Source organism: Aquarana catesbeiana, linkage group LG02 (assembly GCF_042186555.1).
Source record: "Aquarana catesbeiana isolate 2022-GZ linkage group LG02, ASM4218655v1, whole genome shotgun sequence".
NCBI lineage: Eukaryota > Metazoa > Chordata > Amphibia > Anura > Ranidae > Aquarana > Aquarana catesbeiana.
The window spans coordinates 781384238-781456326 of NC_133325.1; the positions used below are offsets into that span (position 1 = coordinate 781384238).

At 43.1% G+C, this 72089-nt stretch overlaps 1 non-coding gene across 1 annotated transcript; it reads right to left on the reverse strand.

Moving 5' to 3' along the window:
* Positions 1-20038: 20038 nt before the first annotated feature.
* Positions 20039-20250, reverse strand: LOC141130184 (small nucleolar RNA U3). Its single transcript, XR_012242030.1, has one exon. It is a non-coding gene; the product is annotated as a small nucleolar RNA U3 (small nucleolar RNA).
* Positions 20251-72089: the final 51839 nt, after the last annotated feature.

The following is a 72089-nucleotide window of genomic DNA, read 5'->3' on the forward strand; positions in this document are numbered from 1 at the left end:
CCCTGATGTCTGCCCCATGTCCTGTAGTCTGCCCATACCCTGCTATCTGCCCCATGCCCTGATGTCTGCCCATGCCCTGCTCTGTGCCCCCATGCCTTGCTCTGTGCCCCATGCCCTGCTGTCTGCCCCATGTCCTGCTCTTTAACACCATTCCCTGATGTCTGCCCCATGCTCTGATGTCTACCCCATGCCATGCTTTGTGCCCCCTTGCCCTTCTCCGTGCCCCCATGCCCTGCTGTCTGCCCCCATGCCCCACTCTGTGCCCCCATGCCCTGCTCTGTGCCCCCAAGCCCTGATGTCTTCCCCATGCCCTATAGTCTGCCCATACCCTGCTATCTGCCCCATGCCCTGATGTCTGCCCATGCCCTGCTCTGTTCCCCCATGTCTTGCTGTCTGCCCCCATGCCTTGCTCTTTGCCCCATGCCCTGCTGTCTGCCCCATGCCCTGCTCTGTGGCCTCATTCCCTGATGTCTGCCCCATGCTCTGATGTCTACCCCATGCCATGCTCTGTGCCCCCTTGCCCTGCTGTCTACCCTATGCCCTGCTCTGTGCCCCCATGCCCCGCTGCCTGCCTCCATGCCCCGCTCTGTGCCCCCATGCTGCACTGTGTGCCCCCATGCCCTGCTCTGTGCCCCCATGCCCTGCTCTTTGCCCCATGCCCTGCTCTGTGCCCCCATGCCCCGATGTCTGCCCCATGCTCTGATGTCTACCCCATGCCATGCTCTGTGCCCCCTTGTCCTGTGTCCCCATGCCCTGCTGTCTACCCTATGCCCTGCTCCGTGCCCCCATGCCCTGCTGTCTGCCCCCATGCCCTGCTGTCTGCCCCCATGCCCTGCTCTGTGCCCCCATGCCCTGATGTGTGTGCCCCATGCCCTGATGTGTGTGCCCACATGCCCTGGTCTGTTCCCCAATGCCCTGATGTCTGCTCCACACCATGCTCTGTGCCCCATAGCCTGCTCTCTGCCCCATGCCCATGCTCTGATGTGTGCCCCCATGCTCTGATGTGTGCCCCCATGCACTGCTGCCTGCCCCAATGCCCTGCTGCCTGCCCCCATTCCCAGCCCCCATTCCCTGCCCCATGATGTGCCCTGTGATGTGTCCCATGACCTACTGTGTGCCCTGTGATATGCCCTACTGTGTGCCCCATGATGTGCTCTACTGTGTGCCCTTGTGGTGTGCCCCATGTTGTGTTCTGTGTGCCCCATTCCCTACTATGTGCCCCACTGTGTGCCCAATTCCCTCCTGTGGGCCTTGTGATGTGCCCTGAGCCCTACTGTATGCCCCATGATGTGCCCTGTACCCTGCTGTGTGCCATATGATGCATCATTCAGTGCCCCATAGTGTGCTCTTCTGTGTGCACCATACAGTGCCCTATATGTGCCCTCTTGCTTCATGTAATATACCCTGCTGTACCCCATTATGCCTCCTCTTGCCCCCACTTAATATGCCCTGCTATGCCTCATAATGTGCCCTGCTGTGCCCCATAATATGAGATTGTATCCCTCCTAATGTGCTCTGCTGTGCCCCTTAATGTGCTCTCATGCCCCTATGTAATATGCCCTGCTGTGTCCCATTATGTGCCCTCCTGTGCTACCCCCTGTGCTATGACTTGCTAACTTCTATACTTTGCCATGGTTCCTCCATGCTCTGCCCTGCTGCCCCCTGTGTACTGTGCTTCCTTGACATCCAATGCTCTGCCCTGCTGCCCCCTGTGCACTGTTTATCTTAGGTTCAACCCAGAATTGAGGCGTCCACGCAGTGCAAGATGTGGGGTGGGGCTTTGTGTGGGTTACAATAAATTTATGTAGTTACACTAAAAGGAATGTAACATCATAGAAGGATTAAACATAACACACCACCACCTAGTGGCAGAAGCATTAATCACAGTATATTGCATGAGAATGGTTGTTGCACCTATGTATGTATAAACAGCGTGCTAACAGTGCTAAATGACTCAAAACACATTGTGGGGTGGATTTACTAAAGGCAAAGAGACTGTGCACTCTGCAAGTGCAGTTGCTCTGGAGCTTAGTAAATGATATGGAACTTCTGTTTGCATATAATACTCAATCGCATGCAAGGTCCACATATATTGTCTAGGCCCCCTCCCAGTAGGTCCAAAAAGTACCTGTAAAAAAAAATGATTTCTACTTACCTTCCCCCCATCTTCTGCCTTTGGCACCTAGACGAGCATCGAGGTCCCACTCCATGGCTAGATCCTGGGGAATAATGAGAAGCCAAAATCTTGGGAGATGCTGCAATGGAATGACATGTCTTCTTGCAAGATTTTGCTTACTATGCATTCCCCAGGAATCACTGTGGAAGACTGGTGACATCACACTGGGGTGTATGGTAAGTAAAAAAAAAAAAAAAGTAACTTCTTTCTTCATGGGTATCATTACACCTACTATATCAGAGGATATTTAAAGGTGGAAGGGGCCTGGGCAGTATATGTGGGCCTTGCATTGTGCCAGGCTGTCAAGGATGGAGTCTGTTCCCACTGGGGACTGACTAACAGGGATTTGATAGTAGCAACTAGTGCTGGGTGGTGACATAGACCACAGACAGAGCACTTGAAGAATCACAAAGAGACAGTAGATACTAAGGAGGAAAGATACACACAGGCAGCTACAGGACAGAGCACAGAGGCACTAAAGGGAGCCTCTTGCTGCAAAGGTGGAATGCATGGGGTCACTGGTGACAAAGGATGCAGACTGGAGTGTATGGGGTCACTGGAGACACTGGATACAGACTGGAGTGTATGGGGTCACACGAGACAATGGATGCAGACTGGAGTGTATGGGGTCACTGGAGACACTGGATACAGACTGGAGTGCATGGGGTCACTGGAGACATTGGATGCAGACTGAAGTGTATAGGGGTCACTGGAGACACTGGATACAGACTGGAGTGTATGGGGTCACTGGAGACACTGGATACAGACTGGAGTGTATGGGGTCACTGGAGACACTGGATACAGACTGGAGTGTATGGGGTCACTGGAGACACTGGATACATACTGGAGTGTATGGGGTCACATGAGACAATGGATGAAGTCTGGAGTGTATGGGGTCACTGGAGACACTGAATGCAGACTGGAGTGTATGGGGTCACTGGAGACTCTGGATACAGACTGGAGTGCATGGGGTCACTGGAGACATTGGATGCAGACTGGAGTGTATAGGGGTCACTGGAGACACTGGATACAGACTGGAGTATATGGGGTCACTGGAGACACTGGATGCAGACTGGAGTGTATGGGGTCACTGGAGACATTGGATGCAGACTGGAGTGTATAGGGGTCACTGGAGACACTGGATACAGACTGGAGTATATGGGGTCACTGGAGACACTGGATGCAGACTGGAGTGTATGGGGTCACTGGAGACACTGGATGCAGACTGGAGTGTATGGGGTCACTGGAGACACTGGATACAGACTGGAGTGTATGGGGTCACTGGAGACACTGGATACAGACTGGAGTGCATGGGGTCACTGGAGACATTGGATGCAGACTGAAGTGTATAGGGGTCACTGGAGACACTGGATACAGACTGGAGTGTATGGGGTCACTGGAGACACTGGATACAGACTGGAGTGTATGGGGTCACATGAGACAATGGATGAAGTCTGGAGTGTATGGGGTCATTGGAGACACTGGATACAGGCTGGAGTGTATGGGGTCACTGGAGACACTGGATGCAGACTGGAGTATATGAGGTCACTGGAGACACTGGATGCAGACTGGAGTGTATGGGGTCACTGGAGACACTGGATGCAGACTGGAGTGTATGGAGTCACTGGAGACACTGGATACAGACTGGAGTGTATGGGGTCACTGGAGACACTGGATGCAGACTGGAGTGTATGGGGTCACTGGAGACACTGGATGCAGACTGGAGTGTATGGGGTCACTGGAGACACTGGATGCAGACTGGAGTGTATGGGGTCACTGGAGACACTGGATACAGACTGGAGTATATGGGGTCACTGGAGACACTGGATGCAGACTGGAGTGTATGGGGTCACTGGAGACACTGGATGCAGACTGGAGTGTATGGGGTCACTGGAGACACTGGATGCAGACTGAAGTGTATAGGGGTCACTGGAGACACTGGATACAGACTGGAGTGTATGGGGTCACTGGAGACACTGGATACAGACTGGAGTGTATGGGGTCACTGGAGACACTGGATACAGACTGGAGTGTATGGGGTCACTGGAGACACTGGATACATACTGGAGTGTATGGGGTCACATGAGACAATGGATGAAGTCTGGAGTGTATGGGGTCACTGGAGACACTGAATGCAGACTGGAGTGTATGGGGTCACTGGAGACTCTGGATACAGACTGGAGTGCATGGGGTCACTGGAGACATTGGATGCAGACTGGAGTGTATAGGGGTCACTGGAGACACTGGATACAGACTGGAGTATATGGGGTCACTGGAGACACTGGATGCAGACTGGAGTGTATGGGGTCACTGGAGACACTGGATGCAGACTGGAGTGTATGGGGTCACTGGAGACACTGGATACAGACTGGAGTGTATGGGGTCACTGGAGACACTGGATACAGACTGGAGTGCATGGGGTCACTGGAGACATTGGATGCAGACTGAAGTGTATAGGGGTCACTGGAGACACTGGATACAGACTGGAGTGTATGGGGTCACTGGAGACACTGGATACAGACTGGAGTGTATGGGGTCACATGAGACAATGGATGAAGTCTGGAGTGTATGGGGTCATTGGAGACACTGGATACAGGCTGGAGTGTATGGGGTCACTGGAGACACTGGATGCAGACTGGAGTATATGAGGTCACTGGAGACACTGGATGCAGACTGGAGTGTATGGGGTCACTGGAGACACTGGATGCAGACTGGAGTGTATGGAGTCACTGGAGACACTGGATACAGACTGGAGTGTATGGGGTCACTGGAGACACTGGATGCAGACTGGAGTGTATGGGGTCACTGGAGACACTGGATGCAGACTGGAGTGTATGGGGTCACTGGAGACACTGGATGCAGACTGGAGTGTATGGGGTCACTGGAGACACTGGATACAGACTGGAGTATATGGGGTCACTGGAGACACTGGATGCAGACTGGAGTGTATGGGGTCACTGGAGACACTGGATGCAGACTGGAGTGTATGGGGTCACTGGAGACACTGGATGCAGACTGGAGTGTATGGAGTCACTGGAGACACTGGATGCAGACTGGAGTATAAGGGGTCACTGGAGACACTGGATGCAGACTGGAGTATATGGGGTCACTGGAGACACTGGATGCAGACTGGAGTGTATGGGGTCACTGGAGACACTGGATGCAGACTGGAGTATATGGGGTCACTGGAGACACTGGATGCAGACTGGAGTGTATGGGGTCACTGGAGACACTGGATGCAGACTGGAGTATATGGGGTCACTGGAGATACTGGATGCAGACTGGAGTGTATGGAGTCACTGGAGACACTGGATGCAGACTGGAGTATATGGGGTCACTGGTGAAAAAGGATGCAGACTGGAGTGCATGGGGTCACTGGAGACATTGGATGCAGACTGAAGTGTATAGGGGTCACTGGAGACACTGGATACAGACTGGAGTGTATGGGGTCACATGAGACAATGGATGCAGACTGGAGTGTATGAGGTCACTGGAGACACTGGATGCAGACTGGAGTGAATGGGGTCACTGGAGACACTGGATGCAGACTGGAGTATATGGGATCACTGGAGACACTGGATGCAGACTGGAGTATATGGGGTCACTGGAGACACTGGATGCAGACTGGAGTATATGGGGTCACTGGAGACACTGGATGCAGACTGGAGTATATGGGATCACTGGAGACACTGGATACAGACTGGAGTATATGGGGTCACTGGAGACACTGGATGCAGACTGGAGTATATGGGATCACTGGATACAGACTGGAGTGTATGGGGTCACTGGAGACACTGGATGCAGGTTGGAGTGTATGGGGTCACATGAGACACTGGATGCAGACTGGAGTGTATGGGGTCACTGGAGACACTGGATGCATACTGGAATGTATGGGGTCACTGGAGACACTAGATGCAGGCTGGAGTTTATGGGGTCACTGGAGACACTGGATGCAGACTGGAGTGTATGGGGTCACTGGAGACACTGGATGCAGACTGGAGTGTATGGGGTCACTGGAGACACTGGATGCAGACTGGAGTGTATGGGGTCACTGGAGACACTGGATGCAGACTGGAGTATATGGGATCACTGGAGTCACTGGATACAGACTGGAGTATATGGGGTCACTGGAGACACTGGATACAGACTGGAGTGTTTGGGGTCACTGGAGACACTAGATGCAGACTGGAGTGTATGGGGTCACTGGAGACACTGGATGCAGACTGGAGTGTATGGGGTCACTGGAGACACTGGATGCAGACTGGAGTATATGGGGTCACTGGAGACACTGGATGCAGACTGGAGTGTATGGGGTCACTGGAGACACTGGATGCAGACTGGAGTGTATGGGGTCACTGGAGACACTGGATGCAGACTGGAGTGTATGGGGTCACTGGAGACACTGGATGCAGACTGGAGTGTATGGGGTCACTGGAGACACTGGTTGCAGACTGGGGTGTATGGGGTCACTGGAGACACTGGATGCAGCCTGGAGTGTATGGGGTCACTGGAGACACTGGATGCAGACTGGAGTATATGGGGTCACTGAAGACACTGGATGCAGACTGGAGTATATGGGGTCACTGGAGACACTGGATGCAGACTGGAGTATATGGGGTCACTGAAGACACTGGATGCAGACTGGAGTATATGGGGTCACTGGAGACACTGGATGCAGACTGGAGTATATGGGGTCACTGGAGACACTGGATGCAGACTGGAGTGTATGGAGTCACTGGAGACACTGGATGCAGACTGGAGTGTATGGAGTCACTGGAGACACTGGTTGCAGACTGGGGTGTATGGGGTCACTGGAGACACTGGATGCAGACTGGAGTGTATGGGGTCACTGGAGACACTGGATGCAGACTGGAGTATATGGGGTCACTGGAGACACTGGATGCAGACTGGAATGTATGGGGTCACTGGAGACACTGGATGCAGACTGGAGTGTATGGGGTCACTGGAGACACTGGATGCAGACTGGAGTGTATGGGGTCACTGGAGACACTGGATGCAGACTGGAGTGTATGGGGTCACTGGAGACACTGGATGCAGACTGGAGTGTATGGGGTCACTGGAGACACTGGATGCAGACTGGAGTATATGGGGTCACTGGAGAAACTGGATGCAGACTGGAGTATATGGGGTTACTGGAGACACTGGATGCAGACTGGAGTATTTGGGGTCACTGAAGACACTGGATGCAGACTGGAGTATATGGGGTCACTGGAGACACTGGATGCAGACTGGAGTATATGGGGTCACTGGAGACACTGGATGCAGACTGGAGTGTATGGAATCACTGGAGACACTGGTTGCAGACTGGGGTGTATGGGGTCACTGGAGACACTGGATGCAGACTGGAGTATATGGGGTCACTGAAGACACTGGATGCAGACTGGAGTATATGGGGTCACTGGAGACACTGGATGCAGACTGGAGTATATGGGGTCACTGAAGACACTGGATGCAGACTGGAGTATATGGGGTCACTGGAGACACTGGATGCAGACTGGAGTATATGGGGTCACTGGAGACACTGGATGCAGACTGGAGTGTATGGGGTCACTGGAGACACTGGATGCAGACTGGAGTGTATGGAGTCACTGGAGACACTGGATGCAGACTGGAGTGTATGGGGTCACTGGAGACACTGGATGCAGACTGGAGTGTATGGGGTCACTGGAGACACTGGATGCAGACTGGAGTATATGGGGTCACTGGAGACACTGGATGCAGACTGGAGTATATGGGGTCACTGGAGACACTGGATGCAGACTGGAGTGTATGGGGTCACTGGAGACACTGGATGCAGACTGGAGTGTATGGAGTCACTGGAGACACTGGATGCAGACTGGAGTGTATGGGGTCACTGGAGACACTGGATGCAGACTGGAGTGTATGGGGTCACTGGAGACACTGGATGCAGACTGGAGTGCATGGGGTCACTGGAGAAACTGGATGCAGACTGGAGTATATGGGGTCACTGAAGACACTGGATGCAGACTGGAGTATATGGGGTCACTGGAGACACTGGATGCAGACTGGAGTATATGGGGTCACTGGAGACACTGGATGCAGACTGGAGTGTATGGAGTCACTGGAGACACTGGATGCAGACTGGAGTGTATGGAGTCACTGGAGACACTGGATGCAGACTGGAGTGTATGGGGTCACTGGAGACACTGGATGCAGACTGGAGTGTATGGGGTCACTGGAGACACTGGATGCAGACTGGAGTGTATGGGGTCACTGGAGACACTGGATGCAGACTGGAGTGTATGGGGTCACTGGAGAAACTGGATGCAGACTGGAGTATATGGGGTCACTGGAGACACTGGATGCAGACTGGAGTATATGGGGTCACTGGAGACACTGGATGCAGACTGGCGTACACATGGTCACACATGAACAATGGATGGAGACTGAAGTGCATGGGATCATTGGAGACACTGGATATGGGCTGGAGTGTATGTGGGCCCTGGATGCAGACTGAAATGCATGGGGTCACTGCATCTACCAAAAACGGAAATATCACTTTTTGGTGTGCTGACCTCATATTTCAATGTCATGGGATATACAATCCTGGTGCAGATGATAACAAATGTTTATATTTAATAATGTTGGTGGGCCAATAAGGACAGCAATGCGATATTGTGCTACTTCCTACGTTATACGTCACACTGTTTTGGGACGTGTTGAGCATATGTTTTGACTCCAATAGACAGGCAAACAAGAACAGAAGTGTGCAGATGGTTTATTAATCAATTATTTCAATAAACCAATTAAGCTTAAATCAAACAAAATGACAATAAATTACTGAGGTGGAGATAGCATGTGTTTATTAACCTAATCATATCTCTACATCCTAGGCTTACAAATGTTCTCCAATGTTTAAAATAGAGAATCCAAAGATGAGCAATACGCTGCAGTCTCGGGGAAGTCACTTACAGTATCTCACAAAAGTGAGTACACCCCTCACATTTCTGTAAATATTTTATTCTATCTTTTCATGTGACAACACTGAAGAAATGACACTTTGCTACAATGTAAAGTAGTGAGTGTACAGCTTGTATAACAGTGTAAATTTACTGTCCCCTCAAAATAACTCAACACACAGCCATTAATGTCTAAACTGCTGGCAACAAAAGTGAGTACATTAGTGAAACTGTCCAAATTGGGCCCAATTAGCCATTTTCCCTCCCTGGTGTCATGTGACTCTTTGGTGTTACAAGGTCTCAGGTGTGAATGGGTAGCAGGTGTGTTAAATTTGGTGTTATCGCTCTCACTCTCTCATACTGGTCACTGGAAGTTCAACATGGCACCTCATGGCAAAGAACTCTCTGAGGATCTGAAAAAAAGAATTGTTGCTCTACATAGAGATGGCCCAGGCTATAAGAAGATTGCCAAGACCCTGAAACTGAGCTGCAGCACGGTGGCCAAGACCATACAGCGGTTTAACAGGACAGGTTCCACTCAGAACAGGCCTCGCCATGGTCGACCAAAGAAGTTGAGGTCACGTGCTCAGCGTCATATTCAGAGGTTGTCTTTGGGAAATAGACGTATGAGTGCTGCCAGCATTGCTGCAGAGGTTGAAGGGGTGGGGGGTCAGCCTGTCAGTGCTCAGACCATACGCCACACACTGCATCAAATTGGTCTGCATGGCTGTCGTCCCAGAAGGAAGCCTCTTCTAAAGATGATGCACAAGAAAGCCCGGAAACAGTTTGCTGAAGACAAGCAGACTAAGGACATGGATTACTGGAACCATGTCCTGTGGTCTGATGAGACCAAGATAAACTTATTTGGTTCAGATGGTGTCAAGCGTGTGTGGCGGCAATCAGGTGAGGAGTACAAAGACAAATATGTCTTGCCTACAGTCAGGCATGGTGGTGGGAGTGTCATGGTCTGGGGCTGCATGAGTGCTGCCGGCACTGGGGAGCTACAGTTCATTGAGGGAACCATGAATGCCAACATGTACTGTGATATACTGAAGCAGAGCATGATCCCCTACCTTCGGATGACTGAGCCGCAGGGCAGTATTCCAACATGATAACGACACCAAACACACCTCCAAGATGACCACTGCCTTGCTAAAGAAGCTGAGGGTAAAGGTGATGGACTGGCCAAGTATGTCTCCAGACCTAAACCCTATTGAGCATCTGTGGGGCATCCTCAAACGGAAGGTGGAGGAGCGCAAGGTCTCTAACATCCACCAGCTCTGTGATGTCGTCATGGAGGAGTGGAAGAGGACTCCAGGTTAAGACAGTGCTGGAAAATAATGGTGGCCACACAGAATATTGACACTTTGGGCCCAATTTAGACATTTTCACTTAGGGGTGTACTCACTTTTGTTGCCAGCGGTTTAGACATTAATGGCTGTGTGTTGAGTTATTTTGAGGGGACAGCAAATTTACACTGTTATACAAGCTGTACACTCACTACTTTATATTGTAGCAAAGTATCATTTCTTCAATGTTGTCACATGAAAAGATAGAATAAAATATTTACAAAAATGTGAGGGGTGTACTTACTTTGTGAGATACTGTATTTCTCATGAACAGATAGGCTGTATTGTTAGTGATGTCATATGTTTCTACAAAACTGATCTAGTGCCTTCTTAATGATGTCATCAATCTTTAGGGAATTGACAAGCTACATTGCCAGTAATATCACAGGTTTTCATTATTGGGAGGCTGAAAACGTAGTGATGTCACTGGTCTCTAGTGAATGGATAGGCTGTATTCTCAGTGATGTCACCGGTCTCTAGAGAATGGATAGGCTGCATTCTCAGTGATGTCACCGGTCTCTAGAGAATGGATAGGCTGCATTCTCAGTGATGTCACCGGTCTCTAGTGAATGGATAGGCTGCATTCTCAGTGATGTCACCAGTCTCTAGTGAATGGATAGGCTGCATTCTCAGTGATGTCACCGGTCTCTAGTGAATGGATAGGCTGTATTCTCAGTGATGTCACCGGTCTCTAGTGAATGGATAGGCTGCATTCTCAGTGATGTCACCGGTCTCTAGTGAATGGATAAGCTGTATTCTCAGTGATGTCACCGGTCTCTAGTGAATGTATAGGCTGCATTCTCAGTGATGTCACCAGTCTCTAGTGAATGGATAGGCTGCATTCTCAGTGATATCATCAGTCTCTAGTGAATGGATAGGCCGCATCAGTGATGTCTTAAAAGTTTGTTGCATACACAGTTACTCATCAATAAGTGATAAATATCCTTTAAATTAATAAGACATTTCTATCTCAGTCTTCATCCTGACAACCTAGTCTCAAATCTTCCACAATTAGCCCAACATACGGACATCACACCCGTCTTTGCAACAGATTATTCCACTAGAAACATTTAAGCATTTGGACTTTAATGTGTTTTCAGACATCTGTTTAAATGCCAGCGGACGCAAGTTTAATTCCCCTCATTTATCCTTTTATCAAAAGTTCACGAGAGGCGCATGAGACGAAAACGTGTGAGGCATTCAGTCTTTATTTCTCTTCTTTTTTTTTTTCTTCTTTTATCTGACCTAATCTGGGGGCAGTCAGAGGTAATTTATCTCGCACAATAACTGTCTGGATTTTTTTTGTGGTACAATTACCATTGTCACCTTTCCTGGGCCTGAGGGAGCCGCACCTCTCTTCTAGGTTTAAATGTCAGATTCCCGAGAGGCAAGAGCTGACCTGGTGGGACATTTTATATGGCCTTAGTGTTAGAGGAATGCCACTCAGGGAATTTGCTTATTATTGTTATGAATTTCAGTAGCTGACATAATTATATGCGTATATATAAATATATACATATATATATATATATATATATATATATATATATATATATATATATATATATATATATATATATATATATATATATATATATATATATATATAATATATATATATATATATAAAACATAACACGTGTTATAAAGGAATAAACTTGCACGCTACTATGTGTAATTTTGTCTTTAAAGAATATAAACCATCAACCTACGGTGAATATAGTAGTTGGTATGGATAGGTGACAGTGTCAACAAAAAGGCACCACCATCCCTGAGTAATATATATAGACAGAAGGATGATTTAGTGGGATTTTCAGGGTGCCAGGCAAATAGAATTACTAGTAATACACCAAAATAATTTAAAAGAATGTATTGGCTATACATATATTACGCAGACATCAGTACACATCTAGTTAATTGATGGAAAAGGTCACTCAGCAATAGTATCCCGACATGTCTCGTCCCCTGGGGCTTCCTCAGGGGATATTTTTTTTTGAGAGACAGAGGTAGATGTGTCGCTGCATAAGACAAATTACAAGTTAAAAATAATACTTTTTAGTTTTTTTTTTTAATTATTTTTCAGTATCGTTTTAACTGTACTTTGTCTTATGCAGTTACATATCTACCTCTGTCTCTCAATAAATATCCCCCGAGGAAGCCCTAGGGGACGAAACATGTCTGGATACTATTGCTGAGTGACCTTTTCCATCAATGAACTAGATGTGTACTGATGTCTGCGTAATATATGTATAGCCAATACATTCTTTTAAATTTGTCTTATGTGTAATAAATTTTGATATTTTTTTATACTTTGGTGTATTACTAGTAATTTTATTTGCCTGGCACCCTGAAAATCCCACTAAATCATCCTTCTGTCTATATACAGTGAATATAGTCAAAATAAACTCAGAAAAGGAAAAAATAAAAGTATAGTGACCGTGAATTAGCTGCAACCAGTTGGTAGTGTACCCAAAAAAACTACGTAATCAAATGTAAAAGGAAGAAATAAGAGTGGTACGCTTATTCAATAACGTGCCATGAATTAATATACTTGATACGTATCTAAAAACATACAAATAAATAAATGTGAATAAAATTCCAACTAAAGCCCAATGGTAGGAGTCAGTTCATATAGAGATAACAATCTCATAGGAGTAACTTGATAGAAGAAAAACAGACAACACATCAATCCAAATGTCGACTGTTATATTTATGAATTGGCCGCTCACCTCCAAAAATGACCCGAGGGTCAAACAAGGCTCATCAGATAGTCAGATAAGAAATCCTGCTAATGGATCTGTAAAGACATCCAGGTCCCAAGCGAAGACAAAGAACTACGTCCAGATCTTGGTATCAAAACATCTTAGGAAACTCCATATGTAGAGGAAACAGCTCGCTCCAAGAAATGGCACTTCTTGTATAAATGGCACTCAAAGGAAACAAAGAACAACCATAGCACAATATTGCCAAATAAAAAGTACATTTATTAAGTAAAAGAAGCTGCTTACATCAAGTAAGAATAAAAATCGCAGTAATAAACAATGGGAGTAGTGACACACTCGCCTCCTCACCGCACTTCCGTAAAACACCATCGGAAATGACGTCACAATGCTCCACCCGATGCGTTGCGTCACTGGTCACGTGACTTCCTCAGGGACATCGTCTTTGCTTGGGACTTGGATGTCTCTACAGATCCATCAGCAGGATTTCTTATCTGACTATCTGATGAGCCTTGTTTGACCCATTGGGTCGTTTTTGGAGGTGAGCGGCCAATTCATAAATATAACAGTCGATGTTTGGATTGACGTGTTTTCTGTTTTTTCTTCTATCAAGTTACTCCTATGAGATTCTTATCTCTATATGAACTGACTCCTTCCATTGGGCTTTAGTTGGACTTTTATTCACATTTATTTATTTGTATGTTTTTGGATACTTATCATGTTCATTTTTTTAAGTATAATAATTCATGGCATGTTATTGAATAAGTGCACCACCCTTATTTCTTCTAAAATTTTATTATATAAAATCATATTTAATTTATCATTATTTTATAATATATTTATATATACAGTATATATATAGTATCATATTCTATTGTAAAAAAAAAAAAAAAAGCATCATATAATTTTATATAATAAAATTTGGTTATGTATAATTTGTTATATACTGTATATATATATATATATATATATACATATATATATATATATATATATATATATATATATATATATATATATATATATATATATATATATATATACATATATATATATATATATATATATATATATATATATATATATATATATATATATATATATATATATATATATATATATATATATACATATATATATATATATATATATATATATATATATATATATATATATATATATATATATATATACGTTCAGAAATGTGCAGGCCAGTTAAATTCCTCCACCCCAAACTCGCTCATCCATGTCTTCATGGACCTTGCTTTGTGCACTGGTGTGCAGTCATGTTGGAACAGGAAGGGGCCATCCCCAAACTGTTCCCACAAAGTTGGGAGCATGAAATTGTCCAAAATGTCTTGGTATGCTGACGCCTTAAGAGTTTCCTTCACTGGAACTAAGGGGTCAAGTCCAACCCCTGAAAAACAACCCCACACCATAATCCCCCTCCACCAAATGATTTGCACTAGTGTACAAAGCAAGGTCCATAAAGACATTAATGAGCGAGTTTGGGGTGGAGGAACTTGACCTGTCTGGGGTTGTTCTTGGCCCCTTAGTTCCAGTGAAGGGAACTCTTAAGGCGTCAGCATACCAAGAAATTTTAGACAATTTCATGCTCCCAACTCTTGTGGGAACAGTTTAGGGATGTCCCCATCCTGTTCCAACATGCCAGTGCACAAAGCAAAGCAAGGTCCATAAAGACATGGATGAGCGAGTTTGAGGAGGAGGAACTTGACTGGCTTGACCTCAACCAGATAGAACACTTTTGGGATGAATTAAAGTGGAGATGGCAAGCCAGGCCTCCTCTTCCAACATCAGTGCCTGACCTCACAAATGTCCTTCTGGAAGAATGGTCAAACATCCCCATAGACACACTCCTAAACCTTGTGGACGGCCTTCCCAGAAGAGTTGAAGCTGTTATAGCTGCAAAGGGTGGGCCAACTCAATATTGAACCCTAGGGACGAAGACTGGGATGCCATTAAAGTTCATGTGCGTGTAAAGGCAGGCGTCCCAATACTTTTGACCATATAGTGTATGCCCCTGAATCGGCATTTCGGTCCAGAAAGTAGATGCTAACCCTGGATGATACCTGAACAAAGATGTCTCCAGTCTTCTGGAGAGAAAAGCAGATGACGGAGAAGATGGAAGGCATCGTCAGGGGGAGTGGTGTGACCTCTGGGAGATGTAATACTGGATATACCTGGAACTGTTACGCTAACACATTACTTGGCATGCATGCACTTATCATAACAAAGCTATATCTGATGAAAGGTCCACTTTAAACATGTTTCCTGACGATAAAATGCTGTCATGGATAAGTGTTTCTGAAGTCGTTAGAAATTCAGAGCTTTTCTCAGATGCTGGACCCTGAGCTCTGGTTGCGTTTGATGGATGTGATCGCTCGATGCAGCTCGGGCTCCGCTTTTCCGTCATTTTTTTTTTTTTTTTACATTTTCGGTATAGGAGCCTTAATAAGGTAATCACACCCCGTAAGCTGCTCATGAAGAAAATACCGTAACAGCTCTGTCAGTGCCAGCAAAGCAGATGGACTGTGAATAATACGCGGCTGTTCAGTCGGAGGAGGAGGCGTTTGAATCCATTTACCAAAGTATCTCCGAAGCGCGCCGAGATTTGTCTGTTTTTCCCCTCTAATTGATGCACACGTTCCTTATTTTTTAATTCCATTCGAAATCCTTAAAGGGACCCCGTCGCCAGACAATTCATTCCAACCACAGTCCTCCCATAGGACTATAGGTGCTTTCAGACCGACGCGTTTTTTGTTGCCTTTTTACCTTTCCTGAAAACGCCATCAAACTATTTCCCCTTTAAATCTTATGGGACTCTTCACGTCACTGTGCTGCTGGTGCGGCATGTTTTCAAAAGTCCTGCATGCTGCATCTTTGGCGCGCTTTTCAAAACCGCACCCGAAAACGCAGCTGCCCATTGAAATGAATGGAGAACTAAATCGCACTAAAAAATGTAGCTCCCAATTTCCTTCTCTCTCCCTGATGGCTTGTTAGCCCTATGTTATGATATTTTATATTTCTGATGTGAAAATAAATACAAATATTAAAAAAAAAGGAAAATTAATTAATGGAAAAGGCATCACAGTTGCGTTGCTGGTGCATATTTTTTTTTTAGTCACATATCCATATTTTACAGGTTTACACTGGGATTCAGCCACTCAGAAAATGCATTGAAAACTCATCATTGAAATGCATGGAAACCTTGTCAAAAAATGCATAAAAAAATGCACCGCAGTTGCGTTTTTGGTGCCTTTTTTTTTTTTCAGTCGCATATCCATGTATTACAGGTAGATGCTGGGAGTCAGGAAAACACACCGGGAGTGCATAAAAAAATGTAGCTCCCCATTGAAATGAATGGAAAACTTGTCAAAAATGCGTTATAAAGGCATCAAAGACGCACCGCAGTTGCATTTTTGGTACTTTTTATCAGTCTCCTGTCCATGTTTCACAGGTGCATGCTGGGAGTCAAGTACCCAGAAAACGCTAACCCCAAACTCGCTCATCCATGTCTTTATGGACCTTGCTTTGTGCACTGGTCCAAATCATTTGGTGGAGGGGGGATTATGGTGTGGGGTTGATTTTCCAGGGGTTGTGCTTGGCCCCTTAGTTCTAGTGAAGGGAACTCTTAAGGCCTCAGCATACCAAGACATTTTAAACAAATTCATGCTCCCAACTTTGTGGTAACAATTTGGAGATGGCTCCTTCTTGGTCCAACATGACCGTGCACCAGTGCACAAAGCAAGGTCCATAAAGATATGGATGAGCGAGTTTGTAGCCATCTCTATATAATCACACACATAGGTTGGACTTGATGGACTTGTGTCTTTTTTCAAACTCACCTACTATGTAGCTATGTAAATATGTAACTAAGTTTGGGGTAGATGAACTTAACTGGCCTGCACAAAGTCCTGACCTCAACCCAATAGAACACCTTTGGGATGAATTAGAGCGGAGACTATGAGCCAGGTCTCTCGTCCAACATCAGTGCCTGACCTCACAAATGTGTAGGCCAGTCAAGTTCCTCCACCCCAAACTCGCTCATCCATGTCTTTATGGACCTTGCTTTGTGCACTGGTGAGCAGTCATGTTGGAACAGGAAGGGGCCATCCTCAATTTGTTCCCACAAAGTTGGGAGCATGAAATTGTCCAAAATGTCTTGGTATGCTGACGCCTTAAGAGTTCCTCTCACTGGAACCCAGGGGGCCAAGCCCTGAAAAACAACCCCACACCTTAATCCCCCCTCCATCAAATGATTTGGACCAGTGCACAAAGCAAGGTCCATAAAGACATGGATGAGCAAGTTTTGGGGTGGAGGAACTTGACAAATGCACTTCTGGAAGACTGGTAAAACGTTCCCAGTGCACAAAGCAAGGTCCTTATGTCCATAAAGACATGGATGAGTGAGTTTGGGGTTGAGGAACATGACTGGCCTGACCTCAACCAGATAGAACACCTTTGGGGTGAATTAGAGCGGAGACTGTGAGCCAGGCCTTCTTGTCCTACATCAGTGCCTGACCTCACAAATGCTCTTCTGGAAGAATGGTCAAACATGCCCATAGACACACTCCTAAACCTTGTGGACGGCCTTCCCAGAAGAGTTGAAGCTGTTATAGCTGCAAAGGGTGGGCCAACTCAATATTGAACCCTACGGACTAAGACTGGGACACCATTAAAGTTCATGTGCGTGTAAAGGCAGGCGTCCCAATACTTTTGGTAATATAGTGTATATGGACCCCTGATCAGGATTCCACCTTCAACCAAGCCAAAGATAAGCTGTAGTTTAAAGATTAAAATCTCGCCGCCATAGGACGCCATGGGCTTCGTGATTTCCTCCAGTAAGTCGCTTGTTTTGAGCAGAGAGAATTTCCGAAAACGTGATTTAATGTTTTCTTCCCGCGAAGGTGGAGGGAACAGACGTTGCGGCAATGTGTGCGCCGACTGCATGTAGATTCATACATAACCCGCGGCCCTGCGTGCAAGCTGCATTATGATGGCTTTTCAAAACAAATGACTTGTTTACTTACTGTTTATGGAACAAAGCCGCGCGTACATATGTGTGTGCGGATTGGATCATTATTTCACAGATCCCTTGTAGCTAAATTCCCTCTGATTTTTTTTTTTTGCTTGAAGGAGTTTAAACTGAACCTGTCTCTTTCCATTTTCACTACATACTTTATGTTAGACCCAGTGAAGCCATCAATGGGTCTCTGCGCTTCTTTATGCAATGCAGGCAGATCATGACTGGTGGGAGGGGCTGGCAGGGTGCTGTACATAGCACTGTCTGCATGAGTCACTTCTGACAAGTTTTCCTGACACCAAGAGATAAAAAAAATGGTGACAGGGGAGGGAGCTCCAGCACACAGCCTGTGATTGACAGCCTCAGCTCTGTTTCTGTGTGCTGGGTGAAGGAAGGTGTGTCTCTTCCCTCCAATCAGCTCTCAGAGCTCTCCTTGCTGAGCTCTGCAGAGTGTAACTTCAGCTCTCTGCCCCCTGCTTTTCTGAAAGCTCAAACAAGCTGTGTTAATTCTGAACTTTGAATGGATGTAGAGAAGAGAAGACTGCAGATAAGCAGGTACAACTTGTGTAGGAGGATTTGTTTCATCTCTACGTATCACCTGAGGCCAATCACTTCACTGGGTATATGTAAGGGTTTATAACCACTTTAATATGATACATGAAACTGAGTGCAGGAGATGATGGGAACCCCTTATAATGGGCACAACATATGTACAGACCCGGGAACTCAGCACAGGGATAGTGGGAGCCCCTTATAATGAGCACAACATATGTACAGACCCGGGCACATGGGTGGTGGGAACCCCTTATAATGCTTCGGCAGTGGCAAGTAACAGCAGGAGAAGTCAGATAGGCAGGAGAAGTCAGACTCATAACGGGCACAGCAGGTGTACAGACCCAGGAACTCAGCACAATGATGGTGGGAACCTCTCATAACGGGCACAGGAGGTGTACAGACCTGGGAACTCAGCACAGGGATGGTGAGAACCTCTCATAACGGGCACAGCAGGTGTACAGACCCAGGAACTCAGCACAGGGATGGAGAAGACCCCTCATAATGGGCACAGCAGGGGTACAGACCCAGGAACTCAGCACAGGGATGGTGGGAACCCCTTATAATGGGCACAACAGGTGTAAAGACCTGGGAACTCAGCACATGGATGGCGGGAACCCCTCATAATGGGCACAGCAGGGGCATAATTCCAGGACCTCAGTGCAGAGATATCTCCAAAAGGATTATCCGGGGGGGGGGGGGGGGGGGAGTAGAAGGGGGGTTTGACTCTCCAGCATCCACCTAATACTGATATATGGGTTTTGGGTGGGAAGGCTCTTACGATGCAGACAGGAAGGTGTCAATGTCTACAGTCAGTCCCACCAGTGAGAGAAGCGATAGCATGAAGTCAGTCTGCACTCTCAGATAACTCTATGTGATCACAAATGTCATTCATGACTCGGGGGCCATGGCGGATTCTTCATCACAGCTGGTCCCCAAGCCCAGAGCGTCGCACTAATAGCTGCACATTTAACTGTATTTTGTGTGCCATACCAAATACATGACTCAGATCAGTCTGGGAGGGGATTGTGGAGGAGGAAGAGATACAGACCGATAAATAATCCAGAGATGAGAGAACAAAATCAAGTCCATTCACACCGAGGGGAACTACATGCTTGAGAATAGGTGATGTAACAGATTGTTCAACATCTCAAAAAAAAAAAAAAAGTGCATGAATAAATTCCTGACATGTGTATAACAAAAAAACCTTTGCCTTTTATCATCATTTTTTTATTTTTTATTTATGTATTTTTTTTGTTACTCTGAATGAGCTCCCTCCTGCCATCTTCCCATCTAGAAAGATGACCAAGTCATCAAATGGTGGCAGCACCTGCATAGAGCAGCACTGCCAACAAGAGTCCTAACGAGACAAGAACCCTACAATTCATCATTGTGGAAGGTGAGTTTGGACAGTTTCGAGCACATCTCTCCCTTTGAATCCTACAGAAATGATCCCTGAAAGTATAGGCCTTTTATCATTATAAAGAAGCACTCTAGTGACATTTCCTAGTCTGATATTGGTCTTCTGCAGACAACAGGAAGCATTTCCTCAGTCTCCTCTCCCCCAGCAATCAGACTGCACATTGTAACTTTTTAGCAAGTCACAAAGTGAGAAGTTGCAGCAGGGGCTGATCTGTGTCAGACATTTGTAAACACAGCAATGACATTGAGCTATTATTGGAATATAGTCATGTAGCTCAATGATGTCACAAGCATCTCTGCCCCTAGTAAGCATTTCACATGCTGCTCAAAGTAAGGTAAGACTCTACACTCTATAGTTACATTTCAGGTGCTGGTTGGCTTGTCTCCACTAGGGATGAACTTGGGTTCATTGCAAACCCATATTCAGCCGAACCCAGAAGGAAGCTGTCAGTGCCAGCCCAATTAGCTGCTGCTAGGGCATTGCACAAAGGGGCAGGATGTTCCTGACATCTTTGACCTATATGGCCATATTGGGTCAATGACATTGACATAATATGACCACATGGCCATATTATATAAATTAAATTGAACTAATATAACCACATGGCCATACTGGGTCAATGACATTGACTTAATATGACCACATGGCCATATTATAAAAATTAAATTGAACTAATATAACCACATGGCCATACTGGGTCAATGACATTGACTTAATATGGCCATGTAGCTATATAAAGTCAATTATGTCACAAGCATCCCCATCCCAGCCGGACAGCCCGAGACAGATCTGATTTGGCCAACAATGATAGCTTCCCCCAGGGTTCAGCTGAACATGGTTTGGACTGAACCCATGCTTGTCCCCAGTCTCTGCCAAAGGAAACAATATCAGCATTAGGAACATTGAGCATTGAGGTAGCGATGTGCCTAAGACAAACGTGTTGGAACAGAACTTGTTTCTGCTGGCTATTTCAAAAAAGGAAGGTTTTCCTTTATCCACGTGTGTGATGTTCCAGCCATATAAGATCAATGATGTCATGAGCATTTCCATCCCAGCCGGACTGCCCCAGCCACATCTGATTCATCCAACATTGACAGTTCCTCCAAGGTTCGGTTAAACATGGGATTGGACCAAACCCAAGTTCATCCCCAGTCTCTGCCAATGGAATCAATACCAGCATCAGTAACACCCCATGCCAAAATGCAAAATAATATTTTTTATTGATTGAGGTAGAGCTATGCCTAAGACAAAATGCGTCAAACATTAACTTGTTTCTGCTGGCTATTTTAAAGGAATGTTCCAGACATTTTAAGGTCAATGATGTCACAAGCATCCCCATCCCAGCCGAACTGCACCAGCCACACCTGGCCAACAATGAGAGTTCCTCCAGAGTTTGGTTGCACAAGGGTTTGGACTGAACCCAAGCTCATCCCTAGTCTCTGCCATTGGAATCAATACCAGCATCAGGAACACCCCACGCCAAGATGCACAATAGTATTTTTCCATTTATTGAGGTAGCTCTGTGCCTAAGACGAAACATGTCAGTACAGAACTTGTTTCTGCTGGCTATTTTAATAAAGGAAGGCTGTTATTCTGCATCCAGGTGTGTTATTTTCCAGCTGCTGGTATAATTGATCACACTCCACTTTGCCCTGGCTGACTGCTGATGTGTGAAAAGGTTAGAACACCTTGACATATGATCCAAAATCTCAGGTCCATCTGATTTGTCTTTTATTTACAGGGATTAGCCATAGCATTATGACAACTGACAGGTGAATAACATTGAATATCTTGTTACAATGGCACCTGAAAGTTGGTGGGATATATTGGGCAGCAAGTGAACATGTTGTCCTTGAAGTGTTGAAACAGAAAATGGAGTGTAAGGATTCCAACGACTTTGACAAGGGCCAGATTGTAATGTCTGGAGGACTGGATCAGAGCAACTTCAAAACTGCAGCTCTTGTGGGATGTTCCCAGTCTGCAGTGGCCAGTACCAACCAAAAGTGGTCCAAGGAAAACTGGTCACACTACAACAGGGTTATGAGCGGCCAAGGCTCATTGATGGAGGTGGGGAGAGAAGACTGATTGATGGAGGTGAGGAGGGAAGACTCATTGATGGAAGTGGGGAGCGAAGCCTCATTGATGGAGGTGGGGAGGGAAGGCTGATTGATGGAGATGGGGAGCGAAGGCTCATTGATGGAAGTGGGGAGCGAAGCCTCATTGATGGAGGTGGGGAGGGAAGGCTCATTGATGGAGGTGGGGAGTGAAAGCTCATTGATGGAGGTGGGGAGGAAAGGCTCATTGATCGAGATGGGGAGCGAAGGCTCATTGATGGAGGTGGGGAGGGAAGGCTCATTGATGGCAGTGAGGAGCGAAGGCTCATTGATGGAGGTGGGGAGCGAAGGCTTATTGATGGAGGTGGGAAGTAAGGCTCATTGATGGAGGTGGGGAGGGAAGGCCAATTAATGGAGGTGAGGAGCGAAGGCTCATTGATGGAGGTGGGGAGCGAAGGCTCATTGATGGAGGTGGGGAATGAAGGCTCATTGATGGAGATGGGGAGGGAAGGCTCATTAATGGAGGTGGGGAGTGAAGGCTGGCCTGTGTAGTCCGATCCAATAGAAGACCTACTGTAGCTCAAATTTCTGAAAAAGTGAATGTTGGTTCTGATAGAAAGGTGTCAGAACACACAGATCATCACACTATGTTTTGTATGGGGCAGAGTAGCCCACCGACTATGCTGACCCGTGTGCACAGCCAAAAGAGTCTACAATGGGCACATGGGCCTCAGAACTGGAGCACAGAACAATGGAAGAGGGTGGCCTGGTCTGATGAATTCAAGAATGGTTTGAGGAACACAACCACAACTTTGAGGTGTTGACTTGTCCTGAAAAATGCTCTAGATCTCAATCCAGTCCAGCATCTGTGGGATGTGCTGGAAAAACAAATCCAATCCATGGAGGTCCAACCTTACAGCTTGCAGTAATTGAAGGGTCTGCTATGGAGGGCTTGGTGCCAGATAGCACAGCATACCTTCAAAGGTCTAGAGGAGTGCATGCCTTAACAGGTTATGGTGGGTGGTCATAGTGTCATGGCTAATCGGTGTATATTAGTGCCATCAGATGTTGGTGGGTTAAATTGGAAAGGAAGTGGACTATTTTGTCTTTTATGTAGCGGACTGCAAAGAAAATATGCTTCATTTTTCTTTCTTTAATGTACTTCCGAAAGCGGGAGAGCACTTTTTATTGGACATTTAAACTTTTACTACTGAATCTGGAGCCAGGAAATATGTGTCTAGGAACAAGAGGTTCTTAAAACCATTGCAGGGACTTCTCTAGGAGATCAATCTCAGCTCTCAGTGCCGCAGAGTCACAGAAAGAGAGGGGCAGGGAGAGAGAATAGGTGAGCTTTAAAGTTGAAGTTTATTCTGCCTATATTTTGCCTGCTTTGGTACCTCCTTTCCCCTCTCCTCAACATGCTAACAAAATTTTGAAATAAAACCTTTCCATTTTTTATTACTTACACTATTTTTACCCAATGTTGTCATCACTGGTTCTCTGGTCTTCTCTACGCAGATCATGACTGGAAGAAGGGGCCAGTAGGGGCCTCTATTATTTGATGGAGCCATAAGGCAAAGAATTGTGGGCATATCATCTTTACAGTCCTGGGCGTATGCATGCCCTAGTTTGGGTGGGCAGTCATCTCAACCACCTGCTTTTAACCTTTTTTTCATATATATATATATATATATATATATATATATATATATATATGTGTGTGTGTGTGTGTGTGTGTGTTTTTTTTTTCTTTGTTCTTTGCATTTGTTCTTCCTTTCCCTTAAAGAAAGCTTTTCCAGTGGACCAACCATAATTAGCTTTGCTACTTGTTATATCACTGCTCTAATAGGGAGGTACTTTTTATACTCATTAGGGCAGCATCTCATTAGAAAGTATAAGACTTATCAGGCCACCAATGTAGCAGTAGTATGGGTTCTTGCAACCCTCCTTCCCCCCTCCGAAAGCAAATGAAATCCCCATTAGAGATCTGGGTGACCACAGGTTAGGAGTCTTTTTTCAGGAAGAACACTATTCCCGCATAGGCGAGAAAGCTGTAAGTGTGTGTTCAGGTCCCGAAGAAAACATTTACCCTATAAAACAGAAAAAAATAATATCGAATGGTGTAATGTGAGTGGTGAGGAGGAAAAGGATAGCAAGTCATAGAAGAGGGTGAAGGTCCCAGGAGTCTTTTTTCAGGAAGAACACCATTCCTGCATGGGCGAGAAAGCTGTAAGTGAGGGTCCAGGTCCCGAAGAAAACATTTACCCTATAAAAGAGAAAAAAATATTGTCCAATTGTGTAAGGTGGATGGGAGAAGGAAAATTATAGCAAGTCATAGAAGAGGGTGAAGGTCCCAGGAGTCTTTTTTTCAGGAAGAACACCATTCCCGCATGGGCGAGAAAGCTGTAAGTGAGGGTTCAGATCCTGAAGAAAACATTTACCCTGTAAAACAGAAAAAATATTGTCCAATTGTGTAATGTAAGTGGGAGGAAGAAAATGATAGCATGTCATAGAAGAGGGTGAAGGTCCCAGGAGTTATTTTTCAAGAAGAATACCATTCCCACATAGGCGAGAAAGCTGTAAGTGAGGGTCAAGGTCCCCAAAAAAAAAAAAAAAATTACCCTATAAGACAGAAAAAAAAAAATGATCCAATTGTGTAAGGAGAGCGGGAGGAGGAAAATTATGGCAAGTCATAGAAGAGGGTGAAGGTCCTCCTTAAATGAATCATTTGGAGAGGTGAAGAGGTGTCCACATAATTTGGGGCTTTTAGTATATCTGCAGATTCTGTGCTATCTTACCATTGTTGCCGTGATTCTTCTGTTAAATCCTGACCCACATTCCCCTGAATGCCATGGATTGAATTATGGCCTGCCAGGATAATTAGAGAGTCACTTTTAAATTTCTCCTGTAAAACATACCTATTAAAAAGTTATATCTCGGAATTCCTGATCATACGAATGAACATTCTCGTGCCTATTATGGTGTAAGACCATTTAAATCTCCGAGAGCTCAAAATTGATGTATTTTATTGCATATAATTATATCGCAGATGATTTGTGGGGAAGAAAGCCTTTCATGAGGGCTACCAGCAGACCTGAGCTCATTGTTCTACTAAAACAATAAGTGTGAAAACCGCTGCAGGTCTTCCATGGTCATTTGCAGAAATAGTCATTTATTTGATTAAATGATTGGTCCCACCATGGGTATAACTTTACTTCTACAAACATTCATCTATTTTTACTCTTCTTTTTTTTTATTGCTTTTTTATTACCTTTTAAATAGAGCGGGGGATCAGTTATTGTCACAGTGTTTGGATCCCTTTACAGCCAATCACCAAGCACTAGAGATGTCACTGAGAGGAATGGGAGTGGGACATATGCCCACCCAGAGGTAAAGGGTATTGTTTGTTGGGCTCCTGACAGGAAAGTGACTATATGCTACTAGGTTGTCCCTCATGAAAGTACATCAAATCTGTCACTTCCCGACGTAGTCCTTACCCTGCCACTCACATACACCCCCAAATGCCTCACCCATTGCTGACATTTATTCCTCCCCAAAAAGACATATCCAAGAGGCGTTGGGAATTAAACATTTATTTAGGAAGCGTGAGGAGAACACGATCATTCAAAGGGCTAACTGGCTTTGGTAAGACTACTCACCCCAAGCAAGTCTCCTTTTTGGTTTGTAATGGTTTCTAATATGATAAAAAAAAGCCACCATGTTTCGGGGCAAAACCACTCACCCTTCATCAGGGCTCAGAAACTTTAGCAGAACTTAAATGGACTCAATAACATACATTAAAATCTATCTTGCTGTATTGTGGAACATCAGTGAGGAGATGTAACTGCCAGTGGCGGCTGGTGCTTTAATATTTTGGGAGGGGCGGCAAACAATCCTGCCCCCCCACCCACAGCAGACAGACGATGGTGTACAGTGCCCCCCGTGGGAGATGGGTGGTGGTGATCAGTAACCCCCCCCACGAGAGAGAGACGGACGGTGGCGATCAGTGGCCAGTACTGTAAGCTGGAGCAACAGAAAACTTTCTACTGTCTGGAGATCTGGCGAAAGCGTTGTTTATTACAGTGAAAAGTAAAAATGATTTTGAGCAGATGAATGTCCAGATAAACAAAAAAACTGGAGACAAGGCTGCCTCAAAGGTGCAGAGAAAGTGAATGACTTTAAAGATGTGGCAGACATCAAAGATGTAACTGTCAATAACCTGTGCCCCAGAGGAATACGCCCTTGAGTGGATCCCCAGGCCTGCAAAAAAGTCACGTGACAAGGGACGCAACGCTTTTGGTGGAGTCAGTGATATACTTTACGGGGTCTCGTACACCAGGAAGGATGGTGAGGAGGAGAGTAGCTGTCAAAGGTTTTAAAAACATTTGCGGTGTTTAAAGAGTCTCGAATGTGAGTGTGCAATATTTTTTTTAAAAGCAAAAACTATTTTAAAACCATATTGCGCAATGAAATATTTTTATATACTCTGAGCAATTGGGAGACATAAAGGATTGCTTGCTGATCAAAACGGAGAATGCGGGAGATCCGGATCACTTTGAGTGGATGCCTGCAGACACTAAAGATCGTGGGATCATACAAAGGCTCTGTTTGACCATAACCGGTCATACCCTGAAGGTGAGCGGCCAATTCACATGGGGTTGATGGTGAAGGTGCACTTTTCATGGATTAATTATTATTATTAGCACGCACCGGAGCAGCAGTGAATTTTGGGTGGACTTTATACCTATTCCAAAAACAGAACTTTTATCTTTGATGAACTTCAAAATAATCTTTATATAAATATTTTTTTGGATTGATTTTACCAGGTTTATGTACTGTATATGGCAGGTATATGGTTAGAAACCAGTATATATCATATTTAGTTTACTGGTCACATTATTTTTGTTAGAGAATAAGTGCACCATTATTTTGATTATAAGATCAGTGGCCTTACCTTAGGAGGCAGATGCCGATGCTGCTCCTTGCTCCAGGGAAGAGCCGGGCCTGTTGCTTCTGCTCCTGGCGGAATAGGAAGTAGGTCCTCCTGAGACCCAATTGGCCAGGAGTCCTAAGACTCAGGACCCGCTTTCTGATTGAGCGGTAGGAGAATCAGTAAGACAATAGCAAATATTAATTCTCTGCGCCCCGAGCCCACCCTTTTTTGAAGCCAATTAAAGCCTCAAGCTCTAATCATGTGCGTCAAAAAAAAGAAAAAAGAAACATATTGAAATCCATGCATCCGGCACCCAGCATGTAGATTAGGGGCCGGACGGGTGCATGGATTAGGGGGGTAGAGCCCTTAATGGACGGGCCACCACTGGTAACTGTGTTGACAGTATCTTCCATCCATCTTGCAAGATGGGTTTTATGGATCTATCTGGTATTTTATGCTAATGAGTCCATTTAAGTTCTGAACCCTGAGAAAGAGGTAATGGTTTTGTCTCCAAAAGGTGTTCATTGCTTTATGTGATCATACTATGAACCATTAAAACGATTTGGACTTTTTTACCATTTGGTTTGGTGCTTCTGATGTATTTCCCCCATTCGCCTCAATCATCATTGACATCCATCCCTAACTAGATGCTTCACTTGTTGATGGTATCTATTTCTTCCTAGGTGGATGTTTCACTCCCTATAGACTTCCATCTCTCCCCAATTCAATGACCCCCCCTCTGACCTCCCTCCCTTCTCATCTGGATGCATCACCTACTGCTGACATCCCTCTCATTCCTCCTTCTCTCCTTATACAGATACGCACCCCTTGCTGACATCCCTTTCTTTCCATCAAGACCCCAAACTCTCTCATCCATGTCTTTATGGACCTTGCTTTGTGCACTGGTCCAAATCATTTGGTGGAGGGGGGATTATGGTGCGGGGTTGTTTTTCAGGGGTTGGGCTTGGCCCTTTAGTTCCAGTGAAAGGAACTCTTAAGGCTGGAAGTCATTTTTGACAATTTCATGCTCCAAACTTTATGGGAACAGTTTAGGGATGGCCCCGTCCTGTTCTAACATGACTGGGCCCTAGTGCACAATAAAGACATGGATGAGTGAGTTTGGGGTCGAGGAACTTGACTGCCCTGCAAGAGTCCTGACCTCAATCAGGTAGAACACCTTTGGGATGAATTAGAGCGGATACTGCGATCCAGGCCTTTTTGTCCAACATCAGTGCCTGACCTCACAAATGCGTTTTTTGGAAGAATAGTCAAACATTCCCATAAACACACACTTAAAGCTTGTGAACAGCCTTCCCAGAAGATTTGAAGCTGTTATAGCTGCAAAGCAAGGTACCTAAAGACATGGATGAGCGAGTTTGGACTGGCCTAGACAGAGTCCTGACCTCTAGTGAAGGGAAGTCTTAAGGAGTCAGCATACCAAGACTTTGTGGGAACAGTTTGGGGCAGGCTCCTTCCTTTTCCAACATGACTGAGCACCAGTGCACAAAGTAAGTTCCATAAAGACATGGATGAGCGAGTTTGGGGTCGAGGAACTTGACTGACCTGCAAAAGTCCTGACCTCAACCAGATAGAACACCTTTGGGATGAATTAGAGCGGAGACAGTGTGCCAGGCCTTCTCGTCCAACATCAGTGCCTGACCTCACAAATGCGCTTCAGGAAGAATGGTCAAACATTCCCATAACCACACTCCTAAACCTTGTGGACAGCCTTCCCAGAAGAGTTGAAGCTGTTATAGCTGCAAAAGGGTGGGCCAACTCAATATTGAACCCTACGGACTAAGACTGGGATGCCATTAAAATTCATGTGTGTGTAAAGGCAGGCGTCCCAATACTTTTGACAATATAGTGTAAATGTGATTCTAAAAACAAAAAGTACATAGAAATCATGAAGCTTAAATATATAAATATATATGTTGTGAGAGGTCAACGTATTTCGCTGAAAAAAACTGCTTCCTCAGGACCTCATATTTTATGTACAAGCACAACTGGAACTGGACATAGATGTGAAGTATAATTGACAACAATCATTTACCTAGGTATATAACTAAATGAAATGCTATCTCCTGAAATGGGAGAGAAAGATAGTAGAGGGGAACTCCCCCCATTCATTCCCCATTTCAGGGGATAGCATTTAATTTAGTTATGTACCTAGGTAAATGATTGTTGTCAATTATACTTTATTATAAGATGTGTTATTTCTATGTACTTTTTGTTGTTAGAATCACATCTATGTCCAGTTCCAGTTGTGCTTGTACATAAAATATGAGGTCCTGAGGAAGCAGTTTTTTCAGCGGAATACGTTGACCTCTCACAACACACGTTTTAAGGACTGCCATACTGTACATTTCTTACTTCCTCAAGTGATTTTAAGCAGATTTTAATATGATGTCATAAAGATCTGTATACATTTTAACAGAGTTTGTTGTATGTCTATTTACAACATGAGGACAGTCTCAGACAGTACAATTACAACACAATTCAATACAGGGGGAATCGGAGGGCCATCATGAAAGTCCCGTCATGGTTCTTTGTGATTTGTCTGGACATATTGAGCCTATAAAGTCCATTATTTTTTTCCGGCTGTGGTTGAGTTAGTCAACCCGCAATTCTTTTTTGGTGACTTACTGACTCTGTTCCCTTCACTGTTTTAAACTCATTGATTGAGTGGAGTTGCGTCGTGAAGGTCTCACATATTTTGTTTCAAATGTCAGAGTGACTTTATTTCCAGGGGCCAAAAGAGTGTTTTTTTTTTAATTTCTCACTCCCGTATACAGTACATCAGCTAATTTATGTGACGATAGGAGTTTAAGAGCTTTCAGTTTTGATTCCCTCGAGCTGAATGACCCCGCGCCAGCCATGTCCCCTCTGTGTAATTAGCATTCTAATTAATTTCCAGTCACGGTGAGAAATGGAAGGGACAGATCAATTGAGGAATTGAAATGTCACCTCGCCACTCCACAGCTGAGTCTTGCAGCCCTACCTCTGCCTGCCTGCCTTCGGGGGATTTGTCTTTGTGCCGCCGTCGTGTTTTTTTTTTTTTTTTTTTCGTTCTGTGTGTGTTTTTGCTCCATTCTCTTCCGATTTGTGTTTTGATCAAGCTATTAAAAAACCACGGCGTAATTTAAACTGACATTGGAATCAAAACATATGACCTCAGTCAATTCTCCCCCTCTGCCTCTCCGCTGGATACTCTACGGGTTTGTGCTTTTCGAGGTGACTGTTGTATGCCGCCTCCGCCACCTGACACGCGAGAAAAGCAATACGCCGCCGCCAGTGTAAGCTGCTCCCTGGGGGTGGTTAAAGGATGTTAAGATGGCTGCTCATTTTGTTAAGGTTTAGACCGTTCAACCAGAACTGTCATATGAAATTGTTCAACCTGCTTTATGGAATTTTTCAGGTTTGGCGAAGACAATTTAACCGGTTCTTAGCCAAGTATTTTATTGTTTAGCTATTGAGCATTATAACTAAATGTCATTCAGTTAGTCATTCCATAACTTTTCTCTTTCTTTTTTACTATGCTACAAAATAATAATATATATATATCTCTAGATATAAATAAATATATATATATATATATATATATATATATATATATATATATATATATATATATATCTAGCTATAAATATATATATATATATATATATATATATATATATATATATATATATATGTCTGTGTGTGTGTATATATACATATATATATATATATCTAGCTATCTATCTATATATATAGATAATGTAGTTTTTGTCAAGGTGAAGGTGATTTAACCGCCTCACGCCCACGCTATAGCCGAATGACAGCTACAGTGCTCAATAGACGTCCTCCCGTGCATGAGCTGCCTGCGCACCCCCTGTGGGATGCGCCCCCGGTGGGACACGCGCCGCGGCGCCCTCTGTGGTCATCGAGTCTATGAGACTCGGCTGATCACAGATTGGAGTAAGGGGTCGATCCTGGCCCCTTACCACGTGATCAGCTGTCAGCCAATGACGGCTGATCACGTGATGCAAACAGAAGATCGGTAATCGTTTTTTTTTCCCTCATGCTGTCAGTGTGAGGGGAAAAAAAAAGCCGATCACTGGCTTCTGTCAGAGGGACACCTGTCCCTCACACAGAGAGTCAGCTGCCTCATCTATGCCCACCAGTGCCACCTACCAGTGCCCACAGTGCCACCTATCAATGCCCACCAGTGCTGCCAACCAATGCCCATCAGTGCCTCATCATCAGTGCCACCAATGATGGCGTCCTATTCCTCCCACTGATGCCAGCGATGGGTCACCATTTCTCTGTCTGACACCAACAATGGGGCACTATTCCCCCCACTGATAGTAATGATGGGGCACAATTCCTCCCACTGACACCAATGATGGGGCCCTATTTCTCCCACTGATGTCAACAACGAGACACTATTTTTCTGACTGACACCAACAATGGGCACTGTTCTCTCCACTGACACCAACAATGGGGCACTATTCCTCCCACTGACACCAATGTGATGGGGTCCTATTCCTCCCACTGATGCCAGCGATGGGTCACTATTTTCTCTGACTGACACCAACAATGGGCACTGTTCTCTCCACTGACGCTAAAGATGGGGCACAATTTCTACCACAGATAATGATGAGGAGGCACAATAGCTCCTACTAACACAACAATGGGGCACTATTTATTTTACTGAAGCCAACAATGGTACACTACGCTCTTCTTGTACAGAGAACCAAGGAAGGGGCACTGTTCCTTGCACTGATGTCAACAATGGGGCACTGTTCTCTCCACTGGTACCAGCGAATGGCATTGTTCCTCCTCCCATTGATCACAGGCACTAGGTCATTTTTTTTTATTTTTATTCTCACTGATCACTAACCCTGGGGCATTTTTTTCCCCCACTGACCACTGAGCCCAAGGCATTGTTACTCCAACTAACCATCGATGCCGGAGCTTTTCTACACCCATTCTCCACAGTCTGGCCAGCTAAAGTCTGAAGAACAGTGAAGTGGACCATTGTCTAAAAAGTGTGGGGAGCCCTGGTCTAAAGGGGTTATGGGGGCATCAGGTGGGTTCGTGTTTACTCAACTGGATAACTTTTCGTCTTTGCTGTAAACTCTGTGAAGAAAAAGCCAAAACCAAGAGGCACAATTATAATATGGGCCTCTATATCTTCACATCAATCATTTTTAGACAGTCCCTAGCAGGGGTTAGTACATACTGTATGATTACCTTTTCAGGAATAATCACTAAGTAAAACCCTGCGGAAAACATTGATTTTGCACTTTATTATTATTATTATTTTTTTTTTTTTTTTACGTTACAGCTTTTTGGTAAATATTTCTTTCTCTCCTCGTTTTCCTTTTCTCTGCTATTCTCGGTTCTGTAACTCACAACTTTGATTTTTCACTCAATTTGGCAAACAGTAAAGTCACTTGCATATTTGATTCCCATTAAGCCCACATGGATTTATAAGTAAAACTGACAACTTTTATTTGACTTTCCTGGCCATTAAAAAAATGGCAATTTAAAAAAAAGTAATTTAAAAAATGCGCCGAAACCTGAAACAAGGTACCCAGATCGAAAGAGCATTTTAATGAGCCCAAGATTAAAGGAAAGCTTTATAGATATCCAGTATAATGTATCTAACTACATGGGTAGCAATAACAAACACGCTTTGTAAGTAATAAAATATAGGGAATATTTCAAAGCAGAACTCCAAGCTTTGAGGAATGCAATCTCCTACTCACAAAAAAAACAACAAAAATAAACTATATACTGTATGTGTATGTGTGTGTATATATATATATATATATATATATATATATATATATATATATATATATATATATATATATATATATATATCCTGCTTCCTGGAAATGTTTATCTGGTGGATGTGATGTGCAGAAAAATAAATAGATAAAATATTTATCAGAGCTGCACCATAAATTTATCATATATGTCATATCTGCATTATATAGGCAGGAAGTGCAGTCTGACGAACACATCACTCTTTTCTACCTGTTGTCATAAATAATATTTGGTAGAAAAAATCTGCTCAGTCTCATATACCCGGCGGCAGTGTGATGGGATGGATATAGTGAGGATTTCTGAAAAGTTTTCAACTTCTGCATCTCTCACGTTCTTAACGCAAAGCATCTCTATCTCTATCATATCTATCTATCTATCTATCTATCTATCTATCTATCTATCTATCTATCTATCTATCTATCTATCTATCTATCTATCTATCTATCTATCTATCTATCTATCTATCTATCTATCTATCTATCTATCTATCCAACAAATCTATCTCTCTCCTCTTCTCTCTCTCTCTCTTTCTCTCTCTCATTATCTGTCTCTCTCTTTCCTCTTCTCTTTCTCTTTCTCTCTCATTCTCTGTCTCTCTCTACTTTCTTTCTCTCTCTCTCTCTCTCTCTCTCTCTCTCTCCCTCTCTCTCCCTCTCTCTCCTCTTCCCCCCCCTCTCCCCGCTCTCTCTCTCATTCTCTCTCTCTCTCTCTCTCTCTCTCTCTCTCTCTCTCTCATTCTCTCTCTCCTCCCTCTCTCTTCCCTCTCCTTCTCTCTCGCACTCTCTTTCTCTCATTCTCTCTCTCCTCTCTCTCTCTATCATTCTCTCTCTCCCTCTCTCTCTCTCTCTCTCTCTCTCTCACTCTCTCTCTCATTCTCTCTCTCCCCTCTCTCTCTCGCTCTCTTTTTCTCTCATTCTCTCTCTCTCCTCTCTCATCCTCTCTCATTCTCTCTCTCTCTCTCTCTCTCTCTCTCTCTTTCTATGTCTCTCTGCTCTCTCTCTTTCCTCTTCTCTCTCTCTCTTCCCCACTCTCTCTCTCTCTCTCTCTCTCTCTCTCTCTCTCTCTCTCTCTCACTCTCTCTCTCTCTCTACACTCAAATTTAAATAAGCTTTATTGGCAGGACCACAAACATGTTAGGTTTCTATAAAAAAAGGGGGGGGGGGGGTAATATAGAGGGGAATGGTCATAAGTCCATGTAAAGGATTTTTTAAACCTCAGTCGGTGACACGTTGTCACATATTGGGCAGCAATTTTTACAGTTGGCTCCTCTTCTCCCAGTAGAAATTGGAGTTTCCTCTTCTCTTCTATAGAATTGAAGTCTGGGATGAGAGTGGAGAGTCTCTGGAAGTGAGTGTCCCTCACTGATGAGTACTTGGGCAATGTAGCAGGAAGTGGTCCTCATCCTCCAGGACCCCCTGGCCACATTGCTGGCACAGTCTACTCTCCCTGGGCTTGTAGGTCTGTCTGTGCTGTCCTAATTCGTTTTTCAGACTGTGGGCGCTCAGTCTGTACAGGCTCAGGGTCTGTCTGTCTTTGGGGTCTTGTAGCACCTCCAGGTACGGGGCCAGTTTGTAGTCTCTCTGCAATGACTGGTAAACAGTTAGTTTTTTAGCTTATTTCTCCATTCTCTGACATTTTTTCTCCGTTTTTCTTTGGAGTCATTGATTATGTTTTTTATTTGAGATTTTATCAGGCCGCATTGTTAAGAGTTTGGGATAGACAAGGTGTTGATGAGTTGTTGCAGGCCACATGGCTTGGACTGGTCTTTACTGTTCAGTAAGGCTTTACGGTGGTATGAGTTGGGACTGCTGTTTTGTAGGTGATCCCAGTATGATAGCGCCCTCTTCTGTACTGCAAGAAGTAAGGGAAATCTGCCCAACTCAGACTGGCAAGCACTGTTGGAGGTGCTCCAATGGACTTGGATGAGGTCCTTGCAGAATTCCAGATGGAATATTTCTGTTGGGCTGGGGTCCCATTTGGATTGGTCTGGGTAGCTGACAGGACCCCAAACTTAATTACTGCTCTCTCTCCCTCTCTCTCTATCTCTCTCTCCTCTCTCTCTCCACCCTCTCTCTCTCTCCTCTCTCTCTCTCCACCCTCTCTCTCTCTCCACCCTCCCTCTCTCTCTCCTCTCTCTCTCCCCACTCTCTCTCTCTCTCCACCCTCTCTCTCTCTCCCTCTCTCCTCTCTCCACCCTCTCTCTCCTCTTTCTCTCTCTCTCTCTCTCTCCACCCTCTCTCTCCTCTTTCTCTCTCTCTCCTCTCTCTCTCTCATTCTCTCTCTCTCTCCATTCTCTTTCTCTCTCTTTCTCTCTCTCTCTCTCTCTCTCTCTCTCTCTCTCTCTCTCTCTCTCTCTCCTCTCTCATTCTCTCTCTCCTCTCTCTCTCTCTCACATTCCCTCTCTCACATTCCCTCTCTCTGTCTCTCTCTCTCTGTCTCTCTCTCTCTCTCTCTCTCTCTCTCTCTCTCTCTCTCTCTCTCTCTCTCCCCCCCCTCTCTCTTTCTCTATCTTTATCTCTATCTCTATCATTCCCCACCTCAACAAGAAAACTGTATATATTCATCTCTGTGTTACAAGTGGCCATATTCTGACACAGATGGTAAATAATTCAGCCCACTGTGCTTTATATGATTTAAAAGGCCACTAAGGTTACAATCTACAGCCATTTTTATGGGGGGGGGGTGTACTTTTATAACACCGTATGTCACTTTTCAATAGCAAACTAATATAAATGTAATTTATAATGTGATAAAATATGATATATAGTCTACAGCCTCCTTAACCAGGTGATATCCATTAAACATGCCCTCCACTTGTATTTTCAATATCTCCAGTACTGGTTTTATTTGTTTTTATATGTCGTGCATTGTATTATTTATGGTCATGATTCCATTGTATATTAAATTCCTGGGTAGAATTCTGTATACTTTCTTGTGGTGTTCATTCTACAAGGTAAAGGTGAACTCCAGGCATAGCTATAACTACGTTTTAATACAGTTAGATCTTATGTAGAAAAATCATTACATATATTTTACAATTAACTAACATATATACCTGAATCTGTCCTTTATATCAGCTCCTGGGAGGGACACAACTCCAAACTAATCAGGGCATTATTGCTTTGCTTAATGCTGTCATTTAAAATCTTGAAGATTCTTACAGAAGGGGAGAAAACAGAGATGGGCCTATCGGTCTCCTGCATTCCCTTCGCTGTCCAATCACAGGCTGGGATGCCTAAAGCCTGCCTTTAGTGCGGTGGAGAGACCATCTCCCCGCTGTCTCCTCCTCTAAGAAGCTCTTCCTGCACCTGTTAAAAAAAAATATCTAATTTCATCAGTCTTCTGACTGGTTCTGTGATATCACAAGCCGTGTCTCCTTTCCGGTGGTCGGTCCTTAATTCTGCCCTCTATGAGAGCCAAGGCTGATGTGAATGATTATAGAACGTACATTTAATAGATTGTAACTTATCTATATACCGGAAGTATTTCCTCACAACCGGAAATGACGTCCACATCCGGTCATTCCGTAATTCATCTTGGGGTCACATTATTTATTTAAGTGTGATGTTTTCTGGTGTGTGTCCATAACCTAGATGACGTCTAGGTGGACGAAACACGTCGGGTGGGCCATACCAACAATATCACACTATATTATGCCTGTATACAGCTACAAAAATGTGAGTGCTTTCAATTTTTTTATGAATAAATATTTTTTGACGATATTACACTATATGGCGTTTTCTCTGACATGGTTTTAACGCATAAATACGTGGATATCTGATGACCTCCCCCTCTTCCTCTGAATATACCGAGTCTTTACATCAAGTAAGGCCCAGGTGACCGCTCTTGGAACAAGGACTAGCCGCATCCCTTTGGATACTCATTATAAGCTAATCACAATCTGAGAGGTATAAGCCTCTTCAGATCTGTGAGTTCCGGCAAGCCTCTCTCCTAAGGGTGGTGGTGCTGTCAGCTTTCCTTTTGAGCACTTTATTTTCCAACATTTGGACACATCATTTGGATACACCACTTCTCCTCACGTGGATACACCAAACAGAACTTTGTTATTTATATGGATTGTCCCTCTTTTGGATTCCTTAAATTGACATTGTCTATGTCAGATTTACTCTATTGTCTTTTTACACTCCCTTGTTACATATTTATTTATGTTATTTAATACTTCACTGTTTATTTATGTGAGTTCTTGATATAGTCCTCACTCATATACATATAAGTTTAGCGCAGCATCTTTCTTATCTATATCACTGATGTAAATGATCCAACCCCATGGGGCCGGGCCCATGACAGCCTAGACTTACAGGAAGTGGGCTGAAGGATGATGGCTGTCATTCAACCAGGAAGACCAACAACATTTTTTAGCAGAGAGGGGGACAGCTCTGTATTTAAGGTAAGTATTGCAGTAAAAATAATGCTTTTTTTATTTGTATTTATGTGTTGCTTAATAGTTGGAATTATACTTGAAAGTGTATGCATAGCCAGAAATGTTCTTTTTTTAGTTTGAATTCAGGTCAGGTTATTATTTATTTATTTTTTCATAATATTTTATTTGTTTAACCACTTGACCTCCGGATACTTTTACCACCTTCATGACCAGGGCATTTTTTTGCTATTCAGCACTGCACTACTTTAACTGGTAATTGCTCTGTCATGCAACACGGTATGCAAATGAAATGTATATTATTTTTTTTCACACAAATAGAGCTTTCTTTTGGTGGCATTTGATCACCATTGGGTTTTTTATTTTTTGCTAAATACAGTGCCTTGAAATAGTATTCATACCACTTGATATTTTTCACATTTTGTCATGTTACAACCAGAGACGTAAATGTATTTTATTGGGATTTTATGTGATAGACCAACACAAAGTGGCACATAATTGTGAAGTGGAAGGAAAATGATAAATGGTTTTCAAAATTTTTTTAATAAATATGTGAAAAGTGTGGGGTACATTTGTATTTAGCCCCCCTGAGCCAATACTTTGTAGAAGCTCCTTTCTACAGCTGCAAGTCTTTTTGGGGATGTCTCTTACAGCTTTGCACATCTAGAGAGTGAAACTTTTGCCCATTCTTCTTTGCAAAATCGCCCAAGCTCTGTCAGATCGGATGGAGAGCATCTGTGAACAGCAATTTTCAGGTCTTGCCACAGATTCTCGATTGGATTTAGGTCTGGACTGTGACTGGGCCACTCTAACACATGAATATGCTTTGATCTAAACCATTCCATTGTAGCTCTGGCTGTATGTTTAGGGTCGTTGTCCTGCTGGAAGGTGAACCTCCGCCCCAGTCTGAAGTATTTTGCAGACTCTAACAGGTTTTCCTCTAAGATTGCCCTGTATTTGGCCCCATCCATCTTCCCATCAACTCTGACCAGCTTCCCTGTCCCTACTGAAGAAAAGCATCCCCACCACATGATGCTGCCACCACCATGTTTCACGGTGGGGATGGTGTGTTCAGGGTGATGTGCAGTGTTAGTTTTCTGCCACACACAGCGTTTTGCTTTTAGGCCAAAAAAGTTCAATTTTGGTCTCATCTGACCAGAGCACCTTCTTCCATGTGTTTGCTGTGTCCCCTACATGGCTTCTCACAAACTGCAAACGGGACTTCTTATGGCTTTCTTTCAGCAATGGTTTTCTTCTTGCCACTCTTCTATAAGAGCCAGATTTGTGGAGAACACGACTAATAGTTGTCCTGTATTTATACTGAGATTTAATTACACACAGGTGGACTCTATTTACTAATTAGGTGACTTCTGAAGGCAATTGGTTCCACTAGATTTTAGTTAGGGGTATCAGAGTAAAGGGGGCTGAATACAAATGCATGCCTCACTTTTCACATATTTATTTGTATAACGTTTTGAAAACCATTCATCATTTTTCTTCCACTTCACAATTATGTGCCACTTTGTGTTGGTCTATCACATAAAATCCCAATAAAATACATTTACATGTTTGATTGTAACATGACAAAATATGGAAAATGTCAATGGGGTATGAATACTTTTTCAAGGCCATGTATATAAGAAAATACAGAACATTTTGAAAAAAAAACATAAAATTAAAAATAAAATCTAACATTTTGCAAACAAATAATCTTTCTTCATAGATTTAGGCCAAAATCTATTCTGCTACATTTTTTGGTGAAAATAACCCAAATCAGTGTATATTATTTAGTTATAGGAAAGTTATAGAGTCCACAAACTATGGTATATATATTTGAAAACTGATCAATCCTGATGTACTGATGGTCGATCTCATTTCTTGAGGCCCTAAAATTGGAAGATTTTCCCTTACCTCTTGCTCTGGGGACATCAATAGCATTCTGGATTTCTTTCTTTGTGAAAATGTCAGCAGGCTGAGACTCCCCAATGACGACACCGACTGCAATAAAAAAACTGACAGTGAGTTTAGCCCTTAACCATTCTATTCGGAAATAAAAAGAGAAACGCTTTAAGTGTAGTATAGTAGATTCAAATGTGTATGCCAAAAGGCCACAAGGCACTGATACAGACACACGCTGCTTCTCACATCATTCAATTTAATGTTGAAATGTATTCTGCTTATATTTTTTCCTTCCCTGGTTTCTCTGTATCTCTTCATTCACATTCCAATAAAATGATTATATATAACTTATATATAACTTTTCCATTTCCCTTAAATACCTTTTTTTAGACCCAGTGCTGTCATCATTGGAGTTGTGTGCTCCACTATGCAATTCAGGTTGATCATGGCTGGTGGGAGGGGAAACAGCGGTGGACCTAGTTGTCACTGCCAAAGTTAGTCATGTGTTAGCAAGGCCTGGGACTCCCTTACTGAGGACTCACTTGAGGACACTTTTTATCTGGGCCAACCCCCAGCAACCTCTGGAGAAACCCTCAAGGAACCCCTAGCATCCTCTAAAAGAACCCTCAAGGAACCCCTATCAACCTCTGGGTGGAACCCTAGGGTTTCATGGAACCTAAAATTGGGGACTGTCCCTGGAAATCCGGGACATCTGGTCAGTCTACTCTACATAGATTCTTGAAAACATCCCAGCACCCTGCCTCAGTACCCCTTTCAAGAGCCCTGATGCACACAGTGGGCAGGTCTTGGGAGGGGTTTGCAAATATCAAAATGCATCGATGGGTGGGTGTCAGTGTGGGTGTTCCTAGGCAGACTGTATTTGCATGCAGACTACCCCACATGTGATGCTGAATCTCCATTATTGAAAGAACCTAAATACAATGAATGATAGAGGTGAGCCAGAGATAGTCAGGCTAGATCAGGTTTTCACCAAACAGGGTTACATGAAACTCTAGGGTTCCCCCAGAGGTTGCAAGGGGTTCCTTAAGGGTTTTTTCAGAGGTTGCTAGGGGTTCCTTGGGGGTTTCTCCAGAGGTTGCTAGGGATTCCTTGAGGGTTTCTTCAGAGGTTGCTAGGGGTTGGTCCAGAGGTTCCTCGAGGGTTGCTCCAGAGGTTGCTAAGGGTTGCTTGGGGTTCCTCCAGCAGAGGTTGCTCCAGAGTTTGCTAGGGGTTCCTTGAGGGTTCCTCCAGAGGTTGCTAGGGGTTCCTTGAACAATTAGTAATTTCTACCTCTCAGATAAGTTCTCACTGACACCATTGATCTTTTTAGCTATCTATAAGGGGGTAATTCTTCCTAATCACCACAAGTGTAAGGGGCATGCTTACCACTGACTATCACACTAATGTATCATGAGTTGTAGACTTAGTCATTTTTAGCAGGGGTTCCCTGAGATTGGAAATTTATTTCAAGGGTTCTTCTGTGTTGAAAAGGTTGAGAAAGGCTGCTCTGGAAGAACCCTCAAGTAACCCCTAGGCAACCTCTGGAGGAACCCTCAAGGAACCCTTAGGCAACCTCCGAGGAGCATTCTTCCCACTGACCATCACACTAATGTATCATGAGTTTTATCATGAGTTGTAGATATAAACTAGCAACATCAGTGTCAGTTAGTGACCCTTCTACATTGTGTCTGTTAGCACAAAATTGTCTGCCACCCTACCACAGTCACACATATTGGGATTTTTCTTTTTACCAATTACATGTAGCAAAATACATTTTGGCCTGCCATTTGATTTTTTATTTTTTTATTTTTATTGGATATTTTGGATCTTTTATAGCAAAATGCAGAACCTTTTTTTTTTTTCAAAATGTTCAGTCTTTTTTTTCCCATTCGTATACAGTAACAAACAATAAAAAAAATCCATTATATATACTCTAGTTTGTAGACGCTATGACTTTTTTCCACAAACCATATACACTTACTGGGATTTTCTTTTTACCAAAGACATGTAGCAGAATACATTCTGGCTCCAATTTATGAATAAATTTGATTTTATTGGATATGTTCTAAAACAGAAAGTATTTTTTTTTTTTCAAAATTTTCGATCTTTTTTTGTTTATATAGTAAAAAATAAAAAAACCCAGTGGTGATCAAATACCACCAAAAAAAAAGCTCTATTTCTGTGAAAAAAATGATATAAATTTAATTTGGGTACAGCATCGATTGACCGCACAATTACCAGCAAAATTAGCACAGTTCTGAAGAGTAAAATATAAAAAATAAAAATGGTCTAGTCACAAAGGGGGTAAAACCTGGTGCTTGAAAAAAAGTAGTATCTTTTTTTTTTTTTAAATCTTTTTTTTTCTATTTTCCAATACTCTGCTTGTCTATGAATGTTTACATTGAAGTTCCACTTTAACCACTTGCGGACCGCAATACATATATAAATGTTGCGGTTTGCAAATGGTTTACTGGGATTATAGCTGAAGAAATCAGCCATAACCCCAGTATTATCGGTGTTTCTCGGGCTTACCGTTTTTGCAGGTTCTCCCGAGAAAGGATCCGACGGTGAGGCTTGCTGCTCCCATAGGTGATCAAAGAGTAGGATCGCCTCTATGGCCTTGGAGGACCGGAGCGACATCATGACGTCACCTATGGTCCAGGCTGGAAGTACATTTTTTTTTTAGAAAGCAAAAAGTGATAAAAAAAATAAAAAATATAGGGACCATGTAAAAAAAAAAGTTAAATAAATAAGAGAAAAAAAAAAAGTTAAAGCGCCCCCTATTCCTCTGTGCTTGCACGCAGAAGCGAACACATGTAACATACGTGAACAGTGTTCGCACCTCACATATGGGGTATCGCCGCAAGCATTAGAGCGATAATTCTAGCACAAGACCTCCTCTGTAACTCTAAATAGGTGACCTGTAAAGGAATTTAAAAAGTTGCCTATTGAGTTTTTTAAGTACCGTAGTTTGTTGCCATTCCACGAGCGTGCGCAATTTTAAAGCATAACATGTTAGGTATCTGTTTACTTGGTGTAACATCATCTTTAATATTATACAAAAAAAAATTGGGGTAAATTTTGTGATTTGTTTTCTTTTTAATTCATTAAAATGTATTTTTTCCAGCTTGTTTTGTTATTTTTTCTGAACATTGATGTAATGTTTAAACTTGAATAAAAATTTTCAAAAAAAAATGTATTTTTTCCCAAAAAATTACGTTTGAAAAACTGCTGCGCAAATACCATGCGACATAAAAAATTGCAATAATCGCCATTTTATTCCCTAGGGTCTCTGCTAAAAAAAAATGTATAATGTTTGGGGGTTCTAAGTAATTTTCCATAAAAAAAAAATACTGATTTAAACTTGTAAACAAAAAGTGGAAGAAAAAGCCCGGTCTTCAAGTGGTTAAAGTTGATCACAAAATCAGAGCACTTCTAGAACTTGCTGTAATCCAAGTTGTCATCCAGGTCTTCTGCTTTTTCTGGTTTCATGGGTCCTTTCACTAATTAGTACGGGGCTGACGGGGGTGGGTGAAATTTGCTGATACAGTGTACTACAATGTTCTGCCGTGTAGATGAAGATTGCTGTAACATTGTGATTTCCTCCCAGGCGACCCAGGAACATCTGCACAGCACAGACGGATCACAGCTTGAGTCCATCTCAGATTTTCTGAGGTTCGGCTCGGTTTCAAACGCGGAGCCAGATGTCAGAATCGAGGACTCAAAGAGTTCTCTGGATAGCCGGAGTTCTCAGGAGCCGGTCTCCGAAAGTTGGCAAGCGTGAAGCTTGTTTTAAAATCAGATTCCATGGAATCGGAGCCCTTAGATGTCGAAGAAGCGTGAAGAGTCTGGACAGCTTCCTAGGCCGGCCTGACATGTCCTCATTCTGACAACTCACCGTATAAATGTATCTATTTGATTTTTCACCATATGTGTTTTTGTAACGCATCTTCCAGTTATCACTGATGTGGGTTCCCTATAACTTAAAGCAGGGGTCTCCAAATATTCTAAACAAAGGGCCAGTTTACTGCCCTTCAGACTTCAGGAGGGCCGGGCTGTGGCCAATGGGAGTAGAGAAGGTCCCAACGTCAGTGTTAAAAAAAAATGCCCCAACTTTGGTGTCAGTGGGAGGAATTGTGTCCTATAATTGGTGTCATTGGGCCCCATTGCTGGTTCATTGGAAGAAAGTGTGCCATTGGAATCATTGGCAGAAATTATGCCCCATCATTGGTGCCATTGGGAGAACTTGTGCCCCATCTTTGGTGTCATTGGAAGGAATTGTGGCCCATCATTGGGAGGAATTGTGACCCACCATTGGTGTCCTTGGGCCCCATTGTTGGTGTCATTGGGAGGAACTGTGTCCCATCATTTGTGTCTTTGGGCTCCATTGTTGGTGTCATTGTGATAAATTGTGCCCCATCATTGGAATCATTGGGAGAAATGATGCCACATCATTGCTGCCATTGGGAGAACTTGTGCTCCATCATTGGTGCCATTGAAAGAAATTGTGGCCCATTATTGGGAGGAATTGTGGCCCACCATTGGTGTCTTTGGGCTCCATTGTTGGCGTCATTGGTAGGAACTGTGTCCCATCATTTGTGTCTTTGGGCTCCATTGCTGGTGTCATTGTGAGAAATTGTGCCCCATCATTGGTGTCATTTGGAGGAATTGTGTCCCATCATTGGTGTCATTTGGAGGAATTGTGTCCCTTCATTGGTGTCATTGGGCCCCATCATTGGTATTATTGGGAGGAATTGTGTCCCTTCATTGGTATAATTGGGAGAAATTGTGCCCCATTATTGGTGTCATTGGAGGAATTGTGTCCTATCATTGGTGGCAGTGGGAGGAATTGTGCCCCATCGTTGGTGTCAGTGAGTGGAATTATGCCCCTTCATTGCTGTCAGTGGGGGAAATTATGCCCCATTGTTGGTACCAGTGAATGAAATAGTGCCCCAAGGACTGGATAAAAGCAAGCAAAGGGCCGCATCTGGCCCCCAGGCCGCAATTTGGAGACCACTGACTTGAAGTAGATGTAGAGCCAAGTACTGAAATCTCAATAACTTAAGGTCCTTGTTCACGGACTTCCTCTTATGGGGTGACAGTTGTCTCCCAATTGTGACTCCTGAATTGCCACCCGGTCACGTACACCTCTGATAATGGCTACAAGTGGCCATGCCAAAAACTCACTATGCAAGCATGGTCCACAGTTATCACCATCAGAAAATCGGTGCACAGCAATGACATGGATTAAAGTGGTTGTAAAGGCTGAAGTTTTTATTTTACCTTTTACCACTTGACCGCCGGAAGATTTACCCGCTTTCATGACCAGGCTATTTTTTTACGATACAGCACTGCATTACTTTAACAGACAATTGTGCTTGTCATGCAAAGCTGTACCCAAGTAAAATGTGTGTCCTTTTTATCCCACAAATAGAGCTTTCTTTTGGTGGTATTTAATCACCTCTGAGTTTTTTATTTTATGCACAAAAAAAAAACAAAAAAACAACAATTTTGAAAAAAAAAAAAAAAATTACTTTCTGCTATAAAACAATAAAAAATTGAACAATTTAAATTTCTTCATCAATTTAAGCCAATATGTATTCTGCTACATATTTTTGGTTAAAAAAAATCCTAAGAAGCGTATATTGATTGTTTTGCGCAAAAGTTATAGCGTCATTTTTATTTTTTTTTTTTTTTACTAGTAACGGTGGCGATCAACGACTTATAGTGGGACTGCAATTTTGCGGTGGACATTCGGACAATAACTGAAACTTTTTGGAACCAGTGACACTAATACAGTGATCAGTGCAAAAAATATGCACTGTCACTGTACTAATGACACTGGCTGGGATGGTTAAGTTTGTGCCTAGCCAGTGTTTTATTACAGTGTGGGAGGCGCTTTTACTAGGGGAAGACATTTATCCTAGTCCTTGCTTTGCACAGACACAGGATCAGGGCTGACCCAAGACATTGTGCTGCCTGGGTCCAAGAATAAAATGTTGGGATTGCTGTATAGTAGCAGGCTAGGGTAGTATATGGGTGGGCTGGGGCAGTACGGGGCAGGCTAGGGTAGTAAAGGGTGGGCCAGGGTAGTATATAGACAGGTTAGGGCAGTATAGGGGCAGGCTAGGGTAGTATATGGACAGGCTAGGGTAGTATATAGACAGGTTATGGCAGTATAGGGGCAGGCTAGGGTAGTATATGGACAGGCTAGGGTAGTATATAGACAGGTTATGGCAGTATAGGGGCAGGCTAGGTTAGTATATGGGCAGGCTAGGGTAGTATATAGACAGGTTATGGCAGCATAGGGGCAGGCTAGGGTAGTATATGGACAGGCTAGGATAGTATATAGACAGGTTAGGGCAGTATAGGGGCAGGCTAGGGTAGTATATGGACAGGCTAGGGTAGTATATAGACAGGTTAGAGTAGTATATTGACAGGTTAGGGTAGTATATGGACAGGCTAGGGTAGTATATAGACAGGTTATGGCAGTATAGGGGCAGGCTAGGGTAGTATATGGGCAGGCTAGGGTAGTATATAGACAGGTTATGGCAGCATAGGGGCAGGCTAGGGTAGTATATGGACAGGCTAGGGTAGTATATAGACAGGTTAGAGTAGTATATTGACAGGTTAGGGTAGTATTTGGACAGGCTAGGGTAGTATATAGACAGGTTAGGGCAGTATAGGGGCAGGCTAGGGTAGTATATAGACAGGCCAGGGTAGTATATAGACAGGTTAGGGCAGTATAGGGGCAGGTTAGGGTAGTATATAGACAGGCTAGGGTAGTATATAGACAGGTTAGGGCGGTAAAGGGGCAGGCTAGGGTAGTATATGGACAGGCTAGGGTAGTATATAGACAGGTTAGGGTAGAATATAGACAGGCTAGGGTAGTATATAGACAGGCTAGGGTAGTATATAGACGTGTTGAGGGCAGCCTTTTTACAGTGCAGCGGAGCCAGCCCAGTCCACCCCTGGATAACACACAAAACTGCTGTTAAAATAAATCTTGGGAGTCAATTTACCGCCCATCTCAAAGTGCTGCCTGGGTCCGATGGACCCAGTGGGACCCATGGTAGGGCCAGCCTTCCACGGGATCCATGCCTTCCCCACTGACAGAGCGGCGATCGTTTGCATAGGCAGACCGCTGTTCTGCCTCTACACAGGATCATTGGCGGGGCCCAGCGGACATCGAGTCTGCGTTACCCACCGCTACCTCCCGCTGTGTGTGGTCACAGTGGGAGCGAGCCACCGGCACTGCACATGCGCACCCCCCTACCCAGGAGAGCCAGATCATGTATATATATGTATATATATATATATATATATATATATATATATATGCGATCCGGTGCACAGGTAAAACTGCTATGGAGTGGACCTAAAGTGGTTAACATCACAACCCTAAGCCATCCGAAAGCAAACATTTTCGATGAAAGATACTTAGTTATACAATTTTCCATAAGGTGCTTTTTTTTCCATTTGCTCTATTTTTCTCTTCTTTTTTTTTCTATCCCCATTAAATCACATTAGTCATGTATCTCATCGCACTGCGTAGTCTACCGCTAAAGCAAGGAAACATTATCTCCTTATAAAGAGCAACATGTGCCCTTGTTACTTAAGCATTGACCTGACAACACAAGGACCTTTAATTACGCGACCGTAGAACGCCGTTTTCCACCACCGGCTTGCGCTGTTCTAATAAAAGAAGCCCTACTTTACATATTATATTGTACCCATAGTCGCATTCATCAAGGCCTTGCATCGTTGCTACATGGAAGCGATTTATCTCTGCAGAATTTTACTTTAATCTTCATGTCTCACGTCCACTTTGATCCTTGAAGAAAACTCTCCTTTCTCCTACTTTTTTTTTTTTTTTTTTCTAATGTCCATAATCTACTCCGACTTCTGTGAATATCAAGGTGTCAAAGTGACACCTATCATAGTAATGGGAAATCTGGTCTTTGTAGAGTCAGAGTAATCCTATATAATGATGCTCTTGGAATATAAAAATGGAAAAAAAAAAAAAATAATGATGATAAAACTGCTTCACTTTTTTTTTTTTCTTTTTCCGTCTGTGGATTTTTAGAAGATTTGCGTTTATCTCATAAGAACTTTGGGCACAGAGGTGCTGAAATCCAAACCCAGGCTTATCGCAGAGATGGTCTCGTATAAAACATAGAAATGGCAACCACCCCAACCTATACCTGGCCTTTGCAGCAAGTCAGACATGGAAGGGCGGCTCATGTCAAAAAACAAGAAACAAAAATTCCCAGCTCACTTACCAGCCAGCCTGTAACAAACCAAACTGACCCCGTCTAACAATTCATGCTAAAAACAAAGGGTTTAGTTTGCACACATTAGCAAATATATGCGTAAGCTGCAGAAACTACGTCACGGCACCCAAGTGTACTGCAATCCTGATGCCGCGTACACACGAGCGGATTTTTCGACCGGACTGGTCCGACGGACCTAGTTTTGACCTAATTTGACTGTGTGTGGGCTTCATCGGACCTGCAGCGGACTTTTTCGGTCGAAAATCTGACGGACTTTAGATTTGGAACGTGTTTCATATCCTTACGTCGGAACTCCGCCGGACCCAGTTCCTATCGAAAAGTCCGCTCGTCTGTATGCTAGTCCGACGGACGAAAACTGACGCTAGGGCAGCTATTGGTTACTGACTATCAACTTCCTTATTTTAGTCCGGTTGTATGTCATCACGTACGAATCCGTTGGACTTTGGTGTGATCGTGTGTAGGCAAGTCCGTTGGAAGTCCGCTGAAAGTCCGTCGGATAGACCGTCGGACCAGTCTGGTCGAAAAGTCTGCTCGTGTGTATGCGGCATAACTCATCAATCATTTTGAGAGTCTCCTGAACTGGAAAACATATATAATAATGGAAAGATTAAGAGCAGGTATGCCTGGAGAGAGCCCACCCAACCTTAAAGGTGTAGGGATGCACTGGCCGCTGCAGGTTACTCATATACACTATATTACCAAAAGTATTGGGGCGCCTGACTTTACACATACACACATGGACCTAAATGGCATCCCAGTCTTAGTCCGTAGGGTTCAATATTGGTTTGGCCCACCCTTTGCAGCTATAACAGTTTCAACTCTTCTGGGAAGGCTGTCCACAAGGTTTAGGAGTGTGTCTATGGGAATGTTTGACCATTCTTCCAGAAGCGCATTTGTGAGGTCAGGCACTGATGTTGGACGAGAAGGCCTGGCTCGCAGTCTCCGTTGTAATTCATCCCAAAGGTGCTCCATCAGGTTGAGGTGCAGGCCAGTCAAATTCCCCCCCCCCAAACTCGCTCATCTATGTCTTTATGGACCTTGCTTTGTGCACTGGTGCGCAGTCATGTTGGAACAGGAAGGGGCCATCCCCAAACTGTTCCCACAAAGTTGGGAGCATGAAATTGTCCAAAATGTCTTGGTATGCTGACGCCTTAAGAGTTCCCTTCACTGGAACTAAGGAGCCAAGTCCAACCCCTGAAAAACAACCCCCACACCATAATCCCACTAAATTAGTTGGACCAGTGAACAAAGCAAAATTCTAAATTTGACACCAGCTTTCTTCTTCCCTGTTTTATCACAGTTACATGATAGTTTATGTTTTTTGGGGTTGCATTTGAGATGTGCAAAGAAAGGTCACACAAATATTACTAAGTATAACATTTAATTTAGTAATGACAGATACAGATAGCAAATGTAATAATATTAGAAAATATAACAAGAATACTTAACTAAAGATGCCTTTTCGCCACTGAGTCCCGCCTGCATACGCGGTGTGGCACAGATGACTAGACATGTGCGAAATTTCGTTTACGAACTTCGGATAAATTTATCATAACGAACTTTCGTTATTGTCATGAAAAGTTAATGAACCTAAAAGTTAAAAACCCCAGGAAGTCAGCACAGCACAGGGATGGTGGGAGCTCCTCATAATGGTAAATTTATCATAACGAACGTTCGTTATTGTTACGAAAAGTTTACGAACCTAACGAAAATTCTTATTTCGTATGAATCCAAATTGAATTTCGGACACGAATTACAAATTAATTTTAATACGAAACGGATGGAACGAAACGAAAAAAAATTATTGACGGCGCTCATGTCTACAGATGACCTAGGTGCATACTTGCCCTGGTAAAGACTGATAATTCCAAGTTTTTAGCTGTGTATATAGAACGTTGTATGTAAGGAAATGGTCAACTGTTGACCAACTCCCCTTGCAAGGAACATGACCTTTTAAGGACTTGGTCAGTTTGCCATGACATTCCTTTGGTATCAAGTCAGCTAAGGTAACCCGGAAATTGGAGGCTTTAGATATTGTGAGACAACTTTAATAAGGAAATATGAAATATGCAATTTCTCCATCACACCCCAGAAAACGAGTAAGAATAGATACTACAATTGATCTTAGCCACATTATCGATAGCCAAGGTTGTCATGTCGGAGGATAAAGCCGAAGAGCCACCATGGCTGGCACCTCTGCATTCTTTCTCTAAAATCCCCCTTATTATGGAGATTTTTCTAGCCTGGCCCCCCTTTGATAGGGTATGTATGCCCCATCACAATCGACCCCATTAAACATAATAGGTGAGTTTGGCAGATGGTACTGCCTGTCAAACTCTGGACCCCGAGTTCAAAAATGCAGTGTGGCAAAATGGCTACGGCATCTGTACAGCCCCGTCTGGCTGAATTGGGACACTTTAGGCCACCCGTCTGAAAGAGTACTTAGTCACATGTGAAAGAATTAAAGGAAAAAACTGTAAATTTTTTCAAGTACACATAGACACTAAAAGCCATGGAATCTGATGTAAACGTGTATGGAAAACTTAAAGAGGAGCTCCAGTCTCCCCCCAAAAAACACTGTGGCTGATTACTTTAAACTGCCCCTGGATCCAGCGCGGTCCTAACCCACCCAATTCTTCAATCAACTTTGGGTGCAGGCGCTGGCAACTTGACTAAGGGAAACCGGCAGTGAAGCCTTGCGGATTCACAGGCAGGTTCCAACTGTGCTTACGCAAGCCACGTTGTGCTTTGCGAATGTTCTTGCCGTTCTCTTGGACCTGTGATGTGTCCAAGAAGGCTGCGGGAAGGAGGGATGGGGGCTAGACTTCCACTCGGATTTCCGCGGTGATCCATTTGGAAGTGGGGGAGCCGGTACCTGTCAAGATCAGGGACCCTCCCCCCAAAAAAAGTGCCAAATGTTAAAGAGGAGAGGGGTGGGAAGAGGAAGAACATTTTGATGTTCTATCAGCCTCACAGCAGGTGGACTGATGCTCTTTTCACAAAACCCCTTTTACTCCTCTCGGTGGGGGTAATTTATAGTGTCTTACTGCTTACGTATGTTGCACGGAGTTGGGTTTTTGGGTTCGGCTACGCCTGCATGTGTCCTATTGAGTTGAATCTGATGTCCCGCTGGACGATACCATTAATATGCACCTGATGTCCTGCACATGATGGTTACCTATTTTGTGCACCCTTTTCTTCTACCCTGAAGAAAGAATATACCAAAGATTTCCAAAACGCGTTGGGTTTGGGTTCAGCTGTAAACACCTCGAAGCCCGTTGGGCCATTATTCAATTTTTTGGCCAGCTCGGTGCTCCAGCCTACCTTACGAATTGGGTGCTCGTTTTGTTTTTGTATTTGTCATGCTCTTATGTATTTTATTGTCCCCTCTTGGAAATTACTTTTATATCGTGTAACGAATAAACTTTGCTATATTTTATACCTTGCAATACTTCTTCACACTCCCCTAACCTGCCTATAAAGTCCACGTTGGAGCGATTTCCTTTCTGGGAAGAGGAAGAAGAGCGGCACTTCCCCTTTTTTGGGTGAAGTTCTGCTTTAATAGTCAAAGCGTAGTCTCTCCGGGAACTCTGATTTTAGGTTACACCAACACTAGCAAGTTTTTTTTTTTGTATTTTTGTTTTTATTACTGTTTATTACAAACGTGGCACTCGGATTAAAAAAAAAGCATGTCTCGAGAACAATGCAGACGCTGAACTTGAAGAGGAATAAAAGAAAGAGTCTTGTACTCTGGAAAAAGCCAAGAACATTATCTCTCCTGGGCGAAGTGAGCGGCCAATCCCGAGAAAGAACACATTAAATCATCGGCCGCTAAATCGGAGTCGACAGTAAAAAATATACCGCTCCATAAAATAAACACTGGTACCTGGACAGAGTCCCTGACTCGCAGCCAGCTGATATTTTTTCTGATTTTTTTTTTTTTTTTTGAGGTACATGTATTATTAAGGAGATTTGTGTCTGCAATCCTTCTGATAGGAATGGCGGAGAGCCTCCTGAAGCCGCATGTTGGACGTCTGTCAAGAGAATGTCACGGGAGCGGAGCCGGGAAGCACCGCGATCTGAACGGAACACAAACATCACACGCCTGGATGACTTTCCGTGCACTTGTACTAACACATATTCAGCGGGGTACCCCGTGTATGCTGCTGCCTATGCACAGAATCACAATACATTTTAATGTCTTTGTAGCCATTCAAGTGATAGTAAGCGAAGGGGCTCATTCACACCAGCGCGCGTGTTAACCACTTGCCGACCGCTGCACGCCGATATACGTCGGCACAATGGCAGCGGTGGGCAAATGGGCGTACCTGTAGGCCCCTTTTAATTGGTGGGGCTAGCGTGCACGCGCGCCCGCCGTGTACAGCGTGACTGTGCCCGCCGGTCCCGCGAAAATTATGTCTGCCAGTGTCCCGCGATCGTGTCACGGAGCCGCAGAACGGGGAGGTGCCTATGTAAACAAGGCATTTCCCTGTTCTGCCTTGTATAATGACAGAGATCTACTGCTCCCTGTCATCGGGAGCAGTGATCGCTGTCATGTCCTAGGTAGCCCATCCCCCCCACAGGTAGAATCACTCCCTAGGACACACTTAACCCCTTGATCGCCCCCTAGTGTTTAACCCCCTCCCTGCCAGTGTCATTTACACAGTAATCAGTGCATTTTTATAGCACTGATCACTGTATAAATGACAATGGTCCCAAAATAGTATCAAAAGTGTCTGATGTGTCCGCCATAATGTCGCAGTCACAATAAAAATCACTGATCGCCGCCATTACTAATAAAAAAAATATAAAATAAAAATGCCATAAATCTATTCCCTATTTTGTAGACGCTATAACTTTTGCACAAACCAATCAATATACGCTTATTGTGATTTTTTTTTTACCAAAAATATGTAGAAGAATACATATCGGCCTAAACTGAGGAAAAAAATGTGGTTTTTTATATATTTTTTGGGGATATTTATTATAGCAAAAAGTAAAAAAATATTGCTTTTTTTTCAAAATTGTCTTTTTTTGTTTATAGTGCAAAAAAAATACAAAAAAAATAAAAACCACAGAGGTGATCAAATACCCCCAAAAGAAAGCTCTATTTGTGGGGAAAAAAGGACGTCAATTTTGTTTTGGTGTAAAGTCGCACGACCGTGCAATTGTCAGTTAAAACGACGCAGTGGCGAATCGCAAAAAGTGCTCTGGTCAGGAAGGGGGTAAAATCTTCCGGGGCTGAAGCAAAAAACACACACCACTGGTGTGCCTCATTGCTTTCTAAAATGGATCACAGCGGTTGCTTATTTTTTTAATATTATTCAACTTGACTTTCATTTAGCTCTATGGGGCATATTTAATCACTGAAAGTGGAGTTCCACCCACTTTTACAACTCTTCAGCATCCCTCACGAAACTGTGCACTGTAAACGAATTGGATATTTTTAAATTTTTTTTCTCAGCATTTAATGTATATCTGCTGTATTCATTTTTCACTTCCTCCTCCCTGGCCGCGGCCCATCGCATCATTTCCTGTTTGCAATGCCTTCTGGGAAGGGGCAGCAACTTCCTCTGACACTGCCATTGCTATGGAAACCTGACCTGAAACCTATTACACTGCTTGTGCTGCACTGAGCATGTGCGAGGATGAGATCCAGGAAGAAATACAGTCTGGCTTCAGATGCCCACACTTAAGATGGCCACGGCCTGCTGTAAGTTTATAAAATAAGAAACTACTGCTATAAACTAACAAAACAGACCTTAGTTTACAGACTAACTTTACTAGAATACATTAATCTTGTGTATTATAGGGGTATTTTTATTTAAAAATATAATTTCGGCCAGAACACCACTTTAAGGACCGAGCCTCTTTTTGAGACTTGTTGCTTACAAGTTATTTTATATATATTATTATTATTATTATTATACAGGATTTATATAGCGCCGACAGTTTACGCAGCGCTTTACAACATGAGGGCAGACAGTACAAGTACAATACAATTCAATACAGGAGGAATCAGAGGGCCCTGCTCGTTAGAGCTTACAATCTAGGATATATATATGTTGTTGCATTACTTTATGTCACACCGTACTTGCGCAGCGGTCCTACAAGCGCAATTGTTTTGGAAAAAATACACATTTCTTAATTAAAAAATAAGACAACAGTAACATTTTTTTCTATATTATGAAAGATAATGTTACGCCGAGTAAATTGATACCCAACATGTCATGGTTCGAAAATTATTGCACCCCGCTTGCGGAATGGTGACAAACTTTGGCACTTAAAAATCTCCATTGGTGACGTTTACAAATTTAAGACGTGTGCACTGCCGAAAAATGTGTTCGTTTTCGTTTCTGTTTCATTCATTTTTTTTTTTCGTTTTTCGGGTCATTTCTTATGATCGCAATTCGAAATGCGTAAATTTGAAAATTTGTAAATTCGTAAATCCGAAAAATCGAAAATCTGAAAATTCAAAAATCCAAAAATAAGAAAGAAAATACGAAAATTCAAAAGAATAACTAACTAGTATCTAATATAGCTAATATCTAATATCTATAATCTACAGGTTACCAGTTTTGAGTTACAGAGAAGGTCTAGGGCTAGAATTATTGCTCTCACTCTAACGATACCTCACATGTGTGGTTTCAACACCACTTTGGAGTGCAACTTTGATGCAAATTCTATGGGACACAATTTTGTATTTAAGTCTATGGGACGCGATTTTGCATCAAAGTCACTAGGACTCAATTTTGCATTGAAGTCTACGGGATGCAGTTTTGTATTGAAGTCTATAGGACACCATTTTGCATTGAAGTTACTAGTGGGCGTTTTTGCATTGAAGTCTATGAGGCACGATTTTGCATTGAAGTCAATGGGAGGCGATTTTGCATGGAAGTTAATTGGATGCCATTTTGCATTGAAGTCACTAGGGGGCGTTTTTGCATTGAAGTCACTAGGGGGCGTTTTTGCATTAAAGTCTATGAGACTCAATTTTTCATTGGATTCTATGGGACACGGCTTTGCATTGAACTTTATGGGACACAACTTTGCATTGCAGTCACCAGGGGGCTTTATTGGCATTGGAGTCTATGGGAAGCGATTTTGCATTGAAGTCTATGGGACACAATTTTGCATTGAAGTCTATAGGACACAATTTTGCATTTAAGTCTATGGGACGTGATTTTGCATTGAAGTCACTAGGACTCCGTTTTGCATTGAAGTCTATGGGACCCAATTTTGTATCAAAGTCTATGGGACATGATTTTGCATTGAAGTCACTAGGACTCAATCTTGCATTGAAGTCTATGTGATGCAATTTTGCATTGAAGTCACTAGTGGGAGATTTTGCATTGATGTCTATGGGGCGCGATTTTGCATTGAAGTCTACGGGACGTGATTTTGCATTGAAGTTAATGGGACGCAGTTTGCATTGAAGTTACTAGGGGGCAATTTTGCATTAAAGTCTGTGGGACCCAATTTTTCATTGACGTCTATGGGACACGACTTTACAATGAAGTCTATGGGATGCAATTTTGCATTGAAGTCTACGGGATGCAATTTTGCATTGAAGTCTATGGGACGCGATTTTGCATTGAAGTCACTAGGACTCAATTTTGCATTGACATCTATGGGATGCTATTTTGCATTGAAGTCACTAGGGGGCGTTTTTGCATTAAAGTCTATGAGACTCAATTTTTCATTGAATTCTATGGGACACGGCTTTGCATTAAACTTTATGGGACACAACTTTGCATTGAAGTCACCAGGGGGCTTTTTTGGCATTGAAGTCTATGGGACACAATTTTGTATCAAAGTCTATGGGACATGATTTTGCACTGAAGTCACTAGGACTCTATCTTGCATTGAAGTCTATGTGATGCAATTTTTCATTGAAGTCACTAGTGGGAGATTTTGCATTGATGTTTACGGGGCGCGATTTTGCATTGAAGTCTATGGGATGCGATTTTGCATTGAAATCTACGGGACGTGATTTTGCATTGAAGTTAATGGGACATGATTTTGCATTGAAGTTAATGGGATGCAATTTGCATTGAAGTCACTAGGGGGCGATTTTGCATTGAAGTCTGTGGGAACCAATCTTTCATTGACGTCTATAGGACACGACTTTACAATGAAGTCTATTGGATGCAATTTTGCATTTTAGTCTATGGGACGCGGTTTTGCATTGAAGTCACTAGGACTCAATTTTGCATTGATGTCTATGGGATGCTATTTTGCATTGAAGTCACTAGGGGGCGTTTTTGCATTAACGTCTATGGGACATGATTGTGCATTGAAGTCTATGGGACGCAATTTTGCATTAAAGTCACTGGGGGGCATTTTTGCATTGAAGTCTATAGGATGCAGCATGCCATTATCGCCACTTTTTTTATTTTCTAGCAGGCAGCCGATTATATATAGATATATCTGTATAGATATAGATTTATATATATGTGCATGCCTATGTCCTAGGCAGGCTATATTTGCATGCAGACCACGCCCACATGTACATGACTGATAAAGCACACCCTAAAAGGGGCAGGACAGGGACAACCAGGCTGCAAGGAAAGAGCTAGAGGGTGATGAACGTCCCCCAGAAAGAATATGAGAGCTCTATCTGACTTGCTACAGCTTCTAATGCGCATTGTGATAAGCTCATAGTGTGCGGTGAAACCAGAGTAAGGCATTTCAGTCCAGGGGAGGAGCCTGTGCAGCTGTGAAAGACTGAAGGGAAGGCCGTGGTTAACTTTACCAGTGTAACTGCAGGAGACGATGCTGCAATTAGGAGTGAATGGCACAGGGGCCAACCAATGGGGAAGAGGAGGGGGTGGGGAAATTTTATTCTCAGGTTACTCTTTGAGGACCATTTTGCTATGGGAGAATGATCTTGTGATGAGGATAGTCCTCTTCTGATCACCCAATGACCCAAGGTCCTCCTGACTGCACTGCACATGTGCGTTTGAATCTCTTTCCCCCGCATGGAACACACATCAGGTTGCGCACAGACATTATTTCATATTTAATGGTGCCGCATCAATGTCACCTCCTCCCACGTGCGCCTCTTCATTTGATGGACGTCTGATTTTTATGTTTTCTATAACATGATTTGATGCTGCCAGACCCGGGAAGGAGACAGAATATATTAATTCACTTCTCCGGGTCTGAGGTTGTTAAGAAATAATTTAGCTGCCAATCCCGGCCGCAGAGGCTTACAGGCACCTGTCTGCAAAAGGGCGCAAACACGCTAATCCAATCATCTCAAGACGTTGGCTCACCATAGAGGACGGAGACGGGAGTCCTTCTACGGGGGCGTCAATCTGCCAAACATGATCAATCACGTAGGCTCTGTGATCACTGGTAATCTGGGGCGATACACTTGTTACCCAGCTGGAGTGGGCTTATGGCGACATTTACCACCATCGCGAAATGACATAAAAGGGATTAACCAGACAGCTGCTCAGGATCCAAAGGCTCAATTCCTGAAAGTGAAGCGTTTAGTGTAAGAGCTAAAAAGAATGTAAAAAAAAAATAAAAGAATTACTAACATGGATAACTATATTTTACTGGGATAATTTATAGGCTCTCTATGATTTGTGAGTTGCATTGCAATCTGGGGAAACCACGTAATAAGCAATTTATGCAGCCACTATGACACTTATGGCTTTCTAAAACAGCACATAAAAATATTGATATAGAGGCCACTTTAGCATGCCTTAAAATGCATCTGGCTTTAAATACTTCTTAGTGGAAATGTGTTACTTCTTTTCTAGACTTGTAATCCTGAGGGATTGCGGGGGGGGGGGGGATTTCCAACCAGGTAGGGGTAGAGAGAGAGAGGTGTATCTAAGCAGAGAGAGGCATGTCTGACCAAGTAGAGATGTGTTTGACCAAAGAGGGTTGTATGTCTATGACCAGATAGGGATGTGTCTGACAAGAGAGCAGTAGGACTAACCAGAAAGGTGTAGCGAGGGTGTCTATGACCAGACAGGGGTGTGTCTCCCTGGGGAGGGGTGTGTCTGACCAGAAAGGTGTGGGTCTGACCAGAGAGGAGGTGCGTCACCAGAAAGGGGTGTTTTTTGACCAGAGAGAGGTGTGTCTGACCAGAGAGAGGTGTGTCTGACTAAAGAAGGGTGTGTCTGACCAGAGAGGGGTGTGTCTGAAGAGAAAGAGGTATATTTGAACAGAGAGGGGTGTGTCTGACCAAAGAGAGGTGTATCTGACCAGAGAGGGGTGTGTCTGACTGCACAGAGGTGTGTCTGACTAGAGAGAGGTGTGTCTGACCAGAGAGGGGTGTGTCTGACCAGAGAGGGGTGTGTCTGACTGCAGAGAGGTGTGTCTGACTAGAGATGGGTGTGTCTGACCAGAGAGGGGTGTGTCTGATTGCAGAGAGGTGCGTCTGACTAGAGAGAGGTGTGTCTGACCAGAGAGGGGTGTGTCTGACCAGACAGGGGTGTGTCTGACTGCAGAGAGGTGTGTCTGACCAGAGATGGGTGTGTCTGACCAGAGAGGGGTGTGTCTGAACAAAGAGAGGTGTCTCTGACCAGAGAGGGGTGTGTCTGAACAAAAAGAGGTGTCTCTGACCAGAGAGAGGTGTGTCTGACTGCAGAGAGGTGTGTCTGAATAGAGAGGGGTGTGTCTGACCAGACATTGGTGTGTCTGACTGCAGAGAGGTGTGTCTGACCAGAGATGGGTGTGTCTGACCAGAGAGGGGTGTGTCTGACTGCAGAGAGGTGTGTGTGACCAAAGAGAGGTGTGTCTGACTAGAGAGGGGTGCGTCTGATGAGTAAAGGGTATGTCTGACCAGAGAGGGGAGGGTCTAACCAGAGAGGGATGTGTCTTGCCAGAGATGGGTGTGTCTGACCAGGAAGGGGGTGTACCGGACCAGAGAGGTATGTGTTTGACCACAGAGAGATGTGTTTGCCTTTGACTAGAGAGGTGTGTGTGACAGGAGATGGGTGTGTCTGACCAGAAAGGTGTGTGTCTGACCCGAGAGGTGTGTATCTGACTGCAGAAAGGTGTGTCTGACCAGAGAGGGTTGTGTCTAACTAGAAAGGGTTGTGCCTGACCAGATATAGGTGTCTCTGAACATAGAGAGATGTGTCTGACCCAAGAGAGGTGTCTCTGACCAGAGAGGGTTGTGTCTGACTGCAGAGAGCTGTGTCTGACTAGATAGGGGTGTGTCTGACCCGAGAGATGTGTATCTGTCTGCAGAAAGGTGTGTCTGACCGGAGGAGGGTATGTTTGACCAGAGAGGGGTGTGTCTAACTAGAAAGGGCTGTGCCTGACCAGATATGGGTGTGTTTGACCTGAAAGGGGGTGTGTCTGACCCAAGAGAGGTGTGTTGGGCCAGAGAGGGGTGTCTCTTTCCACATCTGGATTTGTCTGGCCAGTAAGGGGTGTGTCTTTCCAGATATGGGATTGGATGACCAGAGAGGGGTGTGTCTTTCCAGATATGGGACTGGATGACCAGAGAGGGGTGGGTCTTGCCAGAGATGGGTGTGTATGACCAGAGAGGGGTGCATTTGACCAAAAAGAAATGTGTGAAACTTTGTACATAATGTACATACTGTAATTGCATTCTATATACACAGTAGAAATATGCTATACTGTATAGCAACAATATTTTTTAAATACACTAACACACACTTTAAGATTATACACATCAAGCAAATCTGTTTTATGTATATACTGTATACAAAAACTGCTGAAAAGACTATACAAGCCGACCCTTCTTGTTTCAGATTTGTATAGAGTGGAAAATGGCTGAGACTGTGGACTGGGTTAACACCGGGGGGGAAGTGTTACAGTTACAAAAGGACTATTTATAAAACATTTCCAGAGCTATTAGTTCTGTGAAACTGCATGTACATTTATTCTGTGAGAATGAGGACAAAATCAAATGTTATTTGGTGATTTTTCTCTCCAGGTTGAATGTGTGAATCAGAAAATACCACATTATGGCATTATGGCCACTAGAAGGAGATGTCAATTATAGTAAATACGTATTTTTGTATTATGATCATCAGCTCCGCTGAGTGGCCATAATGTGATATTTCCTTACTCACATATTTGACCTGGAGATAAAATTGCCTAAAAACCTTTTATTTTACCCCCCCCCCCCCCCCCCATGTACACGCAGTTTCACAGAATGAATAGCTCTGCAATTTTTTTATCTATCTATCTATATATATATATATATATATATATATATATATATATATATATATATATACTGTATATCTATGTAGATATATATCTATCTATATGGATAGATATATATCTATCTATATATATATATATATATATATATATATATATATATATATATAAATATATATATATGTATATCTATATCTATATCTATATCTATATAGATATAGATAGATAGATAGATAGATAGATAGATAGATAGATAGATAGATAGATAGATAGATAGATAGATAGATAGATAGATAGATAGATAGATAGAGAAATACCCATTAGCATGTATGATGGACTGACCATGAAAAAAATATTTCTGATGATAGGTCCACTTCTGTAAACCCTACATATGCTCAGTGAAGTTACTAACCTCAGATGATACAGAGATGAAACAAATCAGACTACATAAGCTGTATCTGTTTATCGGCAGTCCTTTTCTCCTCTACGCCTCTGCAAAGTCCAGACCTTATAAAGCTTGCCCAAGCTTTCAGAAAAAAGGGGATGGGGAGCTGAGCTGACACTCTGCAGAGCTCAGTGAGAACTGATTGGAGGGAAGGGGCACTCCCCTTCAAACAGCACACAGAAACAGAGCTGAGGCTGTCAATCACAGGCTGTGTGCTGGAGCTCCCTTCCCTGTGACCTTTTTATCTCTTGCTGTCAGGTAGCAGAGGAATGAAGCAGCAGCTAGAAATTACCCATAGTGCTCTGGGTTGAGACAAGTAGACACTATAGAGATATATGATTTGCTCGTACTTCATGTCAGAGGCTTGCAACCACTTTAGGTCTGCGGGTAAATGTTTGTGTGCAATAGTGGTGTTTCCATTTAAATACCAGAATTGCAGAGACATTATCTTGTTGTTCTGCAGCAGTGTGAAGATTTGTGCAGTATGCTTCAATCAGGCTCTTAACATGAGCATTGAATAAGAGTGTTGAAGTACCGGCTAAAGAGCCGTATGCAAGATTTTATGGAAGGACTGGTATAGATTTTGGGTAACAGGGAGGCAGAGAGCTGCCACACAAGTCATTGAGCTGATATTGACAGCCGGATAAAAAGAGAAAAACATTAGATGAGCAGAATCAGCAAGTCTTGGATTGCCTTTAGGGGTAATCAATAATTAGCCTTATGATTATCTTTATCAGAACGAACTGATTAACAGATTTGAATCCAGATTATTATTATTATTATTATTATTATTATTATTATTAATAATAATAATAATAATAATAATAATAATAATAATAATATTTGTTATTATTATTATTATTATTATTATTATTATTATTATTATTTATATTGTTATTATTTGTATTCATAGTTTATAAAGCACCAAGGCACAGCGCTTTACCAAATAAAGAATAAAACTACAGTTATAATGCAATCAAGACATGATGGTTGGGATGGCCTATGGTCATGACAGCCTACAATGTAAAATAAAAGAGTAAGTGATACAAAAGGTAACAATGGTGTGGGGATGAGTTGATATATTATCTCTCGCCTTGACTATTGCAACTCCCTTCTCATTGGCCTACCTCTCCATAGGCTTTCCCCTCTTCAGTCTATCATGAATGCTGCTGCCAGACTTATCCACCTTACCAACCGCTCAGTGTCTGCCAACCCTCTCCTCCAATCACTACACTGACCACCACCCCTCTCCTCCAATCCCTACACTGGCTCCCAATCACCCAGGGAATTAAATTCAAAATACTAACAATACCAAGCCATTCACAACTCTGCCCCGAGCTACATCACCAATCTTGTCTCCAAATATCACCCAAATCGACCTCTCCGCTCTTCTCAAGCCCTCTCGTCTCCTCCTCTCATGCTCGTCTTCAGGATTTCTCCAGAGCCTCTCCCATCCTCTGGAACTCGCTACCGCCACCTGTCCAGCTATTCTCTACTCTTCCTACCTTCAGGCGATCCCTGAAAACTCATCTCTTCAGGAAAGCCTATCACGTCTCCAACTAATCTGCTACTGCTTCCACCAGCTCATTCCCCACAGTTACAAACTTTTGTACCACCTGCCCCACTTTGTTAGATTGTAAGCTCTTCTGAGCAGGGCCCTCTTAATCCTCTTGTATTTTATTGTATTATAACTGTATTGTCTCCCTTTTATATTGTAAAGCGCTGCATAAACTGTTGGCGCTAGATAAATCCTGCATTATAATAATAATAATAATAAAAATAATAATAATAATGGAGAAGGTAGAAGATCAGTTGTTAAGTGTTGGTGGTCAAGTGGACAGTGTAAGAGATAGCCAGACAGATTGGAATAGGGAGTTCCAGAGGATGGGGGAGGCTCTGGAGGAGTCCTGGGTGTGAGCAAGGGAGGAAGTGATGAGGGAGCTAGAGAACAGGTAGTCTTTGGAGGAACCAGCACATTTAAACTCCAGTGATTGTGCTAAGGTCTGTGAAAGTCTCTGGGCAATGAATCCAAATGTACCAATGATGGCCCATATAAGTAGGGGTTACGTTTCCTGAGTCTGCAGAACCTTGCTACGCTGGAAGCTGCCAAAGCACAAAGAGGAGAGAGCAAACAGGCTCTGGTGTAACATAGTTAAGGTGTTACACCAGAGCCTGTGCACTCTCTCTCCTCTTTGTAGGAACACAGCGGATGCATTGGGTGATATTTTAAGACCTGGGTTTCATCCTGTACTATCAGATCTAAAATACTATTGCTGTTTCTCAGTGTCGTTTTGAGACTCGCCTCCTGCCCCAAGATTCACCAAACTTTGAGTTCAAATTTCACACATTTTGTTTCCCCAGCAGAATCACTGACAGTCTAGTTTGGGAAAGTAGGGAATACTTCAGAGCAATGTTCTTCCCATAGAGTTGCTCAAAAATTGAGAAACATTTTGGCTCAGCTAAAGTGTTGTTTGAAAAACATTACCAGCTCACTGGCTTCTTTAAAGCCCAACTTCGGACACTTGAAAATGACCCCTTATAGTAGGGCTGCACCGTTTAGTGTAAGGGAGAGGAAAGGTGATTTTAACTACTTGGTTCTCCGCTCCCTAGACAGATGACGCTCTCCTACGATCCAACATTGGACTGTCCCTCTGTGTCGTGATGTCCAGTGCAGAGTAATGGTGACAGGATCTTTGACCACTTGAGCTCAGGGGAGAAAATACTGCAGGTTGGTCTAGCAGTGTAGAGAAGAGGAGGATTAGGTAGTTAAATATTTTTAAACAAGTGCCCTAGACGTAAACAACAATCATTTGTAAGTTTCCCAGTTTGGCTTGAACTTCTTGCGTCTTTAACTCATTGCCACCAGTGTTTATGAGTGGGTATTAATGCCATGCTGCCACATATACTGTCTGCGTATGCTGTTCTGTACTGGAAGCATGCTCAATTGCGTGCCCCTAGCTCTGTGACATCGCTGGTATCTACAGCTCCTGGTTTAGAATTGAGAACTGGTAGGATGGACTCCTGATAATGTGTGACAGCCAAGCATAGTGACCATGTGATTGAGGAGCCCCGGAAATGCCTGTGGTGTTAAGATCCCCTTGAAGGGCCAACTACTGCCAACAGAAAGAGGTTGATGAGACACGACCTTGCCCATGCAAGACAAAATAACTGTGTCTCTACAAAGCCCCCTTACATTCACCGTACATACCCTCCCTGACTACTCCTTCCTTCTTTGCAGCTGCAAAAAGTACCTGGAGCTCCTCAGTATGGGGGAACATGTGTCCTTTTCTTATTTAAGAAAGAAATATATTTTGAGCATTATGTCTTTCAGTAAGGCTGGGTTCACATACAATATATGTGGCTGTGGTTTGCAGTCTGGAGTCCGGTGCGTTTCTGTTCACCGGTTCAGGTGCAAATTTTTCCCTGAATTCGCACTTGAACTGGACCCAAAAACTTACAGGACCCTTTTCAAAACCGCACCATGGCACATGTGTAAACCGGCTTTCAATGCCGCTCACAATCACATTATGTGAATTGGATGCGGTTAAAAACGCATCCAATTTGCATATATGTGAACCCAGCCTAAGACTGCTGGATGGTTGGAAACCCTGGACTACTCCCTAGAAGCCATTGTTTTCATGTGCTGCCCTAAAAATGGCTAGCGAGCTTGAAACATCTGCATGAAGCTCAGATTAAATGGTTCTGTACTATTAGGTTGTATCTCTGTTATAAACCAGCAGTTGTGGATGCACAGCCAGGGACATAAAGTAATAATTTACATGGCTGCGCCAAGTTGTCTGCTGTGTGGTGCTGCCCAAGGTCTGAACTCGGTTATCTCAAAGCAGCATGGTGCTGCCCAAGGTCCTGAAACCAGGTTATATCACTACTCTCTTGTGCTGTCCAAGGTGCTGAATCCAGGTTATATTACTACTCTCTGGTGCAGCCCAAGGTGCTGAATACAGGTTATATTAGTACTCTCTTGTGCTGTCAAAGGTGCTGAATCCAGGTTATATTACTACTCTCTGGTGCTGTCCAAGGTGCTGAATCCAGGTTATATTACTATTCTCTTGTGCTGTCCAAAGTGCTGAATCCAGAATTACTGCTCTCTGGTGCTGTCCAAGGTGCCGAATCCAGGTTATATTACTACTCTCTGGTGCTGCCCAAGGTTCTGAATCCAGGTTATATTACTACTCTCTTGTCCTGTCCAAGGTGCTGAATCCAGGTTATATTATTACTCTCTGGTGCAGCCCAAGGTGCTGAATCCAGGTTATATTACTACTATCTGGTGCTGAATCCAGGTTATATTACTATTCTCTTGTGCTGTCCAAGGTGCTGAATCCAGAATTACTACTGTCTGGTGGTGTCCAAGGTGCCGAATCCAGGTTATATTACTACTCTCTGGTGCTGCCCAAGGTTCTGAATTCAGGTTATATTACTACTCTCTGGTACTGCCCAAGGTGCTGAATCCAGGTTATATTACTACTCTCTGGTGCTGTCTAAGGTGCCGAATCCAGGTTATATTACTACTCTCTGGTGCTGTCCAAGGTGCTGAATCCAGGTTATATTACTACTCTCTGGTGCTGTCCAAGGTGCTGAATCCAGGTTATATTACTACTCTCTGGTGCTGTCCAAGGTGCTGAATCCAGGTTATATGACTACTCTCTGGTGCAGCCCAAGGTGCTGAATCCAGGTTATATTACTACTATCTGGTGCTGAATCCAGGTTATATTACTATTCTCTTGTGCTGTCCAAGGTGCTGAATCCAGAATTACTACTGTCTGGTGGTGTCCAAGGTGCCGAATCCAGGTTATATTACTACTCTCTGGTGCTGCCCAAGGTTCTGAATTCAGGTTATATTACTACTCTCTGGTACTGCCCAAGGTGCTGAATCCAGGTTATATTACTACTCTCTGGTGCTGTCCAAGGTGCTGAATCCAGGTTATATTACTACTCTCTGGTGCTGTCCAAGGTGCTGAATCCAGGTTATATGACTACTCTCTGGTGCTGCCCAAGGTGCTGAATCCAGGTTATATTACTATTCTCTGGTACTGCCCAAGGATCTGAACTCAAATTATCTAGGTGCTGCTTTATGGTGCTATCAAAGTGCTGAACCCAGGTTATCAGATTTTTGCAGTGTTGTCCAAGGTACTAAAACATGCATATACATTATTTTAATGAATGTTATTTAACTTATCAACTTATTTTACCTAATTTGTTATTACCACTTCAGCTATCACACCTGTATTTGACCATGTCAGCTCTTGCACAGGGAGGTTATCTGCCTGTTCTGGTATTATCCAAGACTCTGAACTCAGGTTCTCTAGCTCAGTGTTTCTCAACTCCTGTCCCCAAGGTGCCCCAACAGGTCATGTTTTCAGGATTTCCTTCAGATGAAACAGCTGTGGTAATTACTAAGGCAGTGAAACTGATCAAATCACATGTGCAAAATAATTGAAAGACTAAAAATATGACCTGTTGGGGCACCTTGAGGACTGGAGTTGAGAAACACTGCTCTAGCTACTGTGTGGTGCTGTCTAAGGTTCTGAACTCAATATTTTATTATTTCTTTTTGGTGCTGTGCTGATTCAAGGTTATCATATTCCCTGTGGTGCTGTCCATGGTTCTGAATGATGTGTATGTATTATTTCAACATATTGTTTTTAACGTTTCCTTTCTTTTACCTGCTTGCATTTGACCACTTTAGCTCATACACTGGGGCAATACAAAACATTAATACATAATGTAAAAGGTTTAAACAATAAAGGTTACAAAAGAGTAAAAGAAGAAATAAAATAATACAAAATACAAAACAGCATGTACTAGGAATAGTTAAGGGGCAAGGGGAAAGAAGAAAGGTTGAGTCATGAGGTTGGTATAACTGTTACTTTGTATCTCTGAATCTTGCTTCTAAAATTGTTTATAATCCCTCCCCACCCCCACCCCACATATTCTTCTTTAGGTGTCAGAACAGAAAATCCCCAGTCCCTGAAGAAGCATGGACAAACCTGTGTATAATTTTATTCTAACATAAACTTTATACAGGAATCAGAGGTGGTTAGGCACAGGATTAGGATTGGGGAAGGGAATGGAAATGTAAGTAAGCCATTTCAACAATCCCTATATTAAATGGAACCTGCTACTGTCACTGACTGGTAGGCTTCAGCTATAAAATCCTCTGTATGGAGATTGTATGAAGCCGACAATTTCCTGCCCGACTCCTTCGATTTTTGTATCAAATTATGTTGGGAGGGAGGGGGCCAACGACTCAAATTTGGGCCCATTTATTAGGAACTGAACAAAACGTGCTTTGTGTATGGCCAACTTAACAGAAGCAACAGGGTTTTCTCAAATCTATCTATCTATGTTTTATCTATATATTGTCTATTGTTTTCTTATCTCTAATCTACCTATCTATTGTCTATTGATTTCTTGTCTATCTCTAAATCTAGCTATCTCTAATCCACTTGTGTATCTATCTATCTATCTATCTATCTATCTATCTATCTATCTATCTATCTATCTATCTATCTATCTATCTATCGATCTATCTATCTATCTATCTATCTATCTATCTATCTATCTATCTATCTATCTATCTATTTATTGCTTATCTATCTATCTATCTATCTATCTATCTATCTATCTATCTATGGCTGGCCATACATTATACAATGTTCTTATTCAATTTACTTTACATTTCCCTTCAACTATGTAGTACAACAATGTATAATGTATGGCCAGCCTATCTCTCTATCTATCTATCTATCTATCTATCTATCTATCTATCTATCTATCTATCTATCTATCTATCTATCTATCTATCTATCTATCTATCTATCTATCTATCTATCTCTATCTATCTCTCTCTCTATCTCAAATCTATCTATCTATCTATCTATCTATCTATCTATCTATCTATCTATCTATCTATCTATCTATCTATCTAAAATCAATCTATCTATCTATCTATCTATCTATCTATCTATCTATCTATCTATCTATCTATCTATCTATCTATCTATCGCTTTCTTATCTATCTCTATATCTATTTATTTCTAATCTATCTAAACCAAATAGTACACACGCTGTGCTTATCAAAATAAAAATGTAAGACATTTCTATTAAAATATTAATAAAGTGATGTTGTGCTTAACATACAAAATATACAAAATCTATTAATACTATACATTGATGTGCAATAAACTTCAATGAATGAATAAATAGGTAAAAGTGCTCCAATCAGCCTGTGTATTGCAAATATTCCACAAAGCCTGTGCAATTTTCAAACAATAATAGATAATTCAAAACAAACATCCATGCATTTCAGTGCTGCATCTATGCAATATGGTGTTAGTGCAATGTTCAAACAATAAAAAGTTAAAAAATTATCTATCTATCTATCTATCTATCTATCTATCTATCTATCTATCTATCTATCTATCTATCTATCTATCTGTCTATCTTATACCGTATCTGTAGTAAATAAGACACATGTGATAGGTGTGTTGGGTTTTTTGGGCCATTAGGAGAACTGTACAATAATAACAGATAATTTAGATAGTAAGTTCATCTTCTCATTTGCCATCACTGGAACCTTCTCTGCTGTGGCTTGGCTTTGTTTATTGCCTTTGTAATGAAGCAATAGATCCGGCACTCCAGCCTCTGCTCTGTCACCTGGAAGTCATTCTGCCAAGCTCAGCCAGAGCCTGCTGGTTTGGTGCCAAGGCTCTCCCCATCGTCCCTGTCCAGCTGCCCACCTTGAAATGAGAGGAGAGCGCAGGTGTCCTGGCACGTCCTGGCTGCCTACTGTTCCAGACAAATCAGAGGAAGGAATTAGCTTGGGAAACTTATGTCAGTCAGTGGTTGCATTAGTTCGGCTGTCCGGGCTGCTGGATAGTGTCCAGAAGGTCTGAGAGCTCTTGTTCCCATAACCGAGATAAGGAGTCAGACATCTGCTTGTCAGGATTAGAAAATGACTTGTGGGGCGGCCCTGTCAGTGTTACCTGCCATCCTAGCTGTACTGTGGGCAGCCAGTCGACCGTGTGCATGTTCCGATGCATGTGCAGATTTTTACACGTTAATTCTAAAAACATACATTATTATTTTTTAGATATTGAAATATATTAACAACCTTGTCAAGTAGCCACTGCTGGTACAGGATGACTACTACTATAGGCCAATCCCGGGGACAAACCTTTAGCGCGTATAGGAATGTTGTAAAGAAAGTCTCTTTGCCCTTCCACCTGGAAGGCAGGTGGCATCATTTTAATGCACTTCAAAAAAATAAGATATGCCCATTCAATCCTTATGTGTTGCTCCCTTAGAATGAGACATATACATGGTATTTTTCTGAGAACTTGAAGTCATGCCAAGAGTACCAAGTGGCTGGGGATTTTTCATCTCTTCATTTTATTGAGGCAGTAAGATACCCAATGTTGTGGATCTCATTCACAATGGAGATATAAATGTCTACATTTTTTTCTAACTACCATATAAAGTACAATAATCATAAGTAGAAAAAAAAATTTCCTGTATACTATAGTAATTGCTTACGCTTATAAAAACTGATTTGCATATCAGGATCGAATCCCAGATAGTCCAGTTGAAAAATCTATAAAATTACACTATATTGCCAAAACTAATGGGACACCTGCCTTTACACGCACATGAACTTTAATGGCATCCCAGTCTTAGTCCGTAGGGTTCAATATTGAGTTGGCCCACCCTTTGCAGCTATAACAGCTTCAACTCTTCTGGGAAGGCCGTCCACAAGGTTTAGGAGTGTGTCTATGGGAATGTTTGACCATTCTTCCAGAAGCGCATTTGTGAGGTCAGGCACTGATGTTGGACTCTAATTCATCCCAAAGGTGTCCTATTGGGTTGAGGTCAGGATTCATCCATGTCTTTATGGACCTCGCTTTGTGCACTGGTGTGCAGTCATGTTGAAACAGGAAGGGGCCATCCCCAAAATGTTCCCACAAAGTTGGGAGCATGAAATTGTCCAAAATGTCTTGGTATGCTGACGCCTTATGAGTTCCCTTCACTGGAACTAAGGGGCCAACCCCTGAAAAACAACCCCACACTATAATCCCCCCTCCACAAAATTATTTGGACCAGTGCACAAAGCAAGGTCCATAAAGACATGGATAAGCGAGTTTGGGGTGGAGGAACTTGACTGGCCTGCACAGAGTCCTGACCTCAACCCGATAGAACACTTTTGGGATGAATTAGAACAGAGACTGCAAGTCAGGCCTTCTCATCCAACATCAATGCCTGACCTCACAAATGCGCTTCTGGAAGAATGGTCAAACGCTCCCATAGACACACTCCTAAACCTTGTGGACAGCCTTCCCAGAAGAGCTGAAGTTGTTATAGCTGCAAAGGGTGGGCCAACTCAATATTGAACCCTACGGACTAAGACTGGGATGCCATTAAAGTTCATGTGCGTGTAAAGGCAGGTGTCCCAATACTTTTGGTAATATAGTGTATATGAGTAACCTGCACCGGTCAGTGCATCCCTACACCTTTAAGGTGGGGTTTGCTCTCTCCAGGCATACCTGTTCTTAATCTTTCCATTATTATATATTTTTCCCAGCTCAGGGGACTCTCAAAATGATAGTTGAGTTAGGATTGCTGTACACTTGGGTACCATGACGTGGTTGCTGCAGCTTACACATATATTTGCAAATGTGTGCAAACAAACTAAACACTCCTAAACCTTGTGAACAGCCTTCCCAGAAGAGTTGAAGCTGTTATAGCTGCAAAGGGGGGGCCAACTCAATATTGAACCTTACGGGCTAAGACTGGGATGCCATTAAAGTTCATGTGCGTGGAAAGGCAGGCGTACCAATACTTTTGAAAATATAGTGTATGTTTTTATACAGTGTAATGGCAACATCCAGTAAAAGAATTTCTTGTTGCCAACACAGCTTATCATAGCAGTCTTTGAACAGGGATGCTACTTTCCTAAAAAATATAAATGGCCACTAGAGGGGGCATTTACAAATCCATCAAAATAGAAGACACCAAGTTTGTAGCAGTTTGAAAGTCCCTTTTAAAAAAATGGCCTTCAAGTCAAGTCTGTAATAAGAGCTTGGTATGTGCACTTATGGAAAATGCTCCCTGAAAATCAACTCAGTTGTATGTAATTGCTTCAGGCCCTAAATCCAGCTACATATGCAGTTTTACAAATCTATTTATAACGTACGCCGTGGTAAATGTAATGTAAGAGCCATCCATCTCTGGCCCACCAGCACTCGCGGTAGTAAATGACGAGCGGGATCATTTGTATCTGTTGAGATATAACGTCAGTGGGCACGGCTCCATAACGCCGATGGAGCCCCCCGGGTTAGTGAGTGGAGAGTGCTCGGCGCTGGATGCTGCCAAGTCAGCGATGGGGACAAATAACTAATTGGGTCATTTATGAAAAGTGAAGGCATGGCACAAGGCAATGTGCCTTCAAAAAAAAATAAAAGCTATCGATTAAATGAGCTACAGGCGCTCGGTATGCGGCCCGTCACACTCTCCATCGGAGAGGTGGACGGCCCGCATGCAGCTCTTTTGGCCCTGATTATTACACAATTCAATATGGAACCTATGCACAGATCTTCAGGCCAGAGAACTACTGTAAAAAAAAATGTTCGAAAGAGCAAAACCAAGACATTTTTGGAAAAAACAATGAAGAAAAAAAATTGGATGTTTGCAGAGTATGATATGGGGGTGATTAGTCTGATCTGGTGAGTGTTTTTTTTTTTTTTTAAGTAAGTCCATGTCAGATCAAACCTGAAGTTCAACCCCTTAATGCCAAAGGGTAAAACAAATGTTAATGCCTAAGCACACTTTTGCAACTTTGACATGTGTTGGTAAAACCGTACATATCATCGCAACTACTTTGTGCATCCAGGTGGATTATACCTTGTTTTGTTTTTTTTTCAGGACAAACTGGGCTTTCATTTGGTAAATGGCAACAGAGATCTCCTGATTTGTTTTTTTATTATCAAATGAAAACTGGCCTAAAATAGTAAAACAAAAATATATAATTTTTTTTTTTATGTAGCTGTATATTTCTTGTTACTACCATAACCTACCACCAAAGAACAACCCAAAATAAATTCTCCTGCTTCCGGCGATTGCAGTGAAACCGCATACAATGCTGTGAAATGGTTTCATTTATTAAGGCAAAAAAGCTGTTCAATCCTGCCTGGCTTTAGGTGAAAAAGTAATTGCCCCCTAAACCTAATAACTGGTTGTGCCACCCTTGGCGGCAAAAACTGCAATCAAGCGTTTGCGATAACTGGCAATGAGTCTTTCACATGACTGTGGAGCAATTTTGGCCCAATCTTCTTTGTACAATTGTTTTAATTCAGCCACATCGGAGGGTTTTCCAGCTGTTAGGTCATGATACAGCATCTCAATTTGATTTAAGTCCGGGCTTTGACTAGGCCACTCCAAAACCTGAATTTTGCTTTGTTTGAACCATTTGGAGGTGGACTTGCTGTTGTTTTTTCGGATCATTGTCCTGCTGCATAATCCAAGTGCACTTGAGCTTGAGGTCACAAACTGATGGCCGGACATTCTTCTTTAGGATTTTCTGGTAGAGCTCAGAATTCATGGTTCCATCAATTATGGTAAGTCGTCCAGGTCCTGAAGCTGCAAAGCAGCCCCAGAACATCCTGCTACCACCACCATGTCTGACTGTCGGTATCATGTTCTTGTTATGAAATGCTGTATTAGTTTTATGCCAGATGTAACGGGACGCACACTTTCCAAAAAGTAAAATTTTTGTCTCATCAGTCCACAGAATATTTGCCTAAAAGTCTTGGGGATAATCAAGATGTTTTTTGGTAAATGTGAGATGAGCCTTTGTGTTCTTTTTGGT